The 53,889-nt window shown below is 38.2% G+C and overlaps 4 protein-coding genes and 1 long non-coding RNA gene across 7 annotated transcripts; 2 read left to right on the top strand and 3 right to left on the bottom strand.

Annotated features, from left to right (window-relative positions):
- The first annotated feature begins 8,725 nt into the window (after positions 1-8,725).
- On the top strand, positions 8,726-9,578 carry LOC122088390 (LOB domain-containing protein 29-like). The gene is made up of 2 exons (XM_042657653.1): positions 8,726-9,004; positions 9,198-9,578. The coding sequence occupies exons 1-2, from the start codon at positions 8,726-8,728 to the stop codon at positions 9,576-9,578; spliced, it is 660 nt and encodes a 219-aa protein (XP_042513587.1).
- Positions 9,579-17,661: 8,083 nt separating this feature from the next.
- LOC122088021 (LOB domain-containing protein 16-like) lies at positions 17,662-18,629 on the bottom strand. Its single transcript, XM_042657161.1, has 2 exons — positions 18,348-18,629; positions 17,662-18,204 (listed from the first exon to the last, which is right to left on the bottom strand). The coding sequence occupies exons 1-2, from the start codon at positions 18,627-18,629 to the stop codon at positions 17,860-17,862; spliced, it is 627 nt and encodes a 208-aa protein (XP_042513095.1). The 3' UTR covers positions 17,662-17,859.
- A 3,334-nt stretch (positions 18,630-21,963) lies between these two features.
- On the bottom strand, positions 21,964-28,584 carry LOC122088050. 2 transcript variants are annotated; one of them, XR_006142959.1, is made up of 3 exons: positions 28,119-28,584; positions 27,579-27,840; positions 21,964-22,272 (listed from the first exon to the last, which is right to left on the bottom strand). It is a non-coding gene; the product is annotated as an uncharacterized LOC122088050 (long non-coding RNA). The 2 variants fall into 2 exon arrangements; XR_006142958.1 differs by lacking the exon at positions 28,119-28,584 and having other exon boundaries at positions 27,579-28,047.
- Positions 28,585-28,760: 176 nt separating this feature from the next.
- LOC122088049 lies at positions 28,761-33,032 on the top strand. Its single transcript, XM_042657184.1, has 4 exons — positions 28,761-29,022; positions 29,324-29,616; positions 29,736-29,825; positions 31,088-33,032. The coding sequence occupies exons 1-4, from the start codon at positions 28,821-28,823 to the stop codon at positions 31,121-31,123; spliced, it is 621 nt and encodes a 206-aa protein (XP_042513118.1). The 5' UTR covers positions 28,761-28,820; the 3' UTR covers positions 31,124-33,032.
- Positions 33,033-33,453: 421 nt separating this feature from the next.
- LOC122087925 (protein DMP9-like) lies at positions 33,454-44,057 on the bottom strand. 2 transcript variants are annotated; one of them, XM_042657062.1, is made up of 2 exons: positions 43,820-44,057; positions 33,454-34,521 (listed from the first exon to the last, which is right to left on the bottom strand). In XM_042657062.1, the coding sequence occupies exon 2, from the start codon at positions 34,511-34,513 to the stop codon at positions 33,881-33,883; it is 633 nt and encodes a 210-aa protein (XP_042512996.1). In that variant the 5' UTR covers positions 34,514-34,521; positions 43,820-44,057; the 3' UTR covers positions 33,454-33,880. The 2 variants fall into 2 exon arrangements, with proteins under 2 accessions (XP_042512996.1, XP_042512997.1); XM_042657063.1 differs by lacking the exon at positions 43,820-44,057 and adding an exon at positions 42,236-43,720.
- Between the last annotated feature and the right edge of the window lie 9,832 nt (positions 44,058-53,889).

Here is a 53,889-nt window from a genome sequence, read left to right as displayed (position 1 = left end):
TACTGGAGAGTGTTGGCACATGCCACAATCCTGAATAGAAAACATATATTTTTCTCTTCTATTATATATGGGAAAAGGTTTTTGATGCTATCAACGAAGGCTATGCTAGTGTTGCTTTTTATTTCTCAAACTTTCCTCCTCTTTAACCCCTCATTTATCAATCGATTTGCACTCTCTTCGTGATGGGCTCCTCCCTACCCTTGTGGGGCTCACATTCGTTGAACTAAGTAAGGTGAGAGAGTGAAATCATGTTAAGTCAAAGGGCAAGAAATTGCTGTTTAGTCACATGGCCCCTTGCACCAACATAGGGCCAATGAAAGTGCATGTAAGGGTATCAAGTTGTTTGAAAATTTTTTATTTCACAAAGGTGAGATGATAATTTTAAACGGCCCATATCTAGACATAGAGCAACAACTTTCGTTTTCCATAGGAAACGAGATATAAAGAAAGAATGATTTAAATCCTCTCTAGATGCACTGGACGTCCAATGGATGCACCCCAATACTTGAACACACTGGAAAGGGCTCATAGTTGTCCGATCTAACTGGACACCCATTGCGGTTGGAGAGGATCTATATCATTCGAAAGAATGCTGGCATAGTGTACGCAATCAACTCAAAGACAAACATGTTAGTGGGACCACGGTTCTAAAATAGTGCCAATCCGTGTGGAGCTTCTGGTTTCAGAGAATCAAAGAAGGATTCGAGAGACCAGGGAGGTCATCGACTTCAGTTATTATTATTTGATCACTTGATCAGGTGCCTCTATAAAAAATAAAAATAAAAAAAGCAAATTAGGTAGGTGCACCGTGCACGGCAATCCCAAGGACAGATAACGGCGCCTGATTCAGCTTCCACCCCCCTCTCTCTCTCTCTCTTTTTGGCCTCCCCCCATTTCCTTTGCATACTGCAAGTATGATCTGCGGTAGCAATGATAGACTCGCACACAACCCAAGGCTCACTGTAGGCGTAGTCTTAATTATTTATTTATTTTGCCATGTGCTGTAGGTGTTACATGTCATGATGAAGAAACTCTTTTCACATATAACCAAAAAACAATAAAACAATAAATTTGACCATATTTATTATCTACATTTGGTTTCGAAGTTCGATGAATATTTCATGTAAAAGGGTTTCTGTTGATGTACGATCTCTTATATTTCGTCATAATTTAATCTAAGAACAATTGATGCAATGAATTTTTTATTTGAGAATAGTTTTGTATTTTTCAAATTATGATTTTTCGTTATATATTTATAGCGATGATTTCTCTCTCTATAAAATGGGGTTGTGGGAGAACAATACAAGCGTCGTGCTGTTAGGTGAAGCGGTGGAGTATTGCACCCTAGATGGCGAGAGTCCAGTAACTGAAAGCATCACTAGCTTACGCTCTGACCCGAGTAGCTGGCACGTGAATCCCGTGTGATCAGCAAGGACCACTTGCAAGGCTAACTTCTTTTTTAAGTGGTTGCTGAATATCAAAAGCTTATTATGCGGAATCCCATTTTTTTTGGACGACGTTGAGGGGGTGGGCATTATTGGTGAGAAGAAGCAATAAATTGGGTTTATCAGGACCATTGCTACGAGCTTCCGGAATCCAATAGGATCTTCGAGGTTGATCATTATGAATGTTACCTTCTAAGCAATACTATCCTTAGCGGAAGGAGATCAGGAAAGCTATGATGTCCGTCATTGAAAATACTGTTATCTTGACAAGAAGTTTCTACATGATAAAATATCTATCACAAACGCAAGGGCTATAGCTCAGTTAGGTAGAGCACCTCGTTTACATGCGCGCCAATGTTTTTCAAGGGAATCCATCATGTAATCAACAAAATTGATCTTATTGAGAAATCAACGTCTTACTCTATGAATTCGAGAGAATAAGAGAACAATAGCTTGCACAATTTTGATTCGAACCCGATTGACATTATAGTATCCTTGGGTTGGATAATTATCCGAAGAGATCGCTTTACGTAGCAAGAGGCACGAAAAATTGACGTTTCTTATCACAACCCTTCTTCATAGCAGAAGTACTTACCGGTTCTCCAGGGAAATATGTTGGTCTAGCAGAAACAATTAGGGGTTTTCAACTTATCCTTTTTGGCGAATTAGACGGTCTTTCCTGAGCAGGCCTTTTATTTGATAGGTAACATGGATGAAGCTACCGCGAAGGCTATGAACTTAGAAGTGGAGAGCAATTTGAAGAAATGACCTTAAATCTTTGTGTACTGACTCCTAATCGAATTGTGTGGATCAAAAGTGAAAGAAATCATTTTATCTATTAATAGTGTCAAATTGGCGTTTACCAAATCATGCCCCCATTGCCACAGCGGTAGATATAGGTGTTTGAGAATACGCCTTAAGGATCAATAGTTAACGATGGCTCTGACGTAAATAATCTTTCCGAACCTCGTAAATCTATGTACATTGTTTATTCTTGTTTTTTCATTATCTTTTGCATCGTTTTAGGGTTGCATTTCTACAAGTTCTAAGAGCAAGCGGTACAAAGGAATACATCAATGAGATATGATATAGTAAAATAATATCATACAATGGAAGAAAACAATATAATTTATGTGACAATACAAAAACGTTAGTGTACCCTACCTCAAAGGTCCAATGAATATTTTTCCTTATTTCATTTAACTAGTGAATTTGAATATGCTAGGGATTTAGAAATCTCCATTCATATCTTTTATAATGAGAAAAACTCATTTGACCAATCTAGCCTTGATATGTTTATCAAGGTGGACCATCTCAATGTGCCACATGTAATTTTGATTGTTGGATAGTCGATGGATACTTTTATTTAGTCATGTGTCAAATTTTAGAGATTGATTGAATCAAAACAATATCCCATGTACTCATGTATAATTAGGTATGCTTATGGTACTGTGACCACTACTTTGCATTCTCACACAATTTTGATTTTCAAACCTTTATTTTACGCATGGCACCATAGATATTTGGGTCGTTTTTAATAAGTTTTTTCCGTCTATTATATATATATATATATATATATTGGGTAACGCCCTTCTATACTATATGAGTATTAATAAAATAACATCAAAAGATATATACTTGTTCTTCCTTATGACCTAAAAAATAGAATATTATACACATGAAATTATTTTATTAAGTGGTTATGGATAATCTAAAATCAGAATTAAAGCATAAACTTTTTGGAATAAATATACCAACATTTCCAAATTTTATCTTTAATCATCCATGGACCTGAGAAACATAGTGATTGATTAATTACGCTAATGGCCCTTGGATATTTGTTCGGGTTAGTTGGTCTAAAATCGAAATTGAACCGAATTGATACCGAATTCCTAGATGAAATCAAAATGCATTTGGATATCAAAGATTCAATTATCTGGACAAATATCCAAATAAATAAATAAAATTCTAGATTTTCAATTATCTAGTCACACCCCTAGTTTAAAGATGGATTGAGTCGAACATTTTCACCAATTAATAAACAAGAAGGGAGCAATATGAGGGTTCTCATGCCCCAGTTCTGCAAGAATCTTGGTCCCATCATGCCTTGGCCTTGCCACAATCTTGATTTTAATATAAATTGTTAAGGATTTAAGAAAAACTCATCCTTAAGAGTTATCTATTAAAGAGATTGTCTTCAAATACCAATAAATCTCCACATCAAACTACGCAAATCTGATATAAGATCATTAATTCCATTTTTTGCATGAAACCCTAGCAAAATGATACTTACCTATGAAAAACAAGAATGTCTCTCTTCTCCATTTGACTTATGATCCATTAACATTAAAACTGTTATCTACTTTTGAATCTAATCTAGAAATTTTCGTGAAGAGAACCCTTCAATATGATTTTTTTTGGGCTAACGACAAGTATCTAAGCCTTCGACTTGACTAATCCCACATGTTCATACTAACTTCACAACCAAATGAATCAGATCATACTAGAATTATTCAACTCTCAATAAAAATACTAAAGAGCACTAAACACCATGAATGCAGAGGAGGTAACAAGAGTCGAACTTAGATATCTTGAAGAATGCCTAAAATGGAAATGAATTCAAGGTTGCAGATTTTGAGAGATTGGCAATGGTGGATGGGATTAAAAAAATAAATAAAATTGTATATTCTTAGTTGATCTAGAGGTTTGATGGGACATCCAACTCTCCATTCATATGCCGACAATTTTATTGAATCAGATTAGATTTGGAAAAGGAATATTTCTTTCTCCTTTCTTTTTCTTATTATTATCTTCGTCTTTAAATAATTTTGGTGGGGTCGTACGGTTTTCAGAACGTGCCTCACACTTGAACTGTAATTTTGGGGACTCGACATGATGGAGCTTTCTAAAGAAAGGAAAAAGAAAGAAATGCTTTGGTTTTTTATGGGGGAGATACAGGTATCATATGTTAGAGGTCATCTCAACTATAGTTCCTTTACGTATATGTAACTATAGAGAAAGACCTAAAGAATACAAGGATGCACCATAAGGGGGGGCAAAGCAAGATACAAACGGCCTAAAAGGTACAACATAGAAGGACAAAAACCAAAAATAAGCAACAATGGAACAAAAAGAAGCTAAAGAGTCATTTGCTTGTAAGTGACCAAATTTGAGAACCCATGTTGTCTATTGAAACATGTCATACCCACAATCAAGTGAGATTCATTATTCAATTGGTTTTATATGAAAAAGTAAATGTATAGTTAAAAATATGGATTCAATTTGAAATTATATCTATTTATTCAAATATGATTACGGATAGTTGCATATTAGATATGTATTCGAAAAATTATTTATTTCGGATGATAATCGAATAGGGAATATCCATTTGGATTATAACTTTAATATTTTCTATAACTATTTAGAAACGTAAGCTTTTTGTCTATTAAATATTGTATCTTTATTTATATTCTTATTCAAGTAAAAATACTCATGTATCATAATTATACTATTTTCTATTATATTTATTATAGACTAAAATGTATAATCAGATATTGATTCAAATTCAGATATCAGTCTCCTTGTTCAATATGAATCTTGATAGTGTCATCTTTTTTTTCTTGTTAGAACAAATAGGATAAAAAATTCTTAAAAATTAAAAAAATCTGATGCCCTCTCCAGAAACAATAGAACAAGCTCCAAAAATAAACTAAAAACATGTATAGAAGCAGAAAGTATAAAAAATTGCAAGACTCTCGAATCTTTCTATCGCCACCACCACTGTCACCTCCACCACTGCCGCTAGAAGATATACTTCTATTAATTTGTATTTCTCTTTAATTTTTTTTTTTTGTAGCGGATTCTTTATTTAGTTTTGTTATAAAAAATTTTGTACGAAAATATTGCAAATTGACAAAAACAGAAAGAAAATAAATATTTTTGGCTCAAAAATACTAATTTGAAACAGAAGTATTACCCCACCCTTAATCTGCAACAACATTAGCCTCTGGATAATTATAAAATAAATTTCTTTCAATGGATGAAGGAATTTTAAGTGCAGCCCAAAGAGGATTGAACATCCATGAAACTGAAGTTAATTGGACAGAGCAGACAACAACTTCAAAATCAACCTAACTCAAAGAAATTAGCTTTAAGAACCAGTGAAAAGCCGCATGGTTTATCATCCTACCTGAAGGGACAAGTAAGATAATATATAGAAAAGAGGATGAAAAAGCTGAGGATAGTCGGTTAAAAGATCCAATCAATGTAACATTGGAAGGACAAAGGGAACGAAAAAGGGTTTCTTGGGGAAGTTTAATATTTTAAGAAAGATTAGCAAGGTGAGTTTTGTATGTGCTTTTACAAAATTAGTTGAACCTCCACATTATTGTAGAAGGGGGATTAAATATTCCCCATTAATTAACTAGCCTTCCTGTCCCCAAGTACACTCTTCCCTTCCTGGTTAAGTGGCCAACAAGTATGCATGGATAATGGGCTCCAGTGAGGCTGGTGCCATGCACCAACCCCTGTTGATACGTTTGGAAGATGTCATTCCAGTGAGACGTGTAGGCTACCCCAGTCATATATTCTCTATAGCCACAAAATGCTTCTTGGTTTTATTAGGAAATTTCAAAGGTCAGGGGAGCAGGTTTTATGGACTGGCCTGTCTACTAGATAATTATAATCAGTTCATCTTTTTGTATCACATAAGGTCTGATAGCTCCGAACACTAGTATAGCTTAGTGATGATAGCTTCAGCTTGTGAAGTTGGTATTCAGGGGAGGAGGTCGTGGGATCAAATCTTATCGTATGCATTATGTGAGTGTGTGTTTTCTTATTTATTTTGTACTCATTCGTGGGTTGCCCAGATGGTTATGGCTAACTGAGGATTATGTGGATTAGGCACACGGTCTCATGTTCGATTCCCCATCTGTGCATCTGCGATTTAAGTGGAGATTATGGCGGTGGGTTGCTATGCTAATCTCCTCGAGGATTAGTCGAGGTACGCATAAGCTGACCCAGACACCTTGATTAACAAAAAAAAAAAAAAAGAGATAGACCAAAAGGCTTCATACCCACAAGTCAAATTTGAGCTCATTTGGAGTTAGCCAAGTGGAAAAATTAACCTTTTAAAAATTCAAGATTACTAAGAAGGTGCATGACCATGTTTGGACTATCAAAAAGTATTATATGTTGGATTTAAATATGGAATTTGCAAGTGGCTAATCTAAGACCATTTTCTAGATATCTAATGGTATAACTGAGTGGGTTGTCCAGAGTTACTTTTAGTTGATCTAAAGGTTAAGATGTTAAGTAAGTTGTGTTGTTATTATTACACATGTGGGTGGGACCTAAGAGCACCTATCACCAGGGTCTACATGTTGGTGCCTATGTGATACACAAGAAAGTGATTGAAAGTAATTGATGATTGTATATCAGATTAGTTAATGATAATTATACAGTATTGCTCGACAAACAGTGACCTGTTGCACTAAAACAAATAGAAGACCAAAAAAAAAGATAATCTCTCTCTCTCTCTCTCTCTCTCTCTCTCTCTCTCTCTCTCTCTCTCTCTCATTATCTTTTGTTTCATTCATTTTAATTTGGAATATGCTTGTTCCAAGGTCACATTTTATATTTATACATTGGACATGACCTATAGTTTTAGTACTAAATACTATATTCTACTGTTAATAAATGACATGGTTATGGATGTGGTACACTCCTATTGGATGACCCAATATGCAGCCATTCAATTGGTCTCCAAGATCTTTCAAAGAACCAGTGAGAGATTTCCGTAGCTGTCCTGTGAACTTTTCTTTTGGGAGACCATTCATGTACCTTTCCAGAGGCTGCATTGGATATTCACCTGGAAGAAAGTCTTATTATTCTAATTAAGATCCATGACATTCTCTTGCAAAGGATATATATGAAGCTTCAAAATGGACTCGTTTGGAGCTAGCCCTACTTATCTGTGAATATAAAAATGTGGAAAGAAGTTTATTCTATGCCAAACCATAGTACTGAAACCATTGCATTCCAGGTCGACAACAAACAGTACTACCTACATGTTTGAAATTTTAAGCATTTGATAGTTCATGTTGCTATTATCGTATGAGAGAACCAATTTAATGAAGGAGAACAAGGCTTCCCAAAAACTGAACCCACCTTCATATTCCATTGTTCTGATCTAGTGTTCATGAAATTTAGATTCATCTTTGTATTGATTTGTCAAATTTAGTTTGCTACACTAACAATATGGCACCATTTAGCTGTTCGAGTTTGTAACTTCAGTGGACTCCATATATGAAGTAATCAGAAGTGTGGGGCCTAGATATCGTTCTAGTGCTAATGGATCCTTGAATCCACAAGGTGAAGAGAACCCTAATTCCAACGAGAAAGAAGAGTTATAGACGAATTTTTGTTGATAAACTTCAACAAATCTTTATTGAATCTAAAATGACCTATTTATAAGTAGGTCAGATTACAGTTAGGGTTTTCCAAAAAAAAAAAAATTATAATGAAGGGAACAAAATATCGTAACCTATATAAAATAGGAAACTAGTAAAATTAGAAATATAAATCTGTGCACTGAACTTCGGAGGCCATGAACACCCCTTAAACGTTTGAATTTTTCGACCACAAATTGTAATTTGGACCAATGACGTGTTGTATAACATTGACTGCCATTTGGATATTGATATTATGGCTCCTGTAACTCCGCCCGAGTCAAAAGTCATAACCCCCAGAAATTGGACCAAAAATCAATATTTTTGACTCGATTGGATGGACTTTTGCCTGTCCAACTGATTCATAAATTCCTTGGAGATCTTCTCTACATCAATATGGTAACCTATGGTGTTCAAGACTTCAAGGTACAACATTGGGACATGACCTTTTTGCTACCTTATAATTTCCTATTGAAGGATAATCTACAACTTAATGGACTTGAAGTTATCACAGTAAGGAGCAATGTATCTATCTGAAGGTGAACAAAAGTGCAAGTCACACTCGAATGATCAAGCAGATATAGATGGGTTTGGTTTTTGTTAGTCTTTTGTCGCTTTAAGGATGTTTGAATGGAATCTCATATGTGTGTATAAAAAGATCGGTGACAGAGCTAGGGTTTGTGTGTACAGAAAACAAATGAAATTTGTAGCCCAATAAGGAGACCAGATGTAATTAAGAATTGATTATAATATGATCCACCTCCCTTCCTCTAGCATTTATAAACATTGGATGGTGCTTACACAGGTCCGCCAAGGGAAAATTCACCAAAAATGACAGGTCTTGGATCACCTTGTGGAGCCTGCAAGTTCTTGAGGAGGAAGTGTGTTAAGGGTTGTGTATTTGCTCCATATTTCTGTCATGAACAAGGTGCTGCCCATTTCGCTGCAATCCACAAGGTGTTTGGAGCAAGCAATGTTTCAAAGCTCCTAGCACACCTCCCAGTCACTGATCGTTGTGAAGCCGCCGTCACAATCTCTTATGAAGCACAAGCAAGGCTTCAAGATCCCATATATGGCTGTGTTTCTTACATTTTCGCGCTACAAGAACAGGTTTACTTTCTTTTTTTGGGTGAATGATTAATATATTTAAACCCCCCCCCCCACCCCCAAAAAAAAAAAAAAAAAAAATTAGAAGAAAGAAGAAGGAAAAATAAGAAATCAAACAGAATTGCATTGCAGTTAAAGTGTCATATCCTATGAATTATGTTGTTAACCAGTATTTTCTTTGCTTTAAATTATGCAGGTTGTCAATCTACAGGCACAACTGGCATCTCTCAAGGAACAAGCAGCCCAAGGCCTAGTCAGTGGCTCTACAACTTCAGGTCCCCAGGATGTGCAAGGATTGTTTCATTCAGAGGAATCAAAGATGCAATTCCATCAAAATCCAACCATCCATGATGAAACAATGTTGAACTACAACAGTGGTTTCATGGATCCCAACTCTTTGGGTAACCATCATTACAATCCTGTCATGCCTGATCAAGAGAACCTCTCATTTACTGGTTTTGAAGATCCATCTCATGCCATGGCTTCTCTTGACATGCAAAACAACACTAGGAAATGGGCTTTCCACGACATGGAAGATCTACAGTCAGTGGCCTTCTCCTATCTTCATCGCTCATGACTGGTGTGGATGTGTTCTTCAACTTTGAAGTGTGACTTAATACTTCTAAAAGTGCATTTTTGCTGTATAAATAAGCTAGGATCCCTAGAAATGCTTATATAGTTAGGTTATTCTCCCTATAATCTATATATATATATATATATATACTCTATGTTAGTTGTTTTAGATCTTGTGTATCTTTGATAATGGATAGAATAATAGAGTGCAATCTTTTGCCACGTGAGAAGAACGGAGAAAAACCCATTTTGTTATGCTTATTAACCTTATTAATGGACTGAATACAAAACCTAGCTAGGATTCTAAATCCTAGTAGACCTAGTTATTTTCCCTTCATAAACCTAATAAGCTGTGAAAAGAAAAGTTATCCTTTGAATGTGCCTCAAGTCAGGGAATGATTAGAATGATCTAAGACCAAATGTCCAATTAATTGAAGACGAAAGTGAAGATCGATCTACTCAGTAAACCTAATAATAATTTAGACTGTGAGACAAAAGATGGTTTCTGTTTGTAAAAATGGAAGTGAAAATTTTCTCTAAATCAGATTTCAGAAGTTGAATTCTGAGAAGATTAAAATGTCTACCTTCACAAAGTAACTTGGTGCAGTTAGCTAGATAAGCAAATACTTAAAAAGTATAATAAGTTCTGGTGTGTATTAACATTTTCAATTTTTGAAGAACTAACCTGAACTTTCACTTATGAAGGAGACAGTTCATGGAAAGCTTAAAACTTTCCTCCAATCATCAGGTAATTGGATTTATCACTTTCGCCTTCATCATCTTCCTCCTACCATCAAACCCAACCCACTGTATCTTATTAAGGCCTACTTGATCCTTTCTTAGTACTTTTTTAGTCAGAGAGAGCTTCAGTAATGAAGGCTTAAAAACATGATCCCTTGAGGAAAATGAAAATTTTATAAACATTTCTTCATTTTAGTTGTTGAAGTTAAGATATTTTATTTCTCACTTACAATGGTTGGAGATAATGAATAATATCAGGGACAACTAGTACCTTGTTATCTAGGTTTGACCTAAAATGCTGCTTCCATGGTGAAGTACATCATCCATTGTTCAGATACTAAAATAAACTTCACTTTCTATCAGGTTGTGCTAAGTATCAAATTATCATTGTTCCCTCTTTAGTATACTCATGTCCAAAATACAGCTCCATATGTCTTGACCCTTTGTACAAAGTTGAATTTATTAAGGTTTGCTTGTCTGAATGAAACTTCTGGTCAATTCATAAAGTTAGGTTTTAGCCTTACAGTTCAATGATCAAAGCATCTCAATGAAACTTGAGAGACTGGGCAGGTGTTCGACAAAGACTTTGTGGTTGGGGAAGCATTTACAAAATGGAGTTAGGGTTAGTTAAAGCCTCAATGCAGAAATTAACAGTTAAAGTTATAGGACAAGTCCGTCGACCATGGTAATGAAACAAAGGCTGAATATGGCCTCAGAATGCAGGAAAAAAAATATATTATGATTAGACTCTAAATGTGATGAAAACTAGGGTTTATGAGCTACTCATAATAATTATGAGAAATTTAGGGTTTTAAATAGTTCATCTTCTTCAAGTCATCTTGTATTTTATTCCATTTAGCCTCACAATTATTCTGCATTTTTATTAACATTGTAGAAAACATCACTTGTTGTGGAGCAATCAAGATGATTTCAGTTCATGGTTCTGGACTTTCTATTCTTGTTTCAAATATATACTGAGACTTTGTGATGTGTTGATAGGGTTGCATCCTTTCCACACTTCATTAATAAGGTCACCCATGCTTTGCCCATGTGGTCTACACAAACTGCTCCAACCCCACATACTTTGTCAGATTCTACTAGTGTTTGGACTGTGCTTGAATGCTTGGTTTTTCTAAGTAAGATAGTTTATGACAGTAAATAGGGATTAAAGCACAAAATGAGCAGTAAAATTATTAGAATACAAAAAGAAACATAGAAAATACACATATCTTGTAAGAGGAAAATAAATTGGAATGAGCATTGTAATACTTGAGTTCAAGTCTACTTGCACTACAGTACCAAAAAGAAATTCTATTTTAATGCAATTTCTAGCAAAAATGAAATTACTTGGGGGCTTTATTTTTCTCCCCTCATTATTAGATTCATAAAGGCAATTATAACCCAATCAACTCAAGGACATTCTCTAAAATCTAGATCTAATAAGCATAACATATGGAGGGGGCTTGTCAACAAAATCAATTCTATGAAACAAATCATGAATATGCTGAAAATGCTTAGGAACTATGTAGAGACTAGAGATGCATCATATGTTAATTAATTGATAATCATATATGTTACCTAGATGACAAAGACATTTTATTAATATATCATACATCATTCTTTCTTAAGTATAATTACATTAGCATACATTAAAATAATTAATTAGTTGCGTATCATAGAACCTTCTTTCCTAAGCAATTACAATAGGAACCTGTTGACCCTTTGGCCTCTTGGGGCAAGTCATGAAGCAAAGAGTCTTCACCAAGGCATTAGATATAAAACAATTCTTGTTAAATTTCAATAAGTCACCTATAAAAGAAATATGCTTCAAGAGTGATCTTCCTCTAATTAATTAGCAGTTAATTAGTTGATGGCAGAGAGAGCCGGTGGCACATCATACTCAAATAAATTTTTTTAAGCCTAAACTTAAATCGTAAAATTATATTAAAAATGAAATTAAAAGTCCAATAAATAGTGATCAAATGGCTTAGGTAGGCTACAATGTGGCCACCCATGCAAAGGCTTTCATATCTAACAAGTTGGATCAGCCATTCCTACTCATGCAGATATGTACATAAATCATTTTTTGTTTTTAAGTATATAATATAATCACTTAATTAAGTACTAATCATTATAAATTTTTTTAATCTCATTAAACCAATTTTTTGTTACGTATTTCCTATCTAGTCAGTTAAGCATTAAATATAAGTTTTTGTGTCCTCCTTATCTCATTGAACCAAGTATTTGGTATGCATTTCCTTGTAGCTTGATATGCTTATCTGAGTTTTATTGTGAAGAGAGAGAGAGAGAGAGAGAGAGAGAGAGAATTTGGGCTTGTTGGACCAATCTTTAGAGAAAGGCCGAGCCCATTAGTACTGGCTCATAAGGTCAGCATCTTTGCGAAGCTGCAACACTAAACTATTGGACCAAAGATCCAGCCCAAGACCCTTTTTCGGTAAAACTAGTCCAAGACCAGTCCCAGTCAAGTGAGCCCTAGGATGAGGCCTTCTAAATCAATCATAAAGTGAGACCAAATGGATTCGATGAAGCAATTGATGATTTTCTATCCATCGGATTGGAACTTTGGAAGAATCATCACATTGACAAGGTGGATGGGTCATTCAGGGTTAAAATCCAGGAATTGGGATCCGAGTTGGTCCTGGACAACTCTAAATTGGATCGGATAGGATCAAAATCAGTCAGAATCGCTCTAGAATCAGCTAATTAAAAACCCTTAAACCCTATTTTCCATATTCAAACCCTGGAGTCATCAATCAGCTTTAATTAGCTTGGTATGAAGGTGAACTACTCCCTCACTCATCCTCCCAAGTTCAAAAACACAATTATGAAATGGGTTTTTAATTAATGACTTTAAATCCAAGTACTTAAAGTCTTCAACATAGCCTCTATTGTTCTTTTAATTTGTCTGGTCAAAGGTCTTATAATAGTAACAGGGACCCACTCCCCATCACACATTCACACCCAATCGTCCCCATTTGTTTGCCAATTAGCCGTCTATGGTTCTCTAACAAAGACATTTACAGTTCATATACAACTGACCTACACTGACACTGTTCTTGTCTTCTCATAACAACACAACTGAATGGCCCGCACAGCCCCATTGCACAGCCGCAAGAGTTAAAGAAGCACTTGCTGCTTCTTTTCTTTCTCTTCTTTTCCATAAATGATAAACAAGTAACTCATGAAGACAAAGGAGTTGTAAATTATAACACAAGACCCCACTTTTGTTGACTATGTATGGCTTAGATTTTAAACACATTAGTTGCAGACAAAAGTACACGTCCTTCTTCTTCCATACTTTCCAGGTCCCCCCCCCCCAACTCTTAGCCCACTTACAGAGAGAAAGAGGAGAGAGAAAGAGGGCTTCATTCAATCTTTTGACAGTTCAAACAGTGCAAACTTCGAAGTGTTTTATTCAAACATAAAACATCCACTTCCCTAGCTTCTCTCCTTTTTAGCTAAAGTTCTCTCCTTAATTAAAACTCTTCATCAATTAATGGTTATAATTATGATTAGTTTACAAGACTTAGTAACGGATGAACTGAACCTAATGTCAATCATGGATACCAAAAAGGAAACATCTTTTCTTTTCTTTTTATCTTTTTTTTCTTCTTCTTCTTCTCTCTTCGTATAAGGTGAGAACCTGTCACACACCATTGGACAAGAATAAGCAACTTTTAGTCCCTTTTGAGTTAGAAATTGTCGCACGGCATTGGCGAAATTAGGGTTTCTTTTAGATCTTTATACTCACCTCGCTGTAACCTACAATACTATAACCTAGATCACTCTACACGTGCTTGCACACTGTACATATAGTACGGTGGTGACATCTATCCATTTTGCTTTTATGCATACATATACATATATATAAATATATGCCTCTATGCAGTCTGCAAATTCGAACTGATAGCAGGTGGGACATGTGTCATCATCTAACTTGTATTCGTGTGGATTCAGATCCTCTCCTTCGACGGTTGAGAGGATCGAGCACATACCCTGACACATGGGTGTGCACCCTAAGTCTATCCAGCCATTAGATGTGCACAAAAACACCCAGTGACTGGAGAGGATCCGAATCCTATACAACATGCACTTATGTGTAGGTGATTGGTCTGGTATATTTGGTGAATCAGGGGAATGACCTCCTAGGACCTACCTGTGCTATCTATAACAAAGTACCACCACTAAGGTAACCACCCCACCCCATCTTACACCATTCATATGATGTGTGTGACGGTGTGAGATAAGGTGGGGTGGAGTGGTTACTTGGGAAGAGGAACCATCTCTCACCACCAATTGTTCTAGTGATTGTTTTCATTCATTACAGTTCCCCCTATTGTTTTAATCAATCAAGGTAGTCTCCCCATGCTGGTTGACCCTATTTTTCCTCAACTTATCAATATGCAATTAGATCAGTTAAATCTGATTCTACACATTGTATATGAGTTAGGTCGAGTCAAGTGAGTCAGTAATGCAGTCCAAAAGTGTGAATCAATTGCCGAACTCTTTCAAGAATGATAGAAGATGGTTATGTTTAATCGACATGATACAAGCTCTTTTAGACTTGTCTTGAAACTCAATGCTATATTACAATCTAAAAAAACGTGAGCCAATTGTTGTACTCCTCCAGAATTGATAGAAGATGGGGATGTATTCAATCAGCACGATACAAGATCTTCAAGGCATGAAAAGGAGAAGTTTTTCAAATACTTAAGAAAAGAGAAACTCCATATTCAATTAATTAATCAATTATACTAAACTTTTTTAGTCCTTACATATTTAGAGAAAAAGAAACCTTAATCTCAAACCTCTACCCTACTAATGCTGTTGGTGTATGATGTCTTGTATTCCATCGCAGTTTAATCCAGAGAGTACTGGTGCAGCACCTAGACAGGAAGGATGGCAGTCCCGCTAGCCAATTAGCGGGCCGTGGGGGTTGCAAGGGGGGAAGGAGGACCCCCTGCATAGCAAGGGGTATAGGGGGGCGTAGCCCCACGCTCGAATTTTTTATTTGAGGGCAATTATGTACTTTCCGGATTAGGGTTTTTTCGCTATATATTTGTAGGGAGGGTTTCTTTCTCTGTAATGCAAGCAATACTGAGAGGTGTGAGGACGAGCACTGTAACCCTATTCTCCATTGATAGTGAAGTAGGATCTCATCTCACCGGGGACATAGACAACCTTGCCGAACCTCGTAAAAATCCGTGTGCATTATTTGTTTTGTTTTTCCATTATCTTCTGCATCGTTTTAGGGTTGCGTTTCTACAAATGCAACAACTGAGATTCAATTACAAGAAAAGAAAGAAAGAAAACACAGTAATTTAACATGTGTGGTAATTAAGAATCAAGGAACCAAATAAAAACTCGGTCCAATCGACCAGATAGGCCAGGCGATAGACCGTTTTGGGTCAAATTGCTGAAATCCCCCCTTTGTTTAGTGACTTAAGTGATCAATGGATCATTGCATTGTTTGTTGATGATTGTGATAAGCAATGGAATAATAGTATATTACCCGCGTTGTTAGATCCAAGTAGAAGATTTGGACCATGTTCACTCCTGCAATTATTCTTCATAAGCTTATGTACCCCTTTTCCCTAACAGGCTAGCACCCATGCATCCTATTGTACAAACACTAGGACCTAGTGTTCTATATCCCTAGTCCAAATTAAAATGTAGGTAAGAAGATACACATTGACATTGCCTATACTATACTCTATCTGATGCTATTGAATAACTTATCTATCACACAATAGAATGAATCACTGCATTGTTTACTTATGAATCGCATTCCATAAGCAATTTGAATAATAATATACTATGGTAAAATATGTAGTAAAAAGTTTTCTTCCATCGCGTGAGCAGATTCATCATATCATTCTTGGGTTTATAAACTCCTATAGGGTTTTGGCATGTTCCTTCAAATGCCCTCCTACGCGCATCTAATGCCTCTTGTTCAAGAGATTCCCCTTTACCGTGACTTAAGAAATACTCAATACAAATACTTACCTCACTCTTCTTAAAAATAGATTTGGATCTTGTTTTCAGTCCTACCATTAACATCCAACTGAAACTCAAATACCATTTTTCTCTAGCCATGCTATTATCCAAACACTAGGTAGGATCTCATTGTAACTAATTAAAATGTACTCTCTCTGATGCTTCTGATTTCCAGGACAAGGGAAACTACCTCCCAACCTTGAATTGTTCATATCTACTCCTACGTAAACATGTAGGCCTTGAAAAGCCTTAGAATTTATATTGCTTGATTAGCAAAAAGTAGTGAAACTTGCTTTGTTTCCCTTGTGTACTCAATCAAGCAAACATTTTGTCTATGTATTTGAATACAAGTTTCATAGGGCAGTGAAATTGATGTATCCATGCTCATTAATGTTAGGTAAACCTACTTCTATCTCAAAAACAAAACTAAGGCATTTGGGTCCACCTAGTATTCAATTGAAGGGGAATACAATGATAGCAGTTAATACCTCTCTAACCCCATATGGGTCCTCCAGAGCTTAGAAAGGTATTGAAATAATTTTTTATTATAGTTAAATATTATTAAGCCCTCATGTCAAAAGCATCAAAATTTTTGTAGTCATCTCAGAGTTGTTTGCAATGGAAACCCCACCAACTTTTATAATTTAAAACAAATAAATACATCACTAACCTCGGAATTGCCATTGAAGAATTTGTTGGATAGAGCATTTTTTTTTTTTAAATGATGGATAGAGGTCAAGGAGGAAAATTGTTCATCTAGAACAAGGGAAGAAACCCTTTAACCTATCTATCTTAATTTAATATATTTTGAGGGTGAAAAAGACAATGAGAGTCTACAAGTCTGTATAAATTCAAGTTTTCTGTTTCATACAAGCAGGTTCATTGGTAACACTGAACATGGTAAGTAAATTAAGTGACACCATTGTTGACCGGGTCGGACAAATACTAAAGTTTCATATAATATATAGGTTAATAATTAATAGAAAGTTTAAGGGGGGAGGGGAGAGATATACTGTCCTAAAGAGAAAATCCTGAGGTAACTAAAGTTAAAGTTGATGATAAAGAAAGTATAACATATTTTTCTTTCACTGACGGTAAAATTCTATTATCTCACATATATACAAGAAAATATGCAAAACAATGACAAGAATGACATAACATAGTAAATTGCCTTCAAATTATTTTGATTTTTTTTTTCTTTACTTCTAACTTAAAGAACTTTCGAAAATAAACCATAAGGACATTCCAACTTCTTAATTCACCGCTTTAATTACAACAAGATGCACCTTGTAATAAAATAGTTATTTGCATAGATATTGTATTTCTCTTCCAACAAGTGCATAAATCTAAAAATAGGCTTTTTAACTCATCATGGTAAGTTTTTTTTTTTCTTTGCAGATGCACTTTTGTATTTACAGTCATAGATCAACATTGTCTTCTACAGGCATCAATCATCACCCTTGTCACATATGAGAGAGAGAGAGAGAGAGAGAGAGAGAGAGAGAGAGAGAGAGAGAGAGGATGAATCAGTTCCTCATCATCCTAAGAGCCAGAGCTTGAAGCTCACCCAAGTCATTGGTACCCAATCTTTTCTTAGTGAAAGGTTGAAAAGCTAGATCATCTGTGTCTTGCATGTCCTGCATCACCATCCCATCACTGCTATGGTCCATAGAGTCCAAAGAGCTCTGAGATGTAATGGAATGCATGCATGCTGGATAAGGCATCTGGGGAGACCCAACTCCACCACCTCCTCCAAGGACAGGCCCTGCAGTTACAGAAGTCCAATGATTGTCTAAAGACCTTGAATTAGCTGCAAGGTTGTGAGCCATCTGAGCCTTCACTTGCATCAATTGGGCTTGCAAGTATGCCACCTAAGACAATGAAGAAAAACCCAAATCTCATCAATCAAAAGGTGTCATTAATCATTTATAAATTCCAAAGCGTTGGAAAAATAACCTTTTCCCACCTGTGTGCAAATTAATAGAGATACATAACAGAAAGACCCATAACCCACCTGTTGTTGAAGCGCGAAGATATGACCAACACAGCCATAAACGGGATCCCTAATCCTGGCCTGAGCTTCATAGGCAATGGTGACGACGGCCTCACATCTATCAGGGAGAGGAACATGTAACAAAAGCTTAGAGACATTACTAGCACCAAACACCTTATGAATTGCAGCAAAACGAGCAGGGCCCTGCTCTGAGCAAAAGTAAGGAGCAAATATGCAATCAGAGGCACATTTTCGCCTCAAGAACTTGCAGGCACCACAAGGAGATCCACTTCCAGCAGCCATGGCTAGAGAAAGAGAGAGAGAGAGGTCTTTTTTTTTTTTTTTTTTTCCTCTACTTGAGAGGTGAGCACACGAGCACAGAGGAAGAGACAACCCAATCCACCCACACGAGGTCACTAGGAAAGGGTGCCCAAGAAAAGGTGTGAAAGGGGGAGGGGGTGGGGAGGAAGGGGAATATGGAAGCTGCTCAGGGTAGATTTACAAAGGGGGAAGTGTGTGTGGGGTTTGGAGTTTGGAACACAAAGAGGCCAAGGGAGGGAAAGAAGGTGTTATAAAGGGGTTGGATGGGAGACATGGGAGGTCTGTGTGTAGGGTTCTAAGGGAACAAATTTTAATGGTGAATAACCATAATCATAATTTTTATTCGTATCTTTGGAGCGACTAGCGAAGGTTTCTTGTTTTCATTTTTGGGACTTTTTGGGTCAGTTCGTGGATCTTATTGTATACATTAAATTTTAAGAGTTTGATTTCAGCTTCAATCTTCAGGCGTTTGGGGATTAAAAAACACACTCTAATTTTGTCCGCCGACGCCGCACCTGGGTACCGCTGTCTGCTGCACTTTGTTCGCTTTCTCTCACTGTTTGATTGCTACGTGGTCATCATCTCACGGGACAATATGATTTTTTTTCTTTCTTTTTATTATAATTTTCTTATAAACATCACTCTCCTTACAGGAATATAATGTCTCACTATTTTCTTAATTTTTATGATTGAAAGAACTTTGCCAGTCTGACATAAGAAACATCAAATATATAGACCAATAAAGAAGAATTGGTTCTTACGATCCTCTTCTTATCAACAATTCTTAGGAGCTGTATAAACACGATCGAGAAGTCATATGAACAGAATATTCCACGACTAAAGCTTAAAGAAGTAGTTTTTGCTTTGACTCTGGGGCATTGCCCTAAGGTATCTATCTAGTGCTCACCTAAACCTATCGGAAGGTCAAAACCGGTCTATTATAACGCTTTAATGATCCCTTTTTCATCTGTTGAAAGAGAGATTACTATACTATAGGGAATGCTAATAGGTGATAGCCAGGTTGAGCTTCGATACCTAATTTTAGAAGACCGATTTGGCACTTTGTTCAGGTAGGGATCTCAGGCAGGCCTATTAGGGTTTAAGTGAAAGGAGAACACCAACAAAGACCTAGCAAAAAAGATTCTTCGAAGGATTACCTCTGCACCATCTAAGAGATAGGATTTAAGGCGGAGAGCATTTCCAACGTAAACAGGGGTGAGAGCACTGTGATCGTTTCACATCTACTGTGTCTAGGTATTTTTTGCACCAGACTAGTAAAGTTCTATTTCCCAATCGCTAACATTACATGGGTTACTCCATGTCACAAAAAAAATCTACATACATCTCAAAGATAAAATTTTTTACTAAAAATAAGTCCAAAAAGTGGTTCAAAATTCTGACTTCAAGTTTTAGTAAAATCTAGATTATCATTAAACGGAAAAAGAATATAACATATAAATATCACCTTTATAATTTTAATTACTTCCTATATTCATTTTTAGTTGAAATTGTAATAGGGAGATGCCTATCTTGTCTCACTCATAAGGTTGAACACGGTTTTACATCCAACTTTGTATTAAAATAAAATAGGGTCTTTTGAGATGTTTTATTAGGGAGTGAATGAAGGGCAAACAATTCTTTTGGAGAATAATATTTTTTTATTTATTTTTATTTTTTTTTGTTGTAAGAAACAACCATGATCTCGTATATGATTAACTATGGGGTATTTTTGGATGATCTTTACTATGTTCAAATGGAAGATTTCTGGACATTTAATCTACTTAAAAAATGATTTTGGGGCGAGTCCGTTTAGAGCCCATTTAGACTTCAGTAGGTCTGTAGCCCGTTTAAGGTAGCCCAATTAAAGCCTGACATCGACCGGCCCGATTACAAACCGTACCATACCCCCCAAATCTAAGCCCGTTTAAGCAAACTGGCATTCACAGTGCAAGGGTTTCACACTGCCAGACCTGGTTAGGCCCGACCGAGACCGTCCCGGCCTGATCGATTGACACCCCTACTAGACAGGCACAAAAGAATTGCACCAATCCTATCGTATGCACTAAAGATGTCTTTGCATGGCCTCCCATTGGTCTACATGCTAAAACAGTGGCCACCTAAGTGAGTAATGTTCTCTTACCCTCAATGATGTTACAAGGTGCCAAGGGATTAGTTTATGGGTATATATCGACATTGGTATTGATGTTGATATGGCTGATATGAATTGATTGATACGACTAATCTGATACTGATACCTAAAATTGTGGTTTCAGCTGTTTCAGTTGGCAAAGTAGATGGTTTTGGAATCACCACTTCCTAGTCCCTCGCATTGAGCACCACCAACAAATGGGGTCGTGTTGGAGGGGGGACTATTTCTTGTAATTCCAAGTGGAAATACATTTAAAAAAAAAAAAGAGCTTAACCAGTTTTAATTATTAACATAATAAGGTTGTTAAGGTGGTCCACATAAGAATCTATACGGCTCTTACAAGTCATCCCATGTGGAAGGGTGATTTGATAATTCTAATTGGTTAATAGATAAGGTATTGTGGCTATGTATTAAAATTCACAACAAGAACTCCAATCCCAAAAATAAGAATCCTCTTATAACATTTGGACAAAACTTTTGTATTTTTCTTAGATTTTCAAAGCTTTATTTACTAACAACATTGAAAATCGATAGATGATTAGTTGAATCCCATCTTTTACCTGTCCACAAAATGTGAACCCCACTAATTAAGGGTAGATCCAAGATGACTCTTATTTAAAGGGTCCAAGAAACCATTCCTTTCAAAATCAATTATCCACAATATTCATTCAATTAAATTTCCCGCTCGCCGCTCTCTCTTCTTTATACTTCCCCATTTATATCTTCTGACCAGGTCTCCATGGACCACAATCAGAATTTTGAAAAAAAGAACTTTGTCCGAAACCGCAGCATGGCCTATACCAATTGGTCCCCTGTGTCTATCTCTCTCCTTTGCTTATGAAAAGACACCTCTGACCTTTGTTTTGTGAATGAGAGAGATGGACATTGAAAGGGCTAGCGTATTGAAAACTATTTCCTTATTTCGAATTCTCTGGGGAGCTCATAATATTTAACTCCAATCCACAATTTTCCATTCAAACTTTTTGGACATGATTCTTGCATCAAGTTTCAATCTCACCAAACTTTGGTATTAACTGTGAAATATAGCTTTAAATATGAAAAAAAGACAAGAAAAGGTCCCCATGCACGCCAATCAGCACATGGGAATCAATTTTGTCAATAGAATCCACAAGTCATGAAGGACAGAAAAAAAATAAAATCCTAATGGATGGAAAATTTATTATTTTGCTTAAATTTCTCTTTTGACCAGCACATAAGAGAAATGTGCTATACAATTACCCAATACAGAGTTTTAATGGAAATCCAACTATAGTGGGCTCATGAAATCTAGGATGCTTCCTATTTTCAAGAACAAAACCTTTACAACCCCAAGCAGTAAACAAAACAGGTAAGAGTTCCCTAGACAAGACAGACTCTCAGAAAGAGCAAAAATCACTTAAATCACTTACTTGTGTTTCCATATCTCTTGTAGTGAAACCTTGCCTTCAAAGGCTTCAATAAGAACTGCAGTTTAACCTAGTAGATACCAACATTTGATTCAGTCAAACCACACAGAAATATATATATATATATATATATGCTTGGTAGAATGCAGAAAGAGCATGCATCATGCATGGAATGCCCAAACATGTTAGTTTGATCATCTAGCCTAGAAACCATAGTTCAGGATCGGATGAATTTATATATCCTTTTCTTTTTTTTCTTGTGGGGGGGGGGGGGGGGGGGGGCCTGAAACATAGAAATTTATTGGAGTAACTAAGACGGAACAAACTTCTCCAAAGAGGGAACAACAATGGTATAATACACTATCAGACACTGATCATTAGGCTTGTTAGATATCTAAGTAATTCGGACAATGAAATCTACCATCTAAAATTTGGCCATTGAGATGTATGTGGGATTCCTTATTACATGGACTAACCTATGTACTGCCAAGGGGCAAATAGTGAAGCATTATACTTCAATAGGCATAGTGACACCAAGAAGACCCTATAAATAAACATGCTGCCCTAATGGCTAGACCAATCCAGTCTAGCCGTAAGGACAGTCTCTTCTATATTGGGCCGATCATTACCTATTCCTTTTTTGTCAAATGGTATCAGAGCCTGGTTCAATCTGTGGGTTGCAATCATAATTTCTTCTCTTCATTGTTTTGAGAGTCCCTTTTAGGGTTCTTCATTGTGGTTTGCAACCACCTATTGCTGCTCTGTTCTTATTCTATCCATGATGTAGTTCCTTGTTGAAACAATATAAAAACAATGGTTTAATGAGGATGATGTCTCCTACAAAAGTAATGTTGTTTTTTATGCTATGCTATTGCCTTTGATGTCCTATTGCACTATCCTCCACAAATCTGGAGGCAACTCTAGTCCTAAAAGTCTCATCTCTTCCAGATCACCCAGCTATGAGAAATCTCAAATTGAGTCTGAACATGTTCTGCTAGAATTAATTTCTGAGAAAAAAAATAATTTCACACTTTCAGATCGTTGGTTAATGAGTTCGATGGTTAAAATCCACAGGGTTATGGACCGATAGCATAAACCTGAAATTTCGATTCAATCAAACTCCTATCAGAAGAGTTCTCTTAATCACAAGTGTGTTTGGTTACCGTTGTTCTATTTTACTATCATTATTTTATTTTAATTTCAAGTCCACCCATACTTTTTAATTGGTAATACCCTTCATATCCTTTCCTTTCCACTACTTTAAACAAGCTTTTAAGATTCTGTTTTATTACCAAATTGCCCACTTTTGTAAACATTGAATTAATTACTAATTTATCATTATCTTGTTCTTCTCGGCTATCGTTTGATTGGGTAGGCCTATAGGCGATCCGAATCAGGGTTTTCAAACCCCGGGATATATCCCTTAGCCTTCATGCCAACGGTCGGCAGAAACTAGCTGGATGTCGCCCTGGGCTATATGTGAGTTTTAAGATATTGTTTCTTGTCCTGCTGTTGTGTTATCATTTCTATCCTATTTCAGCATGATTGGCTTATTGTCTGATAGCTTTGATGAACCCATTGTTGTTTGCCATAGTTTCTCAAAGGCTGTTGTCTATGGTCAAAATGGGATATATATATATATATATATACAGTGATGATCTACAAGATCTGTTGCTATTTTCATCATGTGGTTGGTATTTTTTATCTAGACACTTTGATGTAATTAGTCGTAGCTATTGTGACTGTTGCTTTGGTTGATTTGCGCTATTTCCTCATCTTGCGAATGCTGTGTTATTGTTATTATTGAAAATTATTAGCTTAGATTTGTTTCAATTTGAAATATCTAGGCCCTTATTTGGTGCGGCTGTTCTTGATTCAATAACAACAATATTCAAAACCTTATCTCAACTTAATGGGGTCGGCTACATGGAGATTCCAAGCAAGGACAAGCGCATGGATGTATGCAAAACGATTGACGGGTTATGGCTAATTAAATAAGTGTCGGCTGTCAACCTAACAGACCACTACAAATCAGCCATAAGTTTATAAGGATAACCTATAATAAGGTATCGGTTGTCTACCTGACGTACCATATAGATCGCTCAAGCCAAAGCATCCTACATACATTACGTCCACCACCAAGACAATCCATCATCCAACCTAATTTTATGAAAGGAGGAATGAGCTAACGAATTCGTGACATACGGTTGTTCTTGAATATGTGGTTTATTTGCTGCTGTTGTTACTACAATATGATGATGGATTATTTTTGCTGCCTCCCTTGCATTATTTTTTATATGTAGCACCATACGTGAGGGGGAGTATTGAGGATTCAATATTTTAAGATTTATTGTGAAAGATTATTTGCCCTGCCCGAGATAAAGCATTGTGAAGATTATTTGACCTTAGCCGCCATTAAGTTGGGATAAGGCTGAGTTTATTGTTGTTGTTGTTGTTGTTTTGAAGATTATTTTCCCTTGCCTTGTTCTGTCTACTTATGGAGATTACTTGCCTGTCTTTCTCATGAAGATCTAATGTAGAGCTTAGTTGACAAGTCAATCAAGCTCTCAATCTGCAGGATGCTTTATTCAAAGAACATTCACAGTCCAACCAACAGTAGCATAAAATCAGACTAAGAGAATACCCAAGTAGGAAACCAGCACAACCATAGATCCCAATAGAGAAGGGTTCTCTAGCCAGATCAGTAACTAGTTGACTGGGGTCAAACAGGGACTGTTACGAGTCTCAAACCATCCAAACAATAGGGATTACATCAACTGAAAACAAAGGAAGAACCAAAATAAGCCAATAAATCCTATCAATCTCAGGTCTTGGCTGCAGAAATCATTACAGGACAAAATCTGAGTGATTTGTATAACTCCAGACCAGGTAATCCAATAGAGTTGAAACCCTGGTCGATTCCAAAGGGCAGCTGAAACCAAATGGTAGGTTTGTCTAGGAGAGAGAAGGATTGGAGAGCAAGAAATTTTGAAATTTCTGGGCAGAACTGAGAAAGGACCAGATTCAGTTACCTTTGATGGATTGAGGTTGAAGTTGCAGGTCTTGAACACATTGAACAACAAAGAAGAAAAAGATAATAAAGGAGAAAGAACCCCTCGGGCTTAACACCGCAGAGGGTCAGTTGAATCAAACACCAACTCCACCAGCTTTGATCAAACACAAAGCAATTGGCAGCAAGGAGTAGCAGCAGCGGCAACCATGGTTTGGTTCTTCAAATCGTTGCTTCTATGGAGCCAAGCATTATGTTCATAGTGATAATGGGGAAGGGAAAACAGCCTAGTAATTGGAAGGTTCCAAAAATGAAAACCCCACAATTGATTGCCTTTACCATAAATTCCTAAAAACAGAAAATAGAAAAAAACTAAAAAAGGAAATTAATGACCTGACTCAAATACTAACTTGGCTCCTAAAAACTATCAAAGACTATAACAACTTAAATTGAACACAACTAAAAAGGAATCTAATGAATAAGGAAATAAACTAGTTAATCCCGCATGCAACCTTAATACCCAAGTTTAGACCTATAAAAGTGTCCTATTACACTCAAAACACATGGGATCAAATCCCCAACATGTATGGAACCCAACCCTAGGCTTATTCCTAATAAAACAAGCCTATTTCGATGATGGATTTACATCAAGATCATTATCCTATGTCTCTTTTGTGGAGATTATTGCATATCTTCTTCGTGAATATTATTTTCTTATATCTGTGCTGAAGATTATTAACCTGCAACAATGATTTATTTATCTTCCCCTACTGCTATTTTCTGGGCTTTTGCTATTGCAAAATTTGTTGATGCTATATTTTGGCCTACAGCTGATACTCTGTCACTCATATGGTTATCTGGATTTCTTCATCATGAAGAATTTTCTCTACTCTTGTGCTTATATTGGTGTTATGACTAGGAGTTTTTCCATTGGTTCTGTTGTTGTGGACTACTGGCTTCTGTGGTAATATCTATTCAAAGTTGGGTGGGTTCTCCTGGTTATACATCTCCTTGTTGTTCCAAGCTGGAGCATATTTTCCTAGGCTCCAGCTTGGGGGGGGGGGGGGGGTATTGAGAATATAGGGCTGGGATGTTTTTTATTATACTTTTCCGATCAGGTGTAATTATATATAAATGTCGTTCTAAGTTGCCATTAGGGTTATTGTCCCTGTAACAATGCAAAGGTTATACTATAAATAAACATACTGCCCTGATGATTAGACCAATCCAGTCTAGCTGTATGAAGGGCCTTTTCTTCTATGTTGCACTAATCTTACTTATTCCTATTTTGTCACAGTGGTGACACCATAGCAAAGCAGGCTGCAAAGCTACCAAAAGAGAACTTTGGGGCTATATTACTAGCAGTAATTCGATGTTTATCCATCTTATAGCCACCTACAGGCCTCCTGTGCGTGCTGAATGTTAATCCCTGAAATTGCCTATATATTCAATTTCAGATGCTTAGATGGTCTCTATAGCCAAAAGAACAAGTGGAAGAGATCCATTGAAAAGAAAGGAAACCACAGCCAAAAATGCAGATTCTTGAATGGAGCTCAAACGTTGAAGAAGTCTGCCCTTACATCTCGTCAGAGAAACCAAAAGATACCTATATTCCAGAAGCTCAACTGAGATGGCATAATTCCTCGAAATGGAAGATATTTCAGAAACATCAGGCCTTTCTTTTCTATTTTCCTTCTATTCGATTTTCATTAAGGAATTGTTTTATCTAAATCTCCTAATTTGTGTGTGGAAACATGATATTACATAACTTCTCCTTGGGGGTAAAATAAAAGTGTTCATATAGCAAGGGGTAAATAAAGAATAGTGAAGTGTCTTACTTCACTTAACACTAGTTTGTGTAGGATTTCTTTTGCCAAAAAGGGGGGATTTGTAGGAGCTTTCAAAGTGTTGCCACATTGGAGGTGGCACCCAAGAGTTCCCTTCCACAATATCTTTCTTACCTCCAGTTAATAAACATTATAGTCATGAATTCAATGCACTGACTCCTAGTTATCAGTCTTTCAGAATCAAACTGAATTATGTAAATGCATCATTTGCCTCGACCAGAGGTAAGACTATCCAAGTAGAGGATTTTTCATCTAATTAATATAGCAAACTCTTTTCCCTTGTCTGATATGATAATGCACATAGCAGACCTGAAAGCATTGGTACCCTGTAGTCAAACCCTCAAATTCATGCCCAAACTCAAGCATTTTGGTTCTCAAACCAGATTTCTAGGGTGTCATAGGTCCATATCAGTTGATGACGACAAGGGATTAACGAATAATCAGTCTATCCAAATTGTAAGGAAATGATTAACCATTAACAAAAATAGAATAAGAAACTGTCAAAGTATAGTAACACACCTCTTCTTTTGTAATCTACAGGTTGCAGCACTTGCAAGTAGCATGAGAAACCTGAGAGACTTGAATGCCATATTCATCCTTAATGTACTTTCTTATTTTCTGCTGATCTTCCCTCGAAGCAAGTCTATGTCATCAACATCATCAAGGCTGAAAGCACAATACAGTAAATAGATGACAATTCCTTGCCAACCAGAAAACTAGTCTATGTCATCCTTTTGATCTGATTTGTTTTCTTGAGTATGTAATCAGTAGGACAACACATCTGTTTCAAAAGTAAGTGGAATTGAGGTCCTCTGTCGTTGAAAAATAATTCAATAGAACAGATAAGAGGGAAAAAAAGGGTTAATCCTATATATATTTGGTCCAAAGTAGCAATTGGGAGGAAAATGTGAGAGTCAAATCACTCACATCAGTCAAATGAACAAAACTCATTCCAGAATGCCACTAATCCAATGCTCAACAACCCCTCCTCCTCTCTCCCCCAATCCCCCTCAAAAAAAAAAAAAAAAAAAAAAAATTGCACAATGCAAGGGAAATTACCAGATAAGGCAAGCACACCCAGAAAATTAACATCACTGGATAACTATAATTCTACCAACTAAATGCGAACAGAGAAGTATCAAAAGAAATAGAAGTAACAGCAGCGCCTTTCGTGAAACAAAGCAATAATCTTTCCATTTGTAAGCGCAAATGGGGGTTTAAGCAGTAGGCAAACACATCTAAATAAAACTTCAGTTTGCAATGGGCATTGCAGCATATGAGCCTAAATTGCATCAAAACAGGGGAGGGAAACCAAATTTTAAGCATTAAGATCTTGGTGAGGAAAAGAATGATGGAGGGATAGAGAGAGAAGTTTCAGGCATGAAGCCATCCTTTTCGATGGTCTTCTTGCATGATTTGCAGGACGACCTCACATAATCCACCTTCCATGGCTTTTGCGGGTTCGCAATCTCCTTACACTGGCCACTATTGGCCCTCTCTCTCTCTCTATTGTGGTTGAAGGGATTCTGACCTCACCATTGGTGCACTGACCGATACCATCCATGATACCAAATTTTTCCAACAACGATTCACCGAATGAACTCGTTTGAGTCATGTTATACTAACTGGGTTGACCGATATGAGTTTCGTAAACCGATTCTTGAAACTTTTTGACAATTTCATGATATCATTTTCTTTCATTAAAATGACTTTGAAGTTCTTCCGTCGAGCAGTTGAGGTGCAGCGTTTCTTCGAGCATCAATGGCGGATAACCTGTTTTTGGGCCTGCCACCTCCATCTGCAAAGCCAAACATTCCTCCTGCTCTTCCTTCAGTTGCAGACCAACAAGCTTCTAAAGATACAACGAGGGGAACAGGAACGGCTCCAGCTCCAGCTCCAGCTCCAGCTCCCATTCTCAAGAGCGCTCTTAAGCGAGAGAAACCTACAGAAACGCAGACCGAAGGTGCGAATAAAGCCAGGTTACGGATTCCTTTCTCTCTCTCGTTTATATTTTTTGTGTAAAGGACTTTCACTGGTCTTTGATGCAATTTGCTAATTTCTAGGGTTTATCGAAATTTCTTTACATCCTATTGAAATTAGTTAATCAATTGGAATCTTATCCAACTTTGTTAATTTTCGGATGGATACTTGATGGCTCACCCGCTCCCCCTATTTTTCTTCTCATTGAGAGAAAAGGTGAATCAAACTCTAAACCTACCATTGAATTCTCTGTTCATGGAGTAATTGTTATAATTTCTCTGCAGCATCTGAAACAGCTCAAAAACGTTTGAGGTTCAAAACAACTGTGGATGCGTCTGAAACACAAGTTATAGAAGCGATGCAGAGGATAACAGCCCACATTAAGAATCCCGCCAAGTTCAGCAAGGCATCGAAACTTGCCATGCAACTTATTCAGGCTGGTAGTGTTAAGCCAGGAACTAGTGATCAATTCTTTGACATACTAGAAACTGCAATGTCTTCACCAAGTGCTTGCAACGATCCTTCTGTTCGAGCAGATTATCATTCCCTTTTCTCAGCAGCTCAAAACATTAATGAGGTAAGGTTTTCCCCCCTCCCCCACTTTTTGGTGTGTTAAAACTTCTAACAGTTCTCTCCATAAATATGTAGTAGATTTCTATCATCGTTCCTTACACGCTTACTTTTCCTCCTTCACAGTGCCTCAGTAAGAAGCAGAGAAACCAGTTAACGACATGGACACTTAGGGCGGTGGTGGGAAATGATCTTTACACAGATGATAGCTTTGTGGTATGTACATGCTTTCAGCTAGCTTTATTATGTTTATGTTGATCTTAAACAAATAGTTGGAACTTTCGTGGATAGAGAGGAGAGAGGGGGAGGGGGGGGGGGGGGGGGGCGCTGAGTTGTGGATACCTTCGTTATTGATGAATTCAAAGAGTAGTTCGAAGGTTTGAAGGGGGGTTGGGGTGGATAGGTTTTGCTAGAGATGCCACTAGAAGCTTAAGCCAGAATTTGCAGGCCGTTAAACAATGTTTTTGGGGAATAGGAGTAGATAAGAATTAACAGAGCTCACTGTAAACGTAGGGGGAGCCACTTTTGGTGGTGGTAATATAGCATAAATGCTACTAACACTTGATGAGCGAAGTATGGAGTATTTATGGTCCTTGAAGTATAGTGATATAGTGGTGAGGAAGTCTGTCTGTTCCAACGCAACTGAAACACCCAGATAATAGACCCATGTTTGACTGACATGGACAAGCAGTATCTACACCCTCAAGGGCTATATGAATTGGAGGGGGATAATTAACTCCTCCTTGGAAGCCTTGGCCCCTGGGGTATAGCAGTGTACTGGTGAGGAGGAAGTCTGTACTAGTCCTGGTTATCCCCCACTGTTATCAGCACAAATTTAAAAGGAATGAAGACATATTATGCAGTTATCTACAGCCTCAAGGACTTATGAGTTGAACAAGGAGGAGATTGAGCTTCCTTCCAGAAAGCTTCAATATGTTTTATATTCACCTTGACTTCTTACTGAAGCTCCCTCTTTGCCTAAAAGTTTCTTATTGTTGTTGTGAAGTTTTAAGCAGACTTTTTCCCTTTAAAGTTAAAAGTGGTTGTCTTCTGGAGAATATTCTGAAAGGGGAGTTTGACTGTGGTAATTATGGAGCTGAAGTAACCTAGCCCATACATCTATGAAAAGCTTAAATAATCTTTTAAGAAAATGTGCCTAATATCTGAGACCTTTCCATCCACTTGGACTTCATTCTGATGCAGTAGCGCTATTCTTGGTTGCATCGGCACTATCCACTTTGGAAACCCAATCTCAAACAGAACTGGCCCAACCTGGTATTTTTGGCTAACAAGGGCGGTAGTAGTTTATATATTTGGGGTTTAATTTTGTCATTTAATGTTTATTAAATTTTTAGTTCTTGTCACCATGTCCCAAACCAAGTCCTCTATCAGGATAAAAAGTGGAATCCTTTTATGTTTTTAACTTTAGAGTTTGAATTGGAAGCCTTTTATGTTTTTAACAGCATTATATATGTAAGGTTTTCCAATGCTTGGAAGAGAATCGAATGGAATAAATTGGGTTGCTGTCAGAGGCCGGAGCCTAGAGTTGGCTGCGAAATCTTCTCCGAACCCCCATCGATTCAGTCTTACACCCTTTCCAGTAAGCGCTTTCTTCCTTCCTTCCTATTTTCTTTCTTTATTTCTTCTATTTTTCCTTTTCTCCTCACCCTTCTTTCCATTCCTTTACCATACTTTGTTCTTGCTGTCTGCTGCCATTTCCCTTCTCTGCTGTTAGCGATAGTTTTGGTTTGAAATGAGTTCTTTGGAACTCTACTGCTGCAAACCATATTGACCTGATATTTCAGGGATTAGGTCACCTCCCTAGGGAGACTCAAATCCTAGATCCATGTCCCAAACCAAGTCCTCTATCAGGATTAGGTCACCTCCTTAGGTAACCTGCTATTCTTTCTACAGCCTAGCTTGGTTTGAAGAGAAAATATTATTTTATTACCTGAGATTTTGGAGCCATTGTTGGTTGATCTTAAGAGGATTACATGTTAAGGGTTTATGCTTAAAATCCTATTTAAAAGAAGCTGAACTGAGGGAGTTATAATGCCTGCAACTGAATTGGTTCTTCTGCTGGCTGCTGGTTTGAAGGTTGAAGACAACCTTCCTCATGGCTTTCTTTTAAAACCCTTTATCCCTTATTTCCATAATTGCCCCTCATTCTGTCCTTGTCCCTATATTCCTAGTTTTCCCTTCATCTTTATTTATTAATCTCTATTCTGCCCCTTCCTACTCTTATATATCGATAGCGTTTGAAGATTCTGTTTTATTACTAACTTGCTATCTCCCTTTGTAAGCTTCAGTATGTTTACAGAATTTCCATAACTTCTCATATTTGAGTTATTTAATACTTGGGTCGGCCATGAGCGATCCCAAGGCTGGGTTTCATGGTTGGGATTGCACCAATTGGTATAAGAGCCGAAAGTCCCTCGTCCATATCCTAACCATGGTGGCTAATAGTTAGGTTCTCTAACAGCTTTGCTCCTTCCTATAAAGATGAAACAAGGGCAGATATTGCCAACCTCATAGATCATGTTGATACCCTCAATACAGCTGTCAGTTACCTCCATACTATGATGGCATCCATGTATTGACCGACTGGTGTCTTTAAATAAAGGAAGGAGTCCCATTCAATTTGCGGATTCTTCCAACTCCATCTCACAAGGCCTATCTCATGTTACACCACCTCCGCCGCCACATTATTCACAACTACCATTTCCACCATATAGGACTGGCTGACCTTTTAACTAAGTTTCTAGATTTTGGTCAGCCTTGAAACCAAAATATTTCGACCAAAACTGAAATTTCGATTGAAACCTATATATTTTTTCCCTACAAGTTTTGATGGTTGGTTTTGAAGGCCAAATGGCCAAATTAGGTCCTAAAACTTTTAGGACACCCTAATTGAGGCGCTCTAAATATAGTGGAACCATTAAATTTTTAAAAAATAGCCCATAATGGTGGTTTGAGTTTAGATCTTATGTTGGTAATGTATGTTGTATACATTCTCCAATATGGCCTATTCCACACAATCTTTAGTATTAGAACACATATAATTCAAGTTGTTAAAAATTGATATATCGGAGTCAACAATACAAGCAACAAGCCACTCCTATGCCCATCTTAGAGTCTTATACTCCTAGTACCAAAATGAGTTCCGGGTAGGATCAAAACAATTAGAATGTTTTTATTGCCGAGCCAAGTTATCCTCCGATTGTATCGCAAAAGTTGGCCATGTCATATTGTGGTGGAAGAAACACTAGTCATCAACATGTTGGAGTCTATAAGTACTCTAATGTTTGAGATTTTAAATGTAACTGTAAGAATACGAATCAGTGTAGCTACGGGTCGAACACAGGGAGAACAACCACTTTATTTTTTTACTTCTTTTAATAATGCGAAAGTGAACCGATTAATGGTTGTGATCTAATTTTAATTACCGTCCTAAACATATGTATCTAAAATAACGTCCTAACCATTCGTCATCTAAGAATTTAAAGACGCAAGCCACGCAATTAAAATTAAATAAATAAATAACTAAAAATAAACAACACACGCAATTANATATCTACCTCATACATAAGCGTGACACTACCTCCTGTCTAGATGTCTCTGTGGGGCCTCCCATTGGCCTATGCACCGGGATAGTGGCCACGCAAGTGGACAAGGTTCTCTTGCCCATAATGCAACCTATAGCTATAATATTCTCCAATATTTTATTTTCAAAAAAAAAAAATATATTTAATATTCCATATTTATTCTCCATTCCTCCCATATGTACGTACAATTTTATTAATTTTTCATATCATCTTCTACCATATACAGGTCAGCACACTAGTTGAGACAATGTACACAATTTAGAGAACAATATTTATTACAAGCTAGCTGAGTCGAGGTATACAACTTAGAGAACAATATGGGATAAAGGACTGTCTAGGAGTGTACCTAATTGCTGCACCAGATATATAGGGGGTTGCAATGATTGTCTCACCCCATGAAAGGTGGAAATGCTTACTCCCTTGATGGCTCTGGATGCCCACCTATTGGCCTCCTCATTGATACTGGAGCCACACTCTCTACCAGAGAACTCTTCCCCCATAATATTTGTTATAGACTCTCCCTTTCTCACTGTCTCTCACACACTCACACAAAACAGACAAACAATAGATCTACAAAGCACGATCTTCAAGGGCATATTCTCTGAGTACTTTTACACACACGCAAATAAGAGACAAAGCTGGATCTTCAAGAGCTGCATCCTCTAGTCACCCAAGCATCCCTACACCGAAGCGAGTGTCAGGAAAGATGAGAACCAGGCCACTACAAGCAATACTCACAATTAGAGGCAAAGTCTTCATCACTTCAGCCATTACAGCTTCATGTGCAGGTAACAAACAATCCCTTACACGCTTATCAGATAATGCAAACACTGCAAATACAAAAGCAGACATGATTGCATGGATCAAATCTGTGGCCTTTAGGGTGTACTCTTTTCCCTCTTTATATCTTTTCTCAAGATCAGAGTTGAATAATAGCAACCCTTTTTTAGTCACAATTCCATGGTATACTTTCTTGCCATCTTGATAACTATCTACAAGTTGAAAAAAGAAGCAGGAGATAACACAGAGAGCTATGAGTATGTTCATCATTGTAAAGTTCACCGTATCACATTTTCCATTTTCAGATATTGGTGCAATAAGCATGTTGAAGATCAAGAGAGTTCCACTGGGGAGAAAATTAACAAGCACAGAGGTCTTTGATGGTGTTTGCTTCATTGGTGCATAAATCTCAGATGGTTTTCTGTCCATTCCTTTTGTTCCCTCTTTTTCTTGGTTTTCCACATCATCCACTTTTGTGGAGTCACCCTTATCATTGTTCTTTGCTGATAGTGAAGACATGGCAGAATCTGCAACAAGGGGTAAAAGGGTTTTGATCATATTTTTCAATAAGGTTCCTTGATTTCACGAGCATATGAATATAAGGCTCTCTTTGGTATAATCTATATTTATGTTGAAACATAAGGAGAACTAAGAAACATAAGTAGATCTTATTGACTATATTGAATTATTATGACACTATGCAATAATAAGAAACCCAACCTACTATTTTGTACTTTGTTTTTCTTTGTTTCCTATCTTTTCCTTTTATAGATGAGGGCCACCAAAATAGTGCATATCCTCTATTTTATGAATGGTGCTTATGTGCTATGGGGTTACACTATAATAGCAAGTTCTCAAATTTGATATAAATAGAATTTACTTTCTCTTGGGTTAATAAGTTACCAATCTGAGAACTGAGATTACGAACCTTGTAAATGACAGAAATTAAAATTAAATTCCCTAAAAGGCGTGATCACAAAGGTAATTTCTATAAATTGTTTTTTTCCAATTTGTTGACAAAGAAAAAAATTGGTATTATGGTGTACTTTCTTTCCCCTTCTTTTGGTATTATGGTGTTCTCCTTTTTTTTCTTTTCCTTTTACAGAATAAAATAAAATAAAATAATTCAGGGTGTTTAAACCAAGTGACTAGAAAGTGAAAACAAATTTTTTTTTTTAAAGAAAATTAACAAGAATCAAAAGAGAAAAGTGATCATCCAACGCAAAAGAAGCCAAAGAATTAAGAGTCACACAAGACTATATAGATAGACAAATAGAATTGGTCATGCACTTGTCTAAACACTCCATTAATTTAATATAAACTTGATCCTTGAAAACTTATATTAATTAAACCAAAGGAATCAATAAACCCTTATTTTGTATCGTATCTAGAATTGTAATTACCTATATATTCACCCTTTTTTTTTTTTGTAACAGGGTAATTTATTAAGAAGGGAAGAATATCCAAAAAAAAAAAAAGAGTAAAAAAGAAAATTACAGCTAACGCCATTAGCCCAACTTGTTGTCTCCACCTTCGGCATTGCCATCAGCAGAGAAAGCAAGCGAGCATCCTAGCCAAATCTAAATCTGTGCATATTTGCACCATCATTCACAAGCTCTGTTACAATGCGATTAGGAAATTCCACTGAAGTCTCGGACAGGCCAGATTTAGAGGCCTTTTTAGCTAAAAAATCTGCAATGGGGTTTGCTTCCCGAAAGCAGTGAGTTATTTTCCAAGAAATGGATTCCAAATAATGAAGGAAAAAAAGCCATTTTTGGAGAGCAAACCAGGGGATCTGCCTTCGTTGAATCGCAGACACCACAGACGCCGAGTCTGATTCTATCCACACATGTGTCGCTTTATGAGTCTGTGCCATTGCAATTCCTTCCAATATCGCTTCAAACTCAGCCTCGTATATCTTCTTAATTCCCAGAAAAATACTAAAAGAATCACAAACCTGGCCTTCACTGTTTCGCATCACACCACCTGCTCCAGCTTTACCAGGATTGCCCAAGGAACTACCATCCACATTGATCTTTATCCAGCCAGGGGCCGGTCGACACCAGTGCACCTCAAGGGGTGGAGAAGAAACTGAGGGAGAAATCGATAAGCCCAGATTTCTGCAGCATAACACATCTGAAACTGCCTTAACCTCTTTGCATGAACTGCCATGGCATAGAATCAGCTCCTGTCTGATGGATTCAAAAATAAAATTAGCCTGTCTTGCCTTAGCCTCATGCCTTCTTTGATTTCTCTTCCACCATAGATGATAAGTAATTAGCAGAAATCCCATCTTCCATGGCTTTTTAACGTTGAGGCCAGTAGCTCTTCTCTTCCACCATAGAAGGAAGTTAGCAATCGACACCTGATTTTTCCACTGAATTCCAAAACAATTTAAAAATTTTTTCCATATAGAAATAGATAATGGGCAGTGGAGAAAAATATGATCAATATTTTCTTCGGCCATCCCACAGAGATAACAGCAAGAGGCCAAGTAGACACCTTTGCTTCTAATGTTCTCGTCTGTAGGAAGCTTACAGTGAACCAGCCTCCAGCCAAAAGTAGAATATCTAGGGGGTAAGTCCTTTTGCCAAATTAATGAGACCCAGGGCACCTTAGGCGACTCCTTTCTGATGACCTCCCAAGCTGACGCCGTAGAAAAATTCCCCATAGGCGTTAAAGACCAAACACTTACATCTTCCATTTGCACACTGGGAATTTTAATCTTTTTTATCTGATTAAAAATCTGCTTAAGCAAAGGAGCATTTACCTCTGGAAGATGCCATTGTCCCTCTCTAATAAAATCTCCCACTGTAGCAGAAGTGATTAGAGAGCTGGAATTATCTAAGTTGATCTCCTCCATTATAGATCTCTGTCCCCACCATTTATCCTTCCAAAAATTAGCAAGAAGACCATTACCAATAATCCATCTTTCCTTGTCGTCCACAAAACTCCACATTTTTTTAATTCCTGAGGCAATAGAGGAGGGACGACAGTCTTTAAGAGTTCTTCCATCTTTCTTGACATACCTAGCTCTGAGAAAAGCAGCAGCAGTAGATTTCTCCTTTCTCATTCTCCAAACAAGTTTGCAAAGCATGGCCTTGTTAGAATCTCTAAGCCTTCTTATTCCCAGACCCCCTTCCTCCTTTGGCTTGCACAAGGTGTCCCACTTTACAGTGATTGACCGCACCGTGTCAATCTCCCCTGTCCAAATAAAATTCCTCATCCATCTCTCCATCAGAGAGATGAGGGATGTAGGCCACCAGTAAACTGAAAAACTATGGGTAGGCATTCCAGAGATAACAGTTTTAACCAGTTCCACCCTCCCCGCCATTGACAAGAGCTTGCCTTTCCAACCTGCCAGTCTACTCTTAATCTTGTCCATGATCGGAAACAAGGCCTCCTTCTTTATTCTTCCCTTGAAAATTTCTACTCCCAGATATTTGGTAGGGAAATTACACACCGGGATGCCCAGAATGTCAGAGATGCACTGCTTCCTGGCAAGAGGAATTTTCCCCAGGAAGAGTTTGCTTTTTTCTAAACTCATACATTGGCCTGAAAATTCCTGATATTTCAGCAAAAAATCCTTTAAATTCCTGACATACTTCATAGTGGCATTGGAGAAGATAAAAATATCATCTGCAAAGAGGATATGACTAGGGGTAGGGACGCCTCTTGGGCCCTGAAGCGGCTTCAATTTATTCATGTGAATCAAGGACTTAATCCCTCTGGACAAAACCTCTTCCGCAATAATAAATAGTAAAGGAGAAATAGGATCCCCTTGTCTTAAGCCGCTCTCAACATCAAAGTACCCCTGCGGGCCTCCATTGACCATAATTGATATCTTAGTCGATATCAACATCTGATGCAGCCATGAAACCCATTTCTCAGAGAATCCAAACTTACGAAGCACGAGAAATAGGAAATGCCACGAAATAGTGTCATAAGCTTTTTTAATATCAATTTTAAGGCCAAGACCACCCCCTCTTGTAGAAGCAAACATCATATTAGCAAGCTCTGATGCGAGACTAATGTTCGAATGAATTAATTTCCCTTTTTGAAAAGCCCCTTGTTCTTCCGAAATCAGACGAGGAAGGAACTTTTCAAGTCTCAAAGCCATCACTTTTGATATGATCTTGCAAAAAAAATTCCCCACGCATAAGGGGCGGAATTTGTCCAGAGAGGAAGCACCTTCCACTTTAGGTATCAGCACCAAAAAATTATTGTTTATCCCTCTAGGCATATGACTAGAGCTAAAGAAATGGCGAGTTGCAGAACATACCTCCCTTTCAACAATATTCCAGCATCTCCTAAAAAAAGCTCCTGTAAATCCATCTGGTCCTGGAGAGCTGTCCGGGTCGAGCTCCCATATTGCCTTCTTTATCTCTTCATCACCCGGGATAGAATCCAAGAAAAAAATATCATTTTGTTGAAGAACCGTGGGAATGGAGTCAAGAAGGTCCACATGATCTATAGTAGGGGTGGCTTTGTGAAAATCCTCATAAAATTGCACAATGTACTCTCCCAGCTGTTCGCGACCTTCCACAATGGTCCCATCTTGTTTCTTGAGGCATCTAATGGTATTTCTAATTCTTCTCATTTTTGCAGACAAATGGAAGAATTTAGAATTCATGTCCCCCTGCTTCATCCATCTGATCTTAGCCTTTTCCGCCCAAAGCTTTTCATGCAAATCCAAGGCTTTAATCAAAGAAGTTTTTGCATCTGCTTCCCTAGCAAAAGAGTGGTCATCTAACCCGTTGGCTTCAATGTCTAACTGCACCTGCTTTAAGTTTTTTTTTGCATCTTCAAGAGCTCTATCAATGTTTGGAAAGGAGTTCTTAGCCCAGATTTTCAAAACTTCTTTTAATTTTTTCAACTTGAGCATGAGGACGAAAATAGGATTCCCTGAAATCCACTCACTCCAAGATGAGTTAACCACAGTTTCAAAATCTGTATGGTCTATCCAAAATTTGTGAAACCGAAAAGGGGCATTAGGCGGTCTCTGAGACAGGGCTGAAGTGACCATAATAGGGGCGTGATCAGAGGCAATTCGATCAAGGACTGTTTGGGCACAATCCTGAAATCGAGATATCCATTCGTTATTACAGAAACTTCTATCCAACACTGCGCGAACATTACCTCTGCGGCGGTTGTTGGACCAAGTAAACTTCAGTCCAGAAGAAGGCACTTGAGCCATTACACAAGCATCAACCATGGCTCCAAATTCAGCTGCCGACCCCATACTGAAGTTGCCCGGCCCTCTCTTCTCATGAGATTGCAAGGTTGCATTAAAATCACCCATAATTACCCATGGAGTAGGGGACTGAGGAGAATCAGCCAACAACTTCATCCACAAAGTTCTTCTTTCAGCTCTAAAGCTACTTGCATGAACGAAAGATACTTGAGCCGTAATTGAGTCCCATGTAATAGAAACTGAAATATGCTGCTCGGACTCAGCAATAATTGTAGGAATATTTAAATTCCTCTTCCAAACTACCCATAAATTTGGGGCCTTTCCGACCCGAGAATTATGAATAAAATTGCAACAGAAACCCAATCTATTAAAAAATAAATTAGGGAAATTAGTTACCTCGATCATTGGCTCCGCAATGCAAAGAATATCAGGATTCTTTTCTTTCACAAGAACACGTAAGGCGTTCTTACCAGAGGCCTTCTTCATACCCCTGATATTCCAGAATAGCAGCTTCATTATGTCACTTTTTGGTATAGGTCTGATGAGCCGACTTGGATGTCTGCTCCTTTTCTATAACTTTGCCTTTCCTTGCTGCCGCCTCCTCTGCGCGTAAAGCATTATCAATTGCAGCAACCTCTGGATGGTGAACAAAAGCACGTCCTCCCTCCATCTGGGTGGGAGGAAGTCCCTTTACAATATGCTCAGCCACCACCCCTTCCTCACCTCTACCGCCTCTACCACCTTTAGTTGATCCTCGACCAGCATGACCTCCATTGTAATTAATATTACGTCGAGGCCTTAAGTTCCAAGCTGCAAAAGATTCCTCCAAATTGTTTCCAACCCTTGGATTAGCATCATCCTTTCGCTGCTCGCTTTCCACAGAGTCAGATTCCCCGTCGGAAACCGTATTGATATGGTCCGACCCATATTCACCCTCACCCAATGGATTATCCACCATATTTGGCACCAGATTCTCCCTGCAGTGATTATTGATAGAATTCGGTCCTCCCAAATTCTGTGAAAGTGTATTTCCATCTAAGTCAACCACCAGATTTCCTTCCACAAGGCAGTTAATTTCCTCATTCACTGTTTCCATAACCGTAGGAGAGAAATATTCTCCTACCAATCTGGGACTCCTCACACAGCTGGGGCTGGCCGTTTTTGCAGTGGAACCTTCTCTTCCAACTCCGGCGAAGTTACCTTGGACATGAACATCTGCAAGAGAAATTCCATTATTCTGGTTAACAGGCTTTCTTTCGTCCTTCTTATCGCGACATTGGTTGGCCATATGGCCCAGTTTTTTGCATAAGGTGCATCTTGAGAGATCGTCCTCATACAGCACACGCTGTTTGAACCAGAAAACGATGTTTGTACCAGGTTTCATTCGTTCCACTTGGATCTCCTCCACCCTGGCTCCGACCAAATCGACCTCAACGAGGACTCTGGCGTAGTTGCCCATGGTGCCATTCAATGTTTTGCGATCCAATGCTACAGGCCTCCCTGCGGCTTTGGCCATTGTCAGAAGGATTTTTTCATGCCAATACTCCATCGGAAGTTCAGGGAAACGAACCCAGATTAGTTTAGTTTGGGTGTGATTATCATGGATGCTAAATTCTGGCCTCCATCTCTGAAATCTAATCACCTGAGTCCCAACTTTAATGGGTCCTCGTCTCCATACCGATGACATATCCCCCTCCCTCTCAAACCGGAAGAGGATGAAACCCTTCCCTAGAGGAGCAAGATTAATCTTCCCCTTCAAGTTCCATAACTTTGCCGAATCACGACGAATATCATCCATGGAGATGAACCTGAAATTTACCCTTCCGATCAGGGAAAAAGAGAACGTTTGAAGTTTCTCTTCATAAGCCTCTTGTGGTACCACCACCTTAGTCAGAGGCCCAGCGCGGATAGGCTCTGGAAGATCATCCACATCTGGCAACCCCTTCTTTGACACAGCAGCATAGGATCGACGACGACCTTCAGCATCTCCTCCAGGTCGTTGGTCCCCCATTGTTGCACCCTCTTTCGGCCTGATCTCCTTAGGCACTAATTCTCTATGATCCTCCACTGAAGCATAGCTATGGTTGGAAGCAAGGCTCCAGAAATCAGTGATTAACATTTGTTTACTTCTATCCGGTGGCCGGCCTCCGGCAGGGGCAAAAAATTCCGGCCCAGTTTCCAATCTCACCTCTTCCTCTCTCATCGCTCAAAACCTGCCCGTGAAAAAACTTTGGATCTGATCTCCCTCCTTCTCTGCTCTGCTCTCGTTTTGATCTGTCGGATCTGCTCTGCTGCCGTGAGAACCGGATCTGCTCTCTGCTGTCTGAAGTTCGGATCTGATCTGCTCTGCTCTGCTGTCTGAAGTTCAGATCTGCTCTGCTATGCCGTGATAATTTCCACCGCCGACATGAAGGTCCAGAGCTGTAGAAGGCGAAGTTCGGATCTGCTCTGCTCTGCTATCCCATCATCCAAAAGCCACGAGTCCGACTGAACCTCTCAGTATTCAGTCTAACTAACCTGCGTCTAGCGAATGGAGATCGTCGCCGTCGCCTTCTACAGATCGTCGCCGTCGCCTGCTGTAGAAGTCTTGGCCTTCAACAGATCGTCGCCTTCTACAGATCGTCGCCGTCGCCTTCTACAGATCGTCGTCGCCGTCGCCTTCAACAGATCGTCGCCGTCGCCTGCTCAAAAATGTACCATCAATCCAACAGATCGTCGCCTTCAACAGATCGTCGCCTTCTACAGATCGTCGCCGTCGCCTTCAACAGATCGTCGCCTTCAACAGATCGTCGTCGCCGTCGCCTTCAACAGATCGTCGCCGTCGCCTTCATGTCCCTTTGCTCCTCCTCCGTCAGAAGCTTCACACCAAAGCTTGATATAGTTCCAAATCATCCAGTCCTCTGTGATTTCACTATCTCTTCCTCTCTCAATATCCACAAAGTGGATTCTTCAATTGAGCATTTTTTTTACTCCCTATATATTCACCTTACGATGTTCATTTAGTTTAACAAAACAAATAATATTAAAGAGAAGAGAGAGATAACAACCTGAAGTTTTAGCGAGGAGAAAATAGAAGACCACTGATCTGAACTCTTCAATAGTCTTCTCTGCCTCAAATACTAAAGAAGAGTTTAGAAGTTGAGAAGTCAAAGAGATGATGATGTAGAAATCCACTAAGGGAGCTAAAGGGATACTCCTACTTAAGAATATGTGAGCTAACTAGTTCTTGCACAAGCTAGACTGAACTAGACTAGGCTGGTTCTCCCTTGGTCCAATGGTATAGGACTAGCTCTTAAGCCACCCTCATAGGCCTTGATACGATCGAACCTTTGTAGCATCTTAGGGTGATCGCATTGGTCTTCAAATATTTCAGTCATGTGAACCAAACTTGCATCACTCCTTTTCATCCGATCAAGTACACCTGATGAGTTAGAAAATTCAATTGATTGCCCCTCCCAATGGTTACCCCTTTGCTCATATTTTTTTTCTTTTAAGTGTGTTGTTTGTTTGTTTGTTTGTTTTTTTTTTTTTTTGGCTCACGGTGTGGTTGGCCCTGTTTTCTTGGGCTTGTATTTCCTCTTTTACAAAAAGAAAAGTTAAGACTTAGTATATTTTTTTTCCTATCTTGCCCTTTTATAGATGAGGACCCACCAAAATAGTGCATATCCTCCATTTTTTAAACGGTGCTTAGGTGCTTTAGGTTTAGTCAAATGAGGACCTATATGTAATTAACAGGGCTAGTCATCCATCTTCACTTGAAGTGGAATCGAGTCTTTCAAGTCAGTAAAACTAGGACTCACAAATATGGTGTGAGTACATTCACCCATCTAGGGTCATTATTACTCTCATCCTCCATTGGATAAAGTCGAAAATTCTCTTCGCTATTCCCTGATATCCTTCACACTCCACCTGATACCCTCGGTCAAGGGACTCTTCCTTTTCTACGAGTGAAGGAAAACTCAATTCCACTATTATTGTGTAAGTTCTCAATTTTGATATAAATAGAACTTACTTTATCTTGTATCAGTCTAATAAGGACCAGAATTGCTATTTTAAGGCCTCCATTTTATTTGAAAAAGGGCAACAAGGGAAATGAAAAATTGTATAAATATGAGGACCCCCAAATCTAGTTTCATTGTACCAGCCTCTTTGTAACCTCAATGGTTTGTATATCATATATTGAACCTTGAGGTCAAAGGTTCTAGGCTTGGTAGAAGCAGAGAAGAGCAAAGTCCAGTTTCATAGAACAAAGTGCATCCTTTCTGCACTATTTGTTAACAAAGCAAGAAATGTTTGTTTTAAAAAATGTTTGTTGCACATAATGTTGCCAAACATGGAGCTATCTAGGCTTTTAATTGATCAAGTTTGGGTGTTCTCTTCCGTGGTGAGGACTGGACTTAGAGCCTGATATGGCTACTTTCATTAGTAAAATCCCAAAAGTTAGGACCAATTCTAGTCCAGACATTTGGCAAAGGCAAAACTTATACTAGTTACTTATTATATTCTCTTTTTTACTAAAAAAAATTCTGATCTGGTACGGAACTGAAGCAAAAGTTATAGGTGTGCAACCAGTGTATCTTAATTAATTTAATAAAGCTAAAAATACTAAAGATAAGTGAGAGACAACCAACCTGAACTCTTAGCTAGGAGAGGAAAATAGATGAACTCTGAACTCTGAACTCCTCAGCCTTCCATGCCACAAAACTGAATCCTCGAACAATGGGTGAGCACAATCCTCTTTTCTTATCAAATTCCTTTATATCTACATTAATGTTGTGTAACAGGTGTTTGGTCCAAAACTTATTAAGGACAAGAAAGGGATTGGCTAGCAGCCACATTTGAAAACTTGCGTAGGTTAAGAAAATTCAAATTCAAGAATTAGATGTGAAGTTTTAATTTGTGTTTAATGTATGAGATGATATAGCTTGTTTCCTTGGCTTCTATGTGGCCTCCTCTAACTGAGGTCTGCAGCATCTTCAACCACACAAGGGCTAGTGGTTGTAGTTGTGATTGTGTATAATAATTGTTGAGGGGACAATGATGTCTTGTATTGTGTAGCTTATGTTTGGTATAGTTTCATAAGAAAAAGATAAGAGAGAAGCGAATTGAAGGGTCATAATTCCTTCCCCCATCTTTTTAAATTGTTTCACATGAAAAGCTGTCATCTACTCAGCAATCGTTCCATGGTATGAATGCATGTGAATGACCCCTCACCCATATCTTTCTTTTTTTTTTTTTTTTTTTTTGGGCTAACAATTAGTCCCATTGGCCCATACTAACCCCATATCCATATCTTTCAATTATCAACCCATTGAGAAAATACATATTGGCCCACACTGACCCCATATCCATATCTTTCAATTATCAATCCATTGAGAAAATACATAGGCTGAAAATTGTCTACATTCTAAAAAAATAAAAAAATTCCACAACTGCTAAGTCCGGGGTTAAGGTTTTTTTTTTTTTTTTCTTAAGTTTGCATACATTGAGCTTCTGACTTGGTTGGTGATTCGGAGTTGCCCTATGGTGCTGGTCCTCCATTCTCACTCGATGGGAATTAAGGGTATGTTTTGTAATGTTTATATTCCAAAAATGTATTTCTTATTTAGCTTTTTTTTGTTCATTTGGAGTAAAGAAATGTATTTGATAATATTAGGTAAATAGTATTTGTAAATAAAAAAGAAACATAAATCAATTTAGAATGCACATTAATAGAATTACTTTTTCAACTTTTGTAGATTATTCTCATAAATATTAAAACATCTATGTCATTTTTTGTGCTGTTAGATATCTGTCGAACATTAAAGTAAGTCATTGCCGCCCGTAATGGGGTAGGTCGTCATACGATGAATTGAAGGATGTCTATATGGTTATTGATAGGACTTTTTTTATACTAAGGTAGAAGGTGCTTTTAATTTTCATTCATGAATTTTTTAGAATTTTTTCACCAGGGAATAAAATGATTTTCTTAAAATAAGGAATACTGATTTTCTTAACCTCCCAGCGACGTTGGGGTTTAAATAATTTCGATGAGATAAAGGTAGTTTCAGATCGAAGGGTAAAAAATTGGGATAATGTCCCTTGGCCAATCAAACCTTGCTTTAATCCATTCTAATCAACGAATTAGATAAGGGTATTTACCCAAAAAATCAAAAATTAAGATATGGGTCATCCATTGGTCTTCTAACCGACTGGTTGACACGGTCTGTACTCTTGAAGTCGTTTGGCTTATTAGAGTTCAGTTCATGGTTATAAAAATTGGATCAGGATTGTTCAAATCGGATTGGTGTCAGCTCTGATTGATCCCTGATATTGATTCGATCGTAGGAAACCACTAGTAAAATATAAAGGTAAGATGATTCAAATCACATCAATTTTCTTATAATAAAATAGAGAAGTAAATTCATCTGATTCAATCCAATTTCGACTGATATTGATCCAGATCGATTCAAACCCAATCCCAAGTTTTAAAACCTTGGTTCAGAACTTGTCCTAGAATTTTTCAATACATTGAAAATTGAAAACCATTTCAGCAATAAGGTCGTTTTGACCATGAATCTAGCATGTTCGAAAATGGAATCTTTTGTAAAATAATTTAGGCCAGTTTCAAGGTCATTTCACCTTAATTTTACAAGTAAACCTTCTGAGGTGTCTACAACCATATCCAATGGAAGTAAATTGTAATAATAGGATATTATTTCACATTAGGTTATAGGTATGTACTTGACTTAAGTGTATGTCAGTCAACATGAATGAGAAAGAATACTTCCGAATACCTCCAGGCATTCTTCCTAGCTCCCTCACCTACCTCTACTCCTATTTCACTATTGCATATTGACCGTCAAAGTATTGCTCCAAATGGTTGGGAATGTGCTATTTGTGATGCCCTCTCTAATGACCATAGGAAGACCACTAGAATTGGGTTTGTTGTTTTGGATTCCGAACCTTGTTTCAAGGTGGCTGTTGCTTTGCCTATCCCGTGGTCGCCCCCAGATATTGCTGATGGCCTTGCATTGTGTTCTCTTGTTCTACTTGGTATGCTTTTTTGATTGTGTGCAGGTGGTCAATGCTATCAATGGAAATTCTGATTTGGCCTCCCCTGAACTCCAGACTATTGCTCGAGATATCTCCTTATTAGCTACTCATTTTTCTGGGTTTCAAGTCCTTCATTTGCCCCTTTTTTTTTTTCGCTAGAAAGTCATTATATTAAAATGGAAGAAAAAAGGAAGAAATTACAGAGCTACATCAAACTGAGAAAATAGAGTGGATCAAAAATAAAATCGATTCCCTGACCCCCACCTTCGGCATTGCCATCAGCAGGGGAAAGAGAATCCCACTAATCAAATCTATAGTTTGGTCTGCCATCAGCATCTCTTCTGATGAAATCCTTAATGTTGGCAGGAAAGTCAACATTTATGGCTGATATCCCTGTCTTCGCCGCATCTCTAGCCAGGTAGTCGGCAATTGAGTTCGCTTCTCTGAAGTTGTGAGTTATTTTCCATGTTATACTCTCCAAATATGGCTGGAGGAATATCCATCTCTGTAACGCAAACCATGGAATTTTATTTTGCTGGATAGAGATTGCAACAGCACTAGAATCCGTCTCTACCCACAGACGTGAAATGCCCATCTCCCTAGCACGCATCAGCCCCACCATTAGGCCTTCGATTTCAGCTTCGAAGACTCCCGAGACACCCATAAAAATTTTGTAGGATCTAAGAACGCCTCCCCTGTGATCACGAAAAATTCCTCCTACACCTGCACGACCTGGGTTCCCCCTTGAGCTTCCATCAAAATTCAATTTAATCCAATTTGCCTCGGGTCTACACCAGAAAACCTCTAAGATTGCTTTTGGTGGAGATCGCTGAATCGGAATACCAAGCTTCCTGCAGCAAATGAGATCGGACATTGTCTTGACTTCACCTTTAGTGCTTGGCTGAGCAAACTGAATATCCTCTAGAATCATCTGCTTCAGGTATCTTGCCGGTCGTTCCTTGCCATCATGCCTTCTTATATTTCTTTCGTGCCAAATGTGATCAGCCACTGTTAGTAACCCCATGATCCATGCCTCTTTGCAGCAAACTGATTTCTGTTTTCTTCTCCACCATGTGAGGAAATCGGCCATGGTTCCAGCAGGCTGCCATTGCACATTGAAGCATCCACAAAAAAAGAGCCATATTTCTTTGGAGTAGGAGCATTGAAGGAAAATATGAGACGATGTCTCATCCTCCATTCCACATAAGCTGCATTTAGAGACAAGGACTATGCCCCTCTTTTGAATAGCGTCATCTGTAGGAAGCTTGTCGTGCACCATTCTCCAACCAAAGATAGACACCCTGGGTTGCATCTTTTTACCCCAAATCAAAGAGAAAAATGGCACTTTCGGGTAACGAATCCTAATATCTTCCCAGGCAGAATTAGAATTGAAAATCCCATCAGATGATAGACTCCACAGGCACATATCTTCACAGGGATAAGATGGAATTTTAATGGTTCGAATTTTCTCAAAAATATCATGCAGCAAAGGGGAGATAACATTTGGCAATTTCCATTTAAAATTGTCAATGAAGTCACTGACCTTTCCCTTGCAGAGAAGACTCGACTCTCCCTCCAGGCCAACTAGCTCTAGGATGGATTTGCCGCCCAACCATTTATCTGACCAGAAATTTATGCTGTCCCCATTTCCAATCATCCAAGCTTCTTTGGTGGTCATGAAGTCCCACATCTTCCTAAAGCCTGGCCAAATCGATGAAGGCTTATAGGACTTTTTGAAGGAACCATCACCCCTCAAAAATCTCGCCCTTAAGAATTTGCATGCTAAGGAATTCTCATGCTTGACCCTCCAGACCATATTACAGAGCATGGCTTTGTTTATGTCTCTGAGCCTTCTCAGTCCCAAACCACCTTCATCCTTAGGCCTGCAACAAAGATCCCATCTGACTGATATTTTTTTTGCGGTATCAATCTCACATGTCCAGATAAAATTTCTCATCCACCTCTCCATTATTGCAATAAGGGATGAAGGCCACCAATATACAGCTGAACTATGGTTCATCATTCCCAAGATCACTGAGCGGACCAATTCCACTCGTCCAGCCATGGACAAAATCTTCCCTTTCCATCCTGCTAGACGCCCTTTGACTTTATCCAGAATGGGGATAAGCGACTCCTTTTTCAGCCTTCCCTTAAAGATCTCGACCCCCAAATAGCGGGTGGGGAAGTTACAAATGGAGATACCAAGCTCTTCTGCAATGGCTTGCTTCCTAGAGGCAGGAACAGATCCCAAGAAAAGCTTGCTTTTGTCTAAATTTATTTTCTGGCCAGAGAAGCTTTGATATTTAGCGAGAAAATTATTGACATTTTTAACATACCTGATGGAAGCATTAGAAAAGATAAAAACATCATCAGCAAAAAGAATATGTGTAGGGATAATCGCCCCACGCGGACCCGATAGAGCTTTAATGCTGTTATTGGCTAGGAGCTCAGATAAGCCTCTACAAAGAACCTCTTCAGCAATGATAAACAGCATAGGCGAGATTGGATCTCCTTGTCTCAGACCCTTCTCCACACCAAAGAATCCAACAGGGCCACCATTAAACAGAACTGAGATTCTGGCAAAAACAAGGATCTGATGGATCCAAGAGATCCATTTTTCAGAAAATCCAAATCTCCTCAGAACCTGAAAAATAAAATTCCAAGAGATGGTGTCGAACGCCTTCTGGATATCAATTTTTAAACCCATACCTCCACCTCTTGTGGATGCAAACATCATGTTTGCCAGCTCCGAGGCAAGTGATATGTTGGAATGAATGATCTTCCCTTTCTGGAAGGCCCCCTGCTCCTCAGAGATAATTTTTGGAAGAACACACGATAATCGCATAGCCAGAATCTTTGATATTATTTTGCATGAAAAATTTCCCATGCACAATGGCCTGAATTTGTCTAGGGATAGTGCTCCTTCAATTTTAGGAATCAAAACCAGGAAATTATTATTAATGCCGTAAGGCATGAACCCGGTTCTGAAAAACCATCTGATAGCATTGCACAAATCTGAAGATATGATGTCCCAACATGATTTATAAAAAGCTCCAGGAAATCCATCTGGACCAGGAGCACTATCTGGATCAAGATCCCACACCGCATTCTTAATCTCAGAGTCAGAGGGAATACCATCTAATTGACCTCTATCCCATTCTTCCAAAACATTAGGAATGCATTGCAATAAATCCATGTGATTGGTAAGGGGAGTACCTTTGTGAAAATGCTCATAATAACCCGCAACATATTCCTTGATCTACTCTCTATCAGAGATCAGGGTCCCATCAACCATCTTCAGAGATTTAATGGAGTTCTTCATTCGCCGAATCTTCACTGAGATGTGAAAAAATTTTGAGCATCTATCTCCTTGATTCCTCCATCTAGAACGAGATTTTTCAGCCCATAATTTCTCATAATTTTGCAGGGCCTTCAGATATCTGGTCTTTGCATCAGCTTCTTTGGCATAAATTGAGTCATTTATCCCATCTCTGTCAATTTCAGTCTGGATCTCCTCCATGCATTTTTTTGCTTCCATAATCTCCAAATTAAAATTTGGAAAATTTTCTTTTGCCCAGGAGCGCAGGAAGACCTTCAATCTTTTTAATTTTTGAGCCATAACCATCATTGGCGATCCAGGAATGTCATTCACCCAGGAGGACTTAACTGCATTTAGAAAACCCTCATGGTCTGCCCAGAACCTCTGGAAGCGAAAAGGACAGTTTTTTGGTCTTTCAGAGCCTTCAGACACCACCAAAATGGGAGTATGGTCAGACGCCACTCTCTGCAAGACAAATTGGTGACATTCTTGAAAATAAGAAATCCAGGCCTCATTGCAAAAGCTTCGATCGAGTACTGCAGAGACATGTCCCCTTCTCCTGTTATTAGTCCATGTGAATTTCCTTCCCTGCGAAGGAACTTGAATTAGTGAACAAGTATCCACCATTGCGCCAAAATCTCCCGCTGACCCAAGGTTGAAAATTCCAGGCCCCCTTTTTTCAGAAGAGAGAAGGGTGGCATTGAAATCTCCAAAAATCATCCAAGGAGTAGTCAGCCCAGGATGGGTTGCCACCAAGTCGGTCCACAATTCTCTTCTAGCAGCTCTTAGGCATTTGGCATGCACAACAGATAAGATGAAAATTTCCTGAGCCCATTACACAGAGACAGAGATTTGCTGCTCAGAAGATGATAGCACAACAGGCTTTGCTACACCTCTTCGCCAAATCAGCCATAGATTTGAGACTCCGCCTAGACGCTCGTTATGGATGAAATCAGGGTCAAAACCCAGTTTGTTGAAGAACAACGTAGGAAAGGCGTCAGAGGAAATCATAGGTTCGGCAATGCAAAGGAAATCAGGTCTTTTGTCCCTTAAAATATTCCTCAAAGCTAACCTTGCAGCAGCCTTCTTTATCCCTCTAATATTCCAATAGAGGGCTTTCATTTACTATTTTTTTGATGAGGCAATACGGCCAGACTTTCGCAAAGTCTGCTCTGTATTGGTCAGGTGTTTCCCCTTTCCCTGTCTTCCAGTAACCAGATCCAAAGCCTCCCTTTCGCAGAGAGTTTTGTCTATCTGCTCCCTCGCAAAGTCCTTCATTTGCCCCTAGATATGGTGCAGTTTGCTCATATTCTTGCTACCAGGGCATGTGTTTTCCCTGTGTCTGCCTCTTGGGATAGCGCCCCTGGTTGGCTGCCCCCTTCTTCCCCTTGTTCTTCTCAAATTTTCTTTGTACCAAAAAAAAAAAAAAAAAAGGTACTCAAGTGACTGAATATATTGGAAGTATGCTCTCACAAAAGAGACATGATGGACAAGACAATCTACCCAATCTATACATGCATACATAGGGCCATGAGGGGAAAAAAACTATGGAAGAGCTCGTTGGAGTTAAATGACTGTTGATACCATGCTAAGCTGAAATGGTTGTAATTGGGGGTGTAGATTGCCCTAATGGCCCGAACTTGCCTTGTCCATCTTATGCTAAAATTAGCCATTTGACCCTGAGTCAAGGTTTAGCCGGGCTAGGGTTAAGCCCGACTAGCCCAACCCGACCATGTCTTAAATTATACGGTAAAATATCATATATATATATATATATATATGGGAAAAGGATGGGAATGCTAGTGAGTTACATAGGAATTAAAAATGCTAACGTTTATTGATCCTTAGATGAAACATAAACGATCTCATCCGTTTATATCAGTTGTCTTACATAAGTTGTCCACCACTATCTGTTCCTCTTCTTCTTCTTCTCTTTCCTCTCTCCCTCTCTCACTCTCTCCTTCTCCGTCTCCGTCTCCGACTCCCACTCCCTTCCACAAATTCGATCAACCTTCAATTATAGTCCCCACTATTTCCCTTTTCTTGGTTAGGGTTCCATTTATCCATGGTTGAATCAATCTGGAGGAATTATGGATTGAGGAAGTTTATTGTTTTGAGTTTTGACCCATCAACATGATTCACAGATAGATATCTTCATCATATTCTTAATTTCAGATAGATATTTCATTTGGGATTTAGATAGAATCATAGAAAGCAAACTTAAAATAGGTTGGCAGAAAAAAAAATCTAGTGACCCAGTACAGAGAAGCAGACTGAAAAGAATGAAGAAAACGTGTAAGAACATAGTCTGATGGGTTCTTATCAATCTGTTCATGCCGACTTGGGCGGCCATCCAAGCATTGAAGAAACCATAGAGAACGATCACCATAATGACATAGCCGTACTCCTTGGGCAGCAAATCGATCACAAAAGCCATTATCTCTGGATTTTTCTTTTGGATTGACTCTTCTGATGCATTCAATTCAAGCGATCAATCTATTGGCCTCTCTGTCACTCGTAACTCTCTTACCTATCGATCTATTGCTCATGTAAAACCAGCAAGAAATTACGGAAAAAAAAAATCACAGAAACAGTGTGATTTTTTCTTTAATAGTTTTGAATTTCTTAGTTTCTACAGATTTTCCTTCCACTTTGTTTAGGAAAAAATAAAGAAAACCCTAACCACTGCAATTGTTTGTCTCAAAAGCTCCTGCAATTTGTTGGAGGGGACAACGAGGGTGGAGGATGAAGTGGCAAAGGGGCAGTGGGTATTGAGGCGAAAGGGGCTGAGAAGAGCAGAAACCGTGCGCGCGAGAGAGAGAGAGAGAGAGAGAGAGAGAGAGAGAGAGAGAGAGAGAGGACTTGAGCAGTTGCAAGGGCAGGGAAAGAGAAAGAGGAGAATAGAAAAATGTGTAGCAGCTGTATATCAAAGGTTTATATTTTTTTCCCCATCCAACGGTTTTGTTTAAGATGTTCAAATCCCACGGTTAAAATCACGCTAACGCGTAAGATTCCAAAGTAATCCTCTAGCACACCTATCCTTCTCCCATATTATATATATAGAGAGAGAGAGTGTGTGTGTGTTATATGACATAAGCAACCCTTACTCATTACACAATATAATATAACATTAAGAAAATATTAATAATAGTAATAGATATTTATTACTCTCTTTATTGTAATCAATTGTCTCTTTTGTTGATCCATTTTGAGATTTCAGTGAGTAACACACTCAAAGAACAAAGAACACAGAATAGAGATGGAGAGGGATATGATCAGGGACAATTGGGGTTGGCCAGGCCTAGTCCTGAGGATGGGTTAGGGTCAGAAACCTCTAGTTGTGAGTTAAGGATGGGCTAGACTTGGGCCCAGCTAAGGGGACTTAGGGTTGGGTTGGAGTTTTAAAAAACTCGGTCCAATCAACCCGACTCTTTTTCACCCCTAATTGTAATTGTTAACTATGCATACATTTTATTAAGAAATTGTGTTATTTAAATATACATAAGAGAGAGAGAGAGAGAGAGAGAGAGAGAGAGAGGTGGTGGACATCCTACAATATCAGAACTCTAATGTTTTTTTTTTGGTAAAAAGATCTCTAATATTTGAAATGAGATGAATAAGATATATAGGATATCTCCCCGCGACTGATCTATTACATAGGTTAGGTGTGCCTGCGTTTATTTAAGGTTTACCTTTAGACTTGAACCATAAAATTGTAAAAATTCGAGTATTCCTAATTAGAAGAAAAAAAATGATAAGAAGTAATTTGACTCAAACTCAAAGCCCTAGCTGAGCTCCTGTGTTATAAGTAATTTGACTTAAACTCAAGATCCTAGCCTCATGTAATAAGAAGAGTTTATCACACATGTGTTATGGATAATCCACACGCTTCAATAGGAGCTAAAGAGGTTACAAGAATGCTTGACCATAAATAATAATAATAATAATAATAATAATAACAAAGAAATGATCACTCCAGATAGACAAGTGACAACTCCTCAAAATAACCTTCTCCTAAACAATAAAAGTCACATCTTTTGTTAGAAAAAAAAAAAAAAAAAACACCATGTACAAGAGTGCCATTTATAGGAAACAATTTTGACTTGAACATCAAATTTTTCTAAGGAGAAGCGAATGTCGTGCTTGATAGGTTGGCAAAGTATACGATTACCACAAGACAGTCAAGAAGATGGCATTCTGCACCTCCTATTGTTCTTCATGATATATTATGAGACCAAGATATAAATTTACATAATTTGGGATTCTTCTTTTTTTATTGGATTGCTCTTCGTCATGCCCAAGGTGGAGGGGTGATCCAATGGTTAATTTTTCTCATTCTTTTATGCT

The sequence above is a fragment of the Macadamia integrifolia genome, chromosome 9 (assembly GCF_013358625.1).
Source record: "Macadamia integrifolia cultivar HAES 741 chromosome 9, SCU_Mint_v3, whole genome shotgun sequence".
Taxonomy (NCBI): domain Eukaryota; kingdom Viridiplantae; phylum Streptophyta; class Magnoliopsida; order Proteales; family Proteaceae; genus Macadamia; species Macadamia integrifolia.
This window is presented reverse-complemented; position numbering and strand designations above follow the sequence as displayed.

What these genes read in the sequence shown, in the direction of transcription:
- LOC122088390 (XM_042657653.1), top strand. Translation starts at nt 8,726, where the DNA reads ATGACAGGTCTTGGATCACCTTGTGGAGCCTGCAAGTTCTTGAGGAGG. An exon ending in TTTTCGCGCTACAAGAACAG is followed by an intron (nt 9,005 to 9,197) that starts GTTTACTTTCTT and finishes TAAATTATGCAG; the next exon opens with GTTGTCAATCTACAGGCACA.
- LOC122088021 (XM_042657161.1), bottom strand. Translation starts at nt 18,629, where the DNA reads ATGGCTGCTGGAAGTGGATCTCCTTGTGGTGCCTGCAAGTTCTTGAGG. An exon ending in TCTTCGCGCTTCAACAACAG is followed by an intron (nt 18,205 to 18,347) that starts GTGGGTTATGGG and finishes TCATTGTCTTAG; the next exon opens with GTGGCATACTTGCAAGCCCA.
- LOC122088049 (XM_042657184.1), top strand. Translation starts at nt 28,821, where the DNA reads ATGGCGGATAACCTGTTTTTGGGCCTGCCACCTCCATCTGCAAAGCCA. An exon ending in CAGCTCAAAACATTAATGAG is followed by an intron (nt 29,617 to 29,735) that starts GTAAGGTTTTCC and finishes CCTCCTTCACAG; the next exon opens with TGCCTCAGTAAGAAGCAGAG. An exon ending in ACACAGATGATAGCTTTGTG is followed by an intron (nt 29,826 to 31,087) that starts GTATGTACATGC and finishes TATATATGTAAG; the next exon opens with GTTTTCCAATGCTTGGAAGA.
- LOC122087925 (XM_042657062.1), bottom strand. Translation starts at nt 34,513, where the DNA reads ATGTCTTCACTATCAGCAAAGAACAATGATAAGGGTGACTCCACAAAA.